This window comes from Spermophilus citellus, assembly GCF_964194105.1.
Source record: "Spermophilus citellus genome assembly, chromosome: 3".
Classification (NCBI taxonomy): domain Eukaryota; kingdom Metazoa; phylum Chordata; class Mammalia; order Rodentia; family Sciuridae; genus Spermophilus; species Spermophilus citellus.
In genome coordinates this window covers 212,480,521-212,552,609 of record NC_138184.1, presented here as the reverse complement: position 1 = coordinate 212,552,609, position 72,089 = coordinate 212,480,521, and the positions used below count along the sequence as shown (strand labels likewise).

The 72,089-nt window shown below is 39.0% G+C and overlaps 1 protein-coding gene across 1 annotated transcript; it reads right to left on the bottom strand.

Moving 5' to 3' along the window:
• Positions 1 to 13,548: 13,548 nt before the first annotated feature.
• On the bottom strand, positions 13,549 to 42,659 carry BPGM (bisphosphoglycerate mutase). Its single transcript, XM_081287701.1, has 3 exons — positions 42,537 to 42,659; positions 32,245 to 32,906; positions 13,549 to 14,382 (listed from the first exon to the last, which is right to left on the bottom strand). Exons 2-3 carry the CDS (start codon positions 32,843 to 32,845, stop codon positions 14,207 to 14,209), a joined length of 777 nt encoding a protein of 258 aa, XP_081143827.1. The 5' UTR covers positions 32,846 to 32,906; positions 42,537 to 42,659; the 3' UTR covers positions 13,549 to 14,206.
• Between the last annotated feature and the right edge of the window lie 29,430 nt (positions 42,660 to 72,089).

Genomic DNA, 72,089 nt, shown 5'->3' with positions numbered 1-72,089 from the left:
GGAGACCCTAGGCATGAGGCTCTATCCTATCATAGGGCCCAGGGTTTACAAGTTGAGGGCAGAACTGGTGCTGGCCCCTGGGACTTGGTCGCCAGTCCTTCCCATTGGCTGATGCTGCCTCTCTTCTGGGAGAGGTGTGATATCTGGTCCAGGTATTCACCATGCCTAGTGTCTGGATGAGGCCACACTCAGGTAGGTGGCCTTGTTTTGAGTTTTCCCTGTTCTGATTCCCTTAACATCTCTTTTCAGGAATCATTTTGCTCAAAAACAGTCTTCTCTCATTCGACTCCAATGCTTAAGGGTCTGCAGGGCTTCTCTCCTATACTTGCACCCAGATGATGATGGAAGTGTGTTTATTCTGACCCTATAAGTCAGCAGTGCACAGCAGGAACCCCAGAGGCAGTGCTAATTGTCTGGAGGAGGACCAGAGGCAGCCTAGGCTAGCAAGGAGGGGCTGAACAGGAAGTCAGGAAATCATAAACAAATTATAAATAAATAAAACCTAGTCCTCATCAAAGAGTTTTTAATAAAGATTCCTAGAGCATCTGTATATTCTGTATATTCTGGAAACTTCTGCAGCTCAGAAAGAAATTATCCAGCTTTGGGATCCAAGGCCCCACAGCCTCTAGCCTATGCATGGGATCTGGGTGATACCCCACAGCAGAACTGCCACATCCCCCAACCCTGTCATTCATAGCCTCCAACCAAAGCTCCTGCTGGAAGAACTGCAGGCAACAGTTGTCAATACCTGAGCAGGCGCAGCTCCAGTTGTCCCAGTGTTCCTAGGAGGCACCATGCAGGCATGGAGGGATGGGGAACTGAGTGGTAGAATTCTGGGCCCCTCCTCCACACCCAAAGAAAGTGTCCCAATTTGGAAAAAAGAAAAACTGAGTAAGAGCCACTACTTTTAGGCACGAAGTCTCAGAGTAACTGGCTGCAGGTCGTCGAGCTTCCTGACGGTGGAGCCCGTGGTAGAACACACAGCTCGGACTCCTCATGCCCTGTCCCTCCACTTGCATCTCACCTACTGTGATGATGACTGTCCTGTGTACATATCTCTCTCAAACAATGGTGCAAGCCAGTCATGGTGGTGCACACCCATAATCCCATCAACTAAAGAGGTTGAGGCAGGAGGATTCCAAGTTCCAGGTCAACCTCAGCCCTTAAGTGAGACTCTGTATTCAATACAACAACTACTAATAGGGCATTATGTAAAATTGTGGATGTGTAACCGACGTGATTCTGCAATCTGCATTTGGGGTAAAATTCGGGGTTCATAACCCACTTCAATCTAATGTATGAAATATGATATGTCAAGAGCTTTGTAATGTTGTGAACAACCAATAAAAAAAATTTAAAAAAAAAGTGAGACTCTGTCTTAAAATGAAACAATAGAAAGGACTGGGATACATCTCAGTGGTAAAACATGCCCACACAATAAAAATAAAATAAATATAGCAATAATAATGGTATAAGATGCTCAGTAATGCACTGAAAAAGAAACTACCAAAATGTACACAAAAGCACACTCAAGATTATCTATGGCCAACAGCCTAGTGAGACAAAGGTATCTTGACACCCAGCTTGAAAGTGTACTGTTCTCTCTTCTTCACCCCAACCCAAGATAACAAGGCCAACCCTTGGCAGAACCTACTAGTCCGAGGCTTCATTTTCCAGGTGTTTCTTCAATGGCACACCCTCCTCCTTAGCCCTTTCCTGGTAAAACGGGGAGGAATCTGGGACCAGTATTTCTCCCTGAATTAGCTCAGCTAATCACCCTTTTTTCGTCAACAAATGTCCTCAGTTTGTATCACTACTTTAGGGGTATTTGCTGTTAAATTTTTATCTCTAATGATTTTTTTTTTAACTTTGACTAAAGGAATTTGAGACATCTATGAAAGAAAAAGGGAAAGAAGCTTTTTCCTAATGATTGGGGAAGATCTTGTGATCATATTCATTGTTAATTCAAGGGACCCTTAAAGTAGTTTAAGAGCAAGTCCTAAAAACTTTTATATTTTTTATTTAGAAATCCCCCTTCTCAGCCAGAGGAATGAGAAGTTATGCTCCATTTGTGTACAATGTGTCAAAATGCATTCTACTGTCATGTATAACTAATTAGAACAAGTAAAAATATATTAAAAAGAAACAATTAGAAATGTTCAACAGCTAACTGAAATAAAACAACACAGAATAAAATAGCAAATAAAAAAAAATCCTCCCTCTTGTAATCTTCATTTACAAGTAGAATGTGAAGCACCCTCAGTTGATGTTTTAACTACAGCTGGCCTCTAAAGCCTTTCCATGGATTTTGCCAGAGTTCTGCCTAATACGGAGACCCCTGGTGTCGGGGTAGCCCCCTCTCCCCTACCCCTTTCCCATTGACCAAAAATGTCAACTTTCCCAGCCTCTGCCAACTCTCCTGTGGTCTGGAGTGTTCCAGGAAGTGAGGAGTAGTTCTTCCAGTCTTGCTTCATAAAGGGAAACCATGTGACTCCTTCTGGTGGTGGTGGTGGAGGGATACTGAGGGGGCTTAAACAGATAGAGCCTCTAGAGGTTCAAGGTCAGAACTCCTAGAGGGGGAAGAAGGCTCCGTCCTTTTCCCTCAGCATAGGCCAGGGCCAGCCTGGAGCCTGCCTCAACTTGGCAGAGTTCCTCAGGACTGTCCCCCGTCCTCTGCCCCTTGCCCTCCCCACACATCCCCACCTTCTTTGAGCACTTCCCTCCCTCTGCCCCTGGGCTTCTATTTGCATTCCTTCTATTTTCTGGCATTTTCCAGGTTGGACAACTTTGTATTTAATAATAGCTTCGTATTCTCTTCTTTATCTGAAATCAAGATTCATACCTGTATTGTATTCATTTGGGGAATAAAATTTGTAGCAAAGCTTGCTTTCAATAACTTCATACTTCTTAATTGTTACAAATTATTCGCCTGTACCAGAAACAGTACCATTCTGTTCTCAAAATGTACTAGCCTTCAATTGCAACCAGAAGCTGGGAGTCTGCACTTGGGAAATCAGTTTCCTGGATGTATGCACCAGGGTCTGCTGTTGGAGGGCAGGGAGACGGTGGGTAAGCCTAGATCTTCAGACTTCAAAGCCCACATGAGGTCCATGGCCAAATAAAAATTGAATTTTGCTTTTTCTGAGACATGAACTGTTCGATGTCTCAATTCTATAAATTGGAGTTAGACAGAAAGGCAAGATGGTGTATATTTAATAATAAGTTTACTTTAAATCAGTTTTGAAAAACCTATAATTCATATAATGAATGGGCTTTCAAAAGCAAGAAAAAGAAAAAGTATACCCACCAAAAGGGAGCAGCAAAATAAATCCCAATGGAAAATTTGTGCCTTTCTGCGGTCGGAGTCATTTGGTCAAGAAATGATGAAATTACAAATTTCTGAAAAGGGTGTGTGTTTTGGAGTTACTGAGGTCCAGGTCTCAGCATGATCTCTGGGCAAGGCCAGCATTTAACTCTGATGCAGAATAAAGAGGAGGAAGTGGTCACAACCAGCATTCTTTGGCACCACGGCAATGCCTGCATGGTCTAATATCACCCATGAGTCTCTTCATCTCAATTTGGAACCAAGCTCTCTCAGTAGGCTGTGTACCCAGAGCCCCTTGCAGTGGAATTTATCTTTTAACTCTCTAGACAAGAATGGTTAGTAAAAAGTGAATTACAGCTAGAGACTTGAGAGGCTGCACAAAAGACCTGTGTATGCAGCAGCAGCAGCTGTTCAGCTAAGGGCCTGGCGATAGGGAGCAGTGGGTGTTTTCCACCGAGGGAGCCTCTCTGCCCTTGCTCCCAACCTGGCAATTGATGTCAACACAAGTCATGAGACAATGGATCACACTTGAATTAACATGCAAGAAAAGAGAAAGAAGGTGGCCCATTGTAGAGCCCAGAGGGAAGACAAGGTTCCACCGTAAGACAGCACAGATGGATCCAGGGAAGAGAAAAATGTGTGGCCATTTTTGCAACCCACCAGACCATTGCCAAGTGGAATAGCAGTAGCAGAGGTTCTAGCCCCCACTGCCCCAACATGGTTAGCAGGAGGGCAGCATCTGTGCCCAGCAGCTGGGGCATTCAGTCCTTGCTGGAGCAGTCCCATTAGTGATCTGAGTCTTGTCTCTAAGTGGCCTTCCAAGCATAACTCTCTAGCCTTCCTGAAGAGTCTGTGAGCCACCTAATGTCTTTGGACAATTCCTTTTCTGTTAAGACCAGCTAGTGTGATTTCTACTAATTCTAATCTCCCTAACACTGACAACTTCCTCAGGCTGGAGCTCTGTGGCTTTAAAGATTCTACATTGAAGAAAGGACATTTTTTGTTGTTGTTTTGCAATATTTTCTGCAAATCCAATGTTCTATTGCCATCTTTTATGCAGGTATTTATGTAATCCAGTCAGGTTTTAATGCACAAGCTCTGGACTCCCCAGATGTCAAAGCACCTGGTTTGAGAGAGGAAGAAAAGCAAACTCCCATCTCTCCCATTTAGAAAAGTGTGCACTTAAATTTTGTGTAAAAAAATCTCAGCTCTCTGGCACCTCACTGTGTCCTGTTGAACCGGTGTGACATCCTATTAATTTGAAAGGATGAAAATGAAACTTGCTCACCATAGTTTCATTGGACAGACTTATTCTTTGATTAATTTGGATATAGAGCTCAATTAAAACGATTAAAAAACAGTATGGAATAGTGACTAAGATCATGAGCTTTGGATTTAGATAGACCTGGATTTGAGTCCTACCACCCCTTTATTCTAGCTTTGTGACTCTGGCCCTGTCACTCAGCTTTTCTGTGTCTCCTCTGGAAGATGAGGATAATAAAGGTGTCCAGTTCATAATGTTACTATGAAAACCAAACAAGATCCAAGACCTGGCTTAATTTGTTATTACAGAATGACCCATGGAAGTTAATTCATTATGCCTGAATGATAAAATTTAAATAAAAAAATTGAATATGGTTACTTTGTATGACTTCAATAGTCATAAAAATTGTAATTTTCCTCTCATTGTGATGCTAGTCACAATATAATTTCCAGAAATTAAGCATTTTTAAGTATCAGAATCTCACTCTTAGTTCCTTTTTAAATATAATAGGATTTTCAATTCTCTTTCACACACAGAGACACATACTGTATCATTCAAGGTTTAGTGCATATGAACCTTTTTCAGAGAAGACCACCACATCCTTGATGATGTTTGGTGGTTCTCAGTTATATAAAATGGCTTTAAATATTTTTAATTATTTCTGTTATGAAGGTATATTTTGTGCATACCGTCAGATATTTCAAGATATTCTTAAACAGTTATTATAGGGAAAAATTGAAAACAACTTAATTCTTTTCCCTTTGGGACAATTAAATTCTATCTAAATGATGGAAATGTGTTCAAACATAGATGCACTCTACCACTCAGCTACACCCCCAGCCTTTTCTTATTTTTTATTTTGAGACAGAGCCTTGCTAAGTTGCTGAGGCTGGTCTTAAACTTCTGCTCCTCCTGCCTCAGCCTCCTGAACAGCTGGGATCATAGGCATGCATCATGGCACCTGGTGAGAAATGCTTATGCTAAATAAAATAATGCAATATGGAACATAAATTAAGACTACATCTATGTTAAACATACATATAGAAACAAAACAGGATTTTTATCCACTTATTTTCAAAATATTTATACTGTTACATTTAGCTCCATAATTTGAATAAAAACAAGGCATGGCTCCTTAAATAAATTGTTTTGTGTATCATTATAGCAGCTACCTGTGGAGAAATGCTCTGATCTGATAGAATACTGAGCTTTGCCTTCCTGTTACCAGCATCAGGATTTTAATCTCTGCCTCCATGGACCACCAGGGAGGGCCAAAGAGTCCAGACAAGGAAAGATCACATGCTGGTTACAAGAAATATCTTAAAGAACAAATTTATACCATGAACAGTTGGCCCTCAAGGACAGCAATAAATCTGCAGAATTCTGGAGATCAGGTTTGCATGATCCAGTCTGGCACCCAGACATGAATTCATTCAGGTCTTCTGCTAGTGAAGACAAGTGAACAAACAGGATCCAGGGAGGGAAAGTCACAGGGCTCTACAGATACCAGGGTCCTGAAGGGGTAGCAGAGATAGGCAGGTGGGGAAAGGAGGGCAAGAGGAGAAGATGAACAAAGGGAGGTCAGGCCAAGGAGGTGACAGGGGCAAAGGCAGAGCCTGAAGGCACAGGTGCCCCTGACAGTATGCACAAGGCTCTGAGGGACCAGAGAAGATAAAAGTGGAGGCAGGGGCATCAGCAAGAGGCTGCCAAATGTTTCAAGAGAGAAAAGATAAGGGATTGACTCAAGGGGGCAGATGAGAGGAATCCAATAGATAACAAGAAGACAGAATCAGAAGGAAAGTCAAGGGTGATCACCAGGGTGCTGGCTGAGCATCTGGGTGCACCTGTGGCATCAATGTTGCCAGACAAGTCTCCAGAAACCAACAGGGGCTTCTTGTTGGTTTATATCTTAGGTTGAAAACTGACTACCTGAGCACAGTCACATGACTAATCCCGGCCCTCGGAAGTCTGAGGCAGGAGGATCACATGTTTGAGGTCAGTCTGGGCAACTTAGTGACATACTGTCTCAAAATTTAAAAATTAAGAAGTTTTAAAAAGTGTTTGGGATATAGCTCAGTGGTAGAGAGTCTCTGGATTCAATTTCTAATACTGCAAAGAAAACCAACTGCCTCTTTGCCAGGCTAAAATCCCATGGAGGCCCCAATATCTATATTTACACTTATGGTTACATTGGTTGTTACATAATCAGAGAAAGAAATACCTCTGCCACCCCCAAGGGAGGAATTCCAGGCCTCTCCAGGCATGACCTTTTGTAGTAAATAGCCAGAGTTAAGTAAATAGACAAATTTCGAGGCATTTATGAATAAATACTGACCCCCAGTGTCTAGGTGCAGAAATTAAAAAAAAAAAAAAAGCAAAATAGCAAAATTACTGAGAAATTACCTAGAATTTCAGCTGCAAATAACACTCCCTACAATTTAATTCAGGATTCAAAAATATTGACCAGCCAATCTATGGCTTAGGGGCTGCCTGGAGAACTCTAATGAGTATTCTGTAAAACCTGTGTTAGGATGGATCAAATAGCTTCGATCATGGGGGTGGAGTTATGTGCTGGCCTTTACCCTATTTGGTGCAGAGGTTAAGTATGCCAGAGTTCAAGTTCAACTACTTCCAAGAGTCTTCCCACTAAAAGGGTAGATTTTGTGCCATTGGTTTGACCAATGCAAACTCCAGTTCTGAGTGCCCACATTGGTCAATGTGACACATAATGATGCAGGGCAGAATGGTCAGGCTGATGTTCCCTTTTCAATAGCTGTGGAGTTAGAGTGAATTCACCGGACATTCTTGAGTAAACTCTGTAGCAAAATAACTCCTTTGGATGAGTGGCATCGTCATGAAAATGTGACCCTCTGACATTTTGGCCAGTAGTTGCCGCAGTTGCTGTAAGGATGGCTTCTGCTTTCATGAGACTAGAAACCAGGCACTGGCTCTTTGGAAATAGACTTGGTCACCTCCTGAGCTATGTGGAGTTTTCTGTTTTTAAACTTGGGTGTAAAGAGAATGAAATGTGTAGGTCAAGCAGCAAAGCTGCCTTCATGAAAATAAGATATTTTCCAAGAGCTTTGTTTTGTTTCTTGAGATGAGGTCTTGCTACATTGCCCAGGCTGGTATTGAACTCCTGGACTCAAGGAACCCTCCCACCTCAGCCTCCTGATGATCTGGGAGTGCAGGCATGTGCCATGTGTGCAGTAGGAACCTTGTCTTTAAAAATTAGAAAAGATTTAGTTGTCAATGGCCAGCTGCATCACAAGTGAAAGCTAAAACTTCAATGCCAACAGGATCATTTGACTTCCATTGTGGGCAACAAGGACTGTTCATTTCAGGCCATTGGTCTTCAAGCAATCTCAGGAGAAGGGTACATGGAGGAGTAAAAAACATGATTGTTTTGGGGTCACATGGATTAAAGCTGGACTATGACACTAGGAACATTCGGGAGGAGGCTGCTGCAGGGAGCTAAAATTCAAAGAAACAAGCTCAGCAATTAAGTTTAGGAGCCAAATGATTACTCCAATATCACTCAAAGGTATTTAAGGAGAATAAAAAAGGAGGTTTGCATCAAGCAAAGAGTCCATGACTATTTGTTCAGCTACAAGGTGTAAGCAATTGTAATTCTGTTTCTGATTTGTTACATCACCCTATAAGCTGACAACTGGTCTAATGTGGAGCTGTACTCAAAGACAACAAAAGGAAAATGAGTGTGCAATTTATTTCTTGACAACATAACATAGACTTGAGTTTTTCCCTCACTTACCAAGGACTGAGCTTTCGAGACACAAAGTGCAGAAGCCTTTCCTGACTCAGTAAAACAAGGAAGGTTTGAATCACTATACTTCATACAAAACTGTTAGACTTGTTTCTTGGTCAGTTTTTTGTCTTGTCACTTATTTTTCCCAGATTCACTTTGAAAAATTCAAATCTACAGAAAAGTTAAAATAATAATAACAGTATATTATAAACCATCTCCTCAATTCACCAATTATGACATTTGCTCTACTTGCTTTCTGTCTCTTTTAAACATGAAACGTTGTGTTGGCTGAGACATTTGAAAGTGACTTTCAGACACTGGGAAACCTTACCCTTAAATTTCTCAGAGGGCATCTCTAAGAACAAAGCCATTCCTTTACCCAATAAATGTAATATTTATTATTACCTGATATGTAGGCCATATTCAAATTTCTCCAAATGCCAAAAAAAGTCCTTTGTAACTTTTTTTTTTTTTAAATCAAAGATTCAATTAAGCTTTACACATTACATTTTGTTGTCCTGTCTCTTTAGGGTCATTTGATCTAGAACTGTCCTCTCATATTTTAGTTTCTTGGCCTTGATATATTTTAAAAAGCCCGAGCCAACTGCTTTTTGGAACATCCTATATTATAAACTGGCCTTGTTGCTTTTTCATTATTAGATTTACTTTAAAAGTCTTGACAAAGACTCCACAGGTGATATGCATTTCCCACTGATTTATAGAAGGAGACATGCAAGGTCACTTAATATCCACTTGACTCATCCACACTATGGTTAATAACTTGGTCGTAGTGTGTCTGATCTCTTCATTGTGAAATGCTTTTTATCCTTTGAAATTAATATTATGATGATGATGAGTTGAGACTATATGAATGATCCTATCTCTAGGAGAGCCCAATGGTTTTAGTACCTACTGTGATCCTTGTTTGAATCAGTTATTACACTGGAAGTTGACATCTTCTGTAAAGATGTTTTTCTTTATGCTCCCTTCCCCTTCTTCTAAAGATTTTTTTAAAAAAAAATATATTATAGGTTATTTCATTCCCTTCTTTTTTAAAAATCTCAAACCAAACCAAATTTGATCCTTCAAACCAACTTTTATGTCCCATCAATCCTTGAACGTTTCTTTTCTGACTCATCAAGATGTTCCAAACTCTGTTCCAAGCTCACCTTGTGCTTTAAATGCCCCAATCTGAAGTCACCTTTCCTAACATTCCTCCGAGGAATATTTAGGAGCCAAAAATCAAGGGAATTAGGTGTTCTGGTCATTAGTAGGTTGTGGTTTCCAGACCTGTTCAGAGGACAGAGCCAGAGCCAGTGGGGATGGCTGGGGTAAAGAGAGGAAAATACACACGTGCACATGTACGGACACATGACCTCAATACCTCCAGTGCAAAACCAGTAACACAGGGATTTTCTTTGCCTTCTTCCATTCTGTATCTCATTGTGTCCAGCCTGATTTACAGACAGTAATAAATTTACTCATTTTTAATGCTCTTTTTTTTTCAAAAATGTTTTCAAAGAGTCTCAGCAACATTATCATCTTTAAACACTTATATTTAATCTCAGAGGTACCCACACTGTCCTGCAAAAGTCACACACAGCAAGCTCATAGGCCTTTAGATAACAACCAGAGATAATACAGTCTATCTTCAAGTCAAAACGAGAATTGGACTGCTTTATCATGGCTGCCATTGGCTCTCTAGAGTACCACATAGGACAAAGTTCACAACAGATTACTTGTGACTGATAGAGGACCTATTTGTTTCCCTTTTCAAAATCCAACCTCTGATGTTTGCCACTTGTTTCAAGATAGTTCCACAGGGTCAGGGGGAAAGAGAAGGGATATGGCAGTGGCCATATGATGTCATAGTTGATGTGCAGGGGTATGGCTTTTGTGCCATTAATGATAAAGCCGCTAATGCCAACATGGGGCCTCAACCTCATGACCTTATCTAATCCTAATCACCTACAAAATACCATCAACATATGAATTTGGAGACTGTTTCCAACACATTAGGGAGACACATTCAAACCATAGCAACCTCCAAAAAATAAAACTTCACCATTCATGGAAAGAGTGACTTCATTCTACTTTCAATTTTATCCAATAACTTGGTAATGAAAGAGAGATTGGATGATTAAAGCATTCTTTACTTCAGATGTCCCAATTCCCTTTGAGATCAGTGGTTCAAATTCCTCTCATAGTCCAGTGTGAAAGCTCTTGGACCACATCACGACATGGCATCTGCCATCACCAGATCTGCTGTGAGGGAGGCGCAATTTAGTACAACAAAGGATGATATATGGGTGAGCCCAAAACTTGCAAAACCCAATTATTCAAAAGACAAAAACAGTAAATATGACCAGGATTTTCCATGTTGATCTGATGTTGGTGTTTCTGAGAAAGATGTAGAACCTTTCCAAGAGAAAGGGAAGCTGAACTTTGAAGACTTATGTCACTCATTAAAGCATAAAAATGAATTAAAAATGACACTGGGCATGGTAATCTTCTGTTAAGCCTGTTTCCTCCATTTCATCAGAAAACAGCAAAAGGTTAGTAAAATGAAGAACTACAACTATACAGTAGGAAGCGGGGAGGGGAGCACATTGGAACTTGATCTCTTTCAGCTACCAAATGCAGCCCACCAAGGATTCATTCTGACAAACAAAAAACCATTCTTGGCAGAGCTACAGGGCACAGGGAGGCTTCTCAATCTAGAACACAAATGATCTCTGCTATAAACATGCAACACTGGGAAATGCATTTTAACAAAAAAGTCATGATCCAAGATGAGAAATAACTCGAAAATTTAGGCAAAAGAATCTGGTAGCTTGAAAATAGTCAGTTCACATTAATCCTCTTTGTACATTAATGTATTATAACCAAGAATGCTATGATTTTCAGTACTCAAGTTAGTAGTAGACAATGCAAGAACCTCTGTTTTCAGGAACAGAAGTACTCTTTTGGAAAAATATGTTGTTTCGGACTTGTCTGAGATACAAATCCTCAGCCAGGCAGGATGGCACATGCCTGTAATCCCAGGGACTCTCAAAGCTGAGGCAGGAAGATTGCAAATTTGAAGCCAGCTTGTGGAACTTAAAGAAACCCTGTCTCAGAATAAAAAATAAAAGGGCTGGGGATGAAGCTCACTGGTAGAGCACCCTAGGTTCAATTCCCAGAACCCAAACCAAACAAACAAGAAAAGAAAGGAAGATGTGGATGCTCTGGCTGCCCGCTCATCTTACTACACTGAACCCATACCAAGTCATCATTTTTGCCTGAGCAGGGGAGACATGTCGAGCCAGCCCTAGGGCAAGACTACACTGGCAGCAAAAAAGGCTGGCCCTCTCCAAGGACCAAATTTTTAGATGGGCTGTCTTCCTTTTCTTCAGAAGAAAAAAAAAAATCACTAATTTCTGTCCCAACTTCAGAAGGGTGCCAAGATTAGGATGCAGGTTAGACAGCCTTCCAGATTCTTGCATGAGAAGTTCTGGATCACCAGTTAACAATGCCAAGAAAACAGGTTCACTAGGTGGCCCCGAGCTTGAAGTGTGGGGTTGTTAAAAGTAATTTTACACCATTTCCATAAATGTCACCTCTGTTCACATTTATTTTAGCCAAGATCTGAAAAAGAATAAGACCAAATTGTATCAGAAAGTATAAGCAAAAATCATCATTTTATCAAAATCATTTTTATATCCAAATATTAGGAAGCCAATAAGAGTCCAAAGTACCTAACTAAATGTCATTATTGCTTTGTGTGCTAAAGCACACCATGCTGCTAGAGGACCCTCTTGAAGTCAAAATCTAGATGAGGGACAGGGAAGAACTCAAGTCCAGGATCTGGAGTTGTCCTAAGACATGATGACCACCTGGGGTGGAAAACTTAAGAGGCCAGTTCTATTCAAAAATGGTCAGGACTGCATCCTGGCCATAGGTTTGAAATTCTAGGAATACATGACAGCTGCATTATCAACCTGTGTTGTGGTTTGGATGTGAAGTATCCCCAAAAAGCTCATGTGTGAGACAATGCAAGAAGGTTCAGAGGAGAAATGATTAGGTTGTGTGAATTTTAACCCAATCAGTGAATTAATCCCCTTGGTGGGATTAACTGAGTGGTAACTGAAGGTGGGTAGGGTGTGGCAGAGGAGGTGGGCATTGGGGGTGTGGCTTTGGAGTATATATTTTGTATCTGGCAAGTAGAGTCTCTCTCTGCTTTTTGATCATCATGTGAGCTGCTTCCCTCTGCCACACTCTTTTGCCATGATGTTCAGCATCTCTAGGAGCCCCAAGAAATGGAGCCGGCTGTCTATGGATTGAGACCTATGAAACCGTGAGCTCTTAAACTTTTCCTCCTCTATACTTGTGCTTGTCAGGTCTTTTAGTCACAGCAGCAAAAAAGCTGACTAAGACAACCTGCTATCTGAATTCTAGAGGATTATTAGTTGAAGAATGGCACTAAGATGAAAGGCTACAGTTGAGGATAACGGATGGAAAGCAGCCATATTCCATGTTTTTATGTATCACAGATATGGCCAGCTGGGAGCAGACCAGTTCAACTTTTCAGCCATCTTCTTCGTCTAATCCCTAGGAGTTCTAAATTAAATACTGAATGGAGAGCAAGTAGCAGCAAAGATTTCAGACTTTACTTCCTTCAAATGTCAATTTTAACTATAAAATGAATATAAGTAAACTAAATCCACCAAAGAAAACCTGAAAAATGATAAATAGCTGTAATAGCTATTAAAATTGTCAATTTTTTATAAGACTATCACTGAAATGGCCTACCCTGACTACTCTGTACTATATACTATAATATTTTGCCCTTAGCTGAATAACACAAGAATGTGACAAACCCCAATATACCACTCCCTCTGCCAGGTGAATAAATCATATGCACTATATTCTACATTCCCCAATGCCAACCTTCAATTTAAAGACAAGGAGAAGTGTCAGGGTGGTAAAATGAGTGCAGTCCTCTGAGTGTTAACAGGAATACAGGAGTACAAGACTAGTTGAGACACCAGCCTAAAATTTATCAAACACATGAAAACACTTGGAGATGTCATTTTCAGTCACAGAACTTTATTTTTAAACCAACCCTATGTACCCAACAATTAAAGTTCAAAAAACTAAAAACCCAAAATGAACATAAACAGCCATAGTTGTCTATATTGTACCATTCTAGTGGCCAAAGAAGAATTCTACTGAATACCAAACAAAAGATGACTCTGGACTAGAGAAAGTTAGGGGCCTTGCTTCTGCTGTTATTGTAGTGGCTGCTGGCCTTCCTGAAGGACCCATCTGTGATTTTCCCATTAAATAAATGGACCTGTGGTCTTAATGACCAAAGGATCCCCTTTCCTAGAGGAAAAGACTAGTAATAAATACTTACATACAGTGTATTATCTAGTAGTATTCCTATCATTTCAGAAAGTCTTATTAAATAAAAGGTGAACTACTTATTGAAATAGTGCCTATCCATGGTGACTCGATAATGATTTACTGAACAATAAATACCTTAAACTTCATCTCCACCTGTTACTCTTCCAACTCAGAAACTAACAAAACAACCTCAATTAAACGCCCCTGGTTACTAATTTGTGCCTAATTCAAACAGGCCTAGCAAGAAAGCTAACTCCTAAGACTAATGCCATTAGTTCTTAGGTACTCTAATGCTTCATCCCAGCCTGGATAAGTTATCTAGTTACCTATACAAAATTCTGCTGCACAATCTATCCCTGGAAAAAAAATATGGAAAATCAGGGGGAAAAAAAGAGAAATCAGCACCCATAACACACTGCATGCCATTCCTTCTGTGTCTATTTTTAGGCAGTACTTGGAGACACTATGGGACTTTTTTCACTTTTCCTTGATCATCCACTTTCTTAATGGCTTGCTGGATAGCCTCTTGGTCACCCAGGAACTGGTGAGGCCCAACAGCACGCAGGTTTTCATCCAGTTCCAGGAGAATTGGGACTCCAGTAGGGAGAGTAATGTTAATAATGTCTTCATCTGAGATACCTGTTGAGCAGAAGAGAAAGGGACAAGTGTTAAAAACAAACTCCAGAGGGAGTTCTGTTTAATTGTTTAACTGCACATTGACTTAGTTCCATATTAACTGTTTGGTTGAAACCAGGCCAGGTGCTGTGAGGGTTTCCAACTACAATTTCATAATGCTGGGAACTTTCTAGAAATTTAGGGATTCACATCAAGTGCTGAATCTTAAAACAGTATATAACTTCTGGGGCAACCTGCTCCTGCCTAGTTACATGTGGAAGGAATTGAAATCATCTTTTCCACACTGGTCTTAAAATTAGGACTTTCCATTAATGTCTGAATCTAGTTCATTTGATGGGAATGTGGCTGGTTTTCAAACACTAAGTGAGCTTGGAAAACCCCAGGAATTCAAGCAGGAATTCTCCCCCAAGGCTTAGGGAACATAGCCTAGGGGAATCAGGAAAGAACTTTACAGTATGCTTTGTAAACAGCCCTCATTCTCCAACTGTCCCTTTACATCCCACCACTAGGAAGATATGCATAATGGACAGGTCACCTTTAATCCTTTTTTAAATACAAGTAAATTGTTGGTAATTCAATCTGAAGCAGAAGAATTACCATAGTTATAATGGTCACTGTGGTAATAACAATATTTTCATTATTACAATTACTTTTAACAAACAGCTAACATTCTGAGCACATACTACATGCTAGGTACTTTTCTTTTTGTGAGACAATTTCCCTAAATTGCCAAGGCTGGCCTTGAACTTGCAATCCTCCAGCCTTAAGCCTCACAGGTAGCTGGGTTAACAGGTATGTACTACCATGCCTGGCTTACTTATTGTAAGTACTTTATATGTATTATATGAGGGTATAAGTTACTGTTTTCTCCATGTAACAATTTCTGGCACACAGAGGTTAAATAACTCAAGACCACACAGAGCAGCAAATGGCAAAACTTGGATTAAAACACAGAAGTCTATACCTGGGCTTCTCCAAGTTCAAAACAGAAAAACAGAAGATATGAGAAAAAAGATGGAGCAAACTAAAAAGCAACTGAAAATATTCAAATTATTTACTTTAAAAAAACAATTGGTTGGGCACAGTGCTGCATGCCTATAATCCCAGCAGCTCAGAAGGCTAAGGCAAGTTCAAAGCCAGATTTAGCAATTTAGCAAGGCCCTAAACAACTTTGTGAGATCCTGTGTCTAAATAAAATATTTAAAAAGGGCCAGTTTGTGGCTCAGTTGTTAGGTGCTCTTGGGTTCAATCCTCCATACTCCAAACAAAACAAAACAAAAATTCAAAAAACATAAATGCTCTATAATCTCAGTGACTTGGGAGGTTGAGGCAGAAGGATACCAAGTTCCAGGCCAGACTTGACAACTTAATGAGACCCTTTCTCAAAATAAAAGATTAAAAGGGCTGAGTGGGATGTAACTCAGTGGTAGAGGGCTCCTGGGTTCAATCCCCAGTAGGGGCAGGGGAAGGGGGACATAAGTGTTTTAATTACATAGACTTCTAATCATATGTTTCTATTCCATAAGATAGGAAGGATCTAGGCAGAGCAAATTGTGAGACGAGTCCAAGGTTGTCCTTAATTGATGGTGGCAGAATAAATTATTACTAGTTAACTATAAGTGCACTTTGTCATTTTAATAAGTCACTGGTTATAACTATACCAGCCAAGAGCCACAGAATCAATGCACTGAATCCTTACTCAGTGGGATGGCTCTTTATTCCAATTTCAGGTCTAGGACCAGAAGAGCTACCTACCTACTCTTATGTACAAACTATCCAAATTAGAACAACTACGAAACAAAAGAATCCTAACTTGTAAGAGATTGTCTCTTCCAAGTGTGCCGGCCAATCACCTCCCCTCAATATACTAACTGTAAAGTTTTAGGTAAAAAATTTCTCTGGGCTTCCAATCCCTCTGTCAAGTTAAAAAGAGAAGAAAAAAGAAACACATGCTTTACCTTTCTGAGCATTACCAAAGGTTGTGGGATAAGAGGACTAGCTTAAAAATGAACATACAGGGAAAAGTACCCATTTCTTCTACCCCTAACAGGTAGAGGACTTAAAGGGAAGACTGTTTGCCCTGCCCTCATCTCATGTTGCAATCTTACTCAGGATTATCCCCACAAACTAAAACTGGCAAGAACAGATGCATTCAGACAGGCACCCAGCTGGTTAGCTGGGAGATGAGCGCTCTAAATTCTAAAAGTCCTCTGCCTCCACTGGGTCAGGAAATGTCTGCTGGCTGTGCGGGAGGGGAGTTCAATAGTATGTGGTTTAGAGCCAGGGCACCATTGGAACTTACAATCCAGCAGTTCTCCCTCCGAAATCCAGGGAAAACTCTGGAAGTCCTCAGTCTTGACTCACCCATCTAACCAGTAGCTGAGTACAGTACTCTAGAGAAGAACATGTGTGACTTTGGGCAGGATTTTACCTCCAATGAAATGAGGGAGGATAGTTTCTTCCAAAACCAGAGTTTCTCTATTTCATACTTAATGGTTAGGAAAAGCAGAGACATCTTAGAGGTCTGAGAAACACAGGGACACCAAGTACTTTCTATAATCATCTGTTGTGCAAGACCATGTTTTATCTGTTTCTAGAATCTATAAGCCTTGGAGAGAAAAAAGAGATTTCATAGATGTCTCTAACTAATCTGGTTTCATAGGTCTTAGTCATGGTTGGCTGGCTCTATTGCTCTGAGCCTGAGGTAAGGCAGAACATCATGGTGGATGGGTATGACAGGAGGAAAGCTGTTCAGCTGATGGTAACCAAGAACCAGGGAGGGAGGAGAGGCAGGGACAAAACAGAGTCTAAGGTCATTCTCCAGTTACCTACTTCCTTTAGCCATGCCCCATCTGTCTACAGTTACCACCCAGTAGTCCATACAAACCATTAATCTACTAAATGGATTAATGCACTAACAGAGTTTTAGCCCTAATCATTGCCTAAAAGCCCCACCTCTGATTCTTGCTTTATTAGGGATCATGCTTTCAAAACATGAGCTTTTCAGGGAACTTTTCTAGGCCAAAACCATAGCAGTCCATCAACTAATAAACAGATAAATTAAATGTCACATAGTCATAAAAAAAGGAATATTATTTGAGAATAAAAGGAAATGAAGTACCCCATCCTGCTTACGTGCTAAATAAAACATGCTAAATAAAAAAGCCAGTCACAAAAGGACCACATATTGTATGATTCTATTAATATGAAATGTTCAGAATAGGCAAATCCATAATGACATAAAGTAGATTAGTTACCTACAGTTAGGGGGAAGTGACATAATTGTGGGTGGTGACAGCAGAAGAGTACATGAAGGTAATGAAAATCTAATTAAACATCTATCTTCTCAGTCATCATTTCTTTATAGTGAAAACATTTAAAATCCTTTCTTCTAGTTTTTTAAAGATATATAGTACATATCTGTCATCTCTTGCCTCTCTACTGCACAACAGCACACCAGAACTTCTTACTTATATTTAATTATAACTTAGTACCCTTTGGTTAACCTTTCCCCACCGGCCTCCGAAAATAATTTAAAACTGATTGTGGTGGTGGATTTACAACTCTGTGAATCCATATCCACTGATTCCTCACCCATGGATTCAATCAACCAGGAATGGAAAAGACTTTTTAAAATATAGCTATATCAAATACGGATAGACTTTTCGTTCTTGTCATTATTTCCTAAACAACATAGTACAACAGTATTTACATTGTATTATGTATTATAAGTAATCTAGAGAAGACTTAAAGTAGATAGGAGGATATGTGCAAATACTATGTCACTGTATATAAAGATCTTGAGCATCTGCAGATTCTGGTATCTGCAAGAATCTCTGAACCAGTCTTTTATGGATACCAAGGGACAAATATATACTAAAAAGCAATGAAGGGCTAGGTCTAGGTTTAGCTTAGTGGTAAAGTGCTTGCCAGTGTGCATGAGGCCTTGGGTTTGACCCACAGTACCATGACAAAACTAAAAATAATAAAATAAAAATCAGAGGTCAGGCCCAGCAACCTGCGGAGTGACAGAGCTGCCCCACGCGCCTGCAGGGTAGGCGGACCTGCGACCCACCAGCACAACAGGTCCAGCGGCCTGAGGAGGGGCAGGGCCGCCCCCTCCCCCAGTGCCTGCAAGGTCAGGCCCAGCAACCTGTGGAGTGACAGAGCTGCCCCACGCGCCTGCAGGGTAGGCAGACCTGCGACCGACCGGCAGAGCAGATCTAGCGGCCCGCCAGCGTGGTAGACAGATCACCCCAACTGGAGGAGGATCACAGCCACTACCTGCCCTGCAAAGGAGATTTTTCAACTATACAAGAGCAATATAAATAAATAGAGGGAAAATTTCAAAAACACAACAGTTTCACCAAGCAGAAAGAAACGCGAGCAGTATGAAAAGACAAGGAAAGAAAGGACCACAAGCAATGCAGGTCAACTCAACTCTAGAAGAGGTAATAGCTGCAACAGATGGAATGTCAGATAAAGAGTTCAGGATATACATGCTTCAGATGATCTGGAGTCTCAGGGAAGACACGAGACAGCAAAATCAGACAATGAAAGATCACTTTGACAATGAATTACATAAACAAATCCAAGAAGCAAAAGATCAATTACACAGGGAGATAGAGGTAATAAAAAACAAACAAATAGAAATCCTAGAAATGCAGGAAGCAATAAACCAACTTAAAAACTCAATTGAGAATACTACCAGCAGAGTAGATCACTTACAAGATAGAACATCAGACAATGAAGACAAAGTATTTCAACTTGAAAAGAACATAGACAGCTCAGCAAGACTGCTAAGAAACCATGAGCAGAACATCCAAGAAATATGGGATAACATTAAAAGACCAAACTTAAGAGTCATTGGGATACCGGAAGGCACAGAGCTCCAAACCAAAGGAATAAACAATCTATTCAATGAAATAATACGAGAAAACTTCCCAGACTTGAAGAATGAGACAGAATCCCAAATCCTAGAAGCCTACAGGACGCCAAATGTGCAAAATCATAAGAGATCCACACCTAGACACATTATAATGAAGATGCCCAACATACAGAATAAGGAGAGAATTTTAAAAGCTACAAGAGAAAGGAAGCAGATTACATTTAGGGGTAAAACAATCAGGATAACAGCTGATCTTTCAACACAGACTCTGAAAGCTAGAAGATCCTGGAATAACATATTTCAAACACTGAAAGAAAATGGGTTCCAACCAAGAATCGTGTATCCGGCGAAATTAAGCTTCAGGATGGAAGATGAAATTAAAACCTTCCACGATAAACAAAAGTTAAAAGAATTTGCAGCTAGAAAACCAACTCTTCAAAACATCCTTGGCAAAACATTACAGGAAGAGGAAATGAAAAATAACAATGAAAACCAACAATGGGAGGTAGGACAGTAAAGGGGGGAAAATAATCAAAGAGGAAAACAAATCAGGTTTAGTAACATTAATAAACAAATATGGCTGGAAGAACAAACCATATCTCAATAATAACCCTAAATGTTAATGGCTTAAACTCACCAATTAAGACACACAGGCTAGTTGAATGGATCACAAAACAAGATACAACAATATGCTGCCTACAGGAGACGCATTTGATAGGAAAAGATATACATAGACTGAAGGTGAAAGGTTGGGAAAAATCATATCACTCATATGGACTGCGGAAACAAGCAGGAGTGTCCATACTCATATCAAATAAAATAGATTTCAAGCCAAAGTTAATCAAAAGGGATAAAGAGGGACACTACATACTGCTCAAGGGAACCATACACCAACAAGACATAACAATCATAAATATATATGCCCCAAACAACGGTGGTGCTATGTTCATCAAGCAAACTCTTCTCAAGTTCAAAAGTCTAATAGACCACCATACAATAATCATGGGAGACTTCAACACACCTCTCTCACCACTGGACAGATCTTCCAAACAAAAGTTGAATAAGGAAATTATAGAACTCAATAACACAATTAACAACTAGACTTAATTGACATATATAGAATATACCACCCAACATCAAGCAGTTACACTTTTTTCTCAGCAGCACATGGATCCTTCTCAAAAATAGATCATATATTATGTCACAGGGCAACTCTTAGACAATATAAAGGAGTAGAGAGAGATAATACCATGCATCTTATCTGATCATAATGGAATGAAACAAAAAATCAACGATAAAAGGAAGGAAGGAAAAATCATGCATCACTTGGAGAATGAACAATAGGTTACTGAACGATCAATGGGTTTTAGAAGACATCAAGGAAGAAATTAAAAACTTCTTAGAGTTAAATGAAAACACAGACACAACATATCGGAATCTATGGGACACATTGAAAGCAGTTCTAAGAGGAAAATTCATTGCTTGGAGTTCATTCCTTAAAAAAAGAAAAAAACCAACAAATAAATGGTCTCATACTTCATCTCAAAATCCTAGAAAAAGAAGAGCAAAACAACAGCAAAAGAAGTAGAAGGCAAGAAATAATTAAAATCAGAGCTGAAATTAATGAAATCGAAACAAAAGAAACAATTGAAAAAATTGACAAAACTAAAAGTTGGTTCTTTGAAAAAATAAATAAAATCGACAGACCCTTAACCATGCTAACGAAGAGAAGAAGAGAGAGAACTCAAATTACTAGCATACGGGATGAAAAAGGCAATATCACAACAGACACTTCAGAAATACAGAAGATAATCAGAAATAACTTTGAATCCTTATACTCCAATAAAATAGAAGATAGTGAAGGCATAGATAAATTTCTTAAGTCATATAATCTGCCCAGATTGAGTCAGGAGGATATAGACAACCTAAACAGACCAATATCAATTGAGGAAATAGAAGAAACCACCAAAAGATTACCATCTAAGAAAAGCCCAGGACCGGATGGGTATACAGCAGAGTTTTACAAAACCTTTAAAGAGGAACTAATACCAATACTTTTCAAGCTATTTCAGGAAATAGAAAAAGAGGGAGAACTTCCAAATTCATTCTACGAGGCCAACATCACCCTGATTCCGAAACCAGACAAAGACACTTCAAAGAAAGAAAACTACAGATCAATATCTCTAATGAACCTAGATGCAAAAGTCCTCAATAAAATTCTGGCGAATCGGATACAAAAACATATCAAAAAAATTGTGCACCATGATCAAGTAGGATTCATCCCTGGTATGCAAGGCTGGTTCAATATACGGAAATCAATAAATGTTATTCACCACATCAATAGACTTAAAAATAAGAACCATATGATCATCTCGATAGATGCGGAAAAAGCATTCGACAAAGTACAGCATCCCTTTATGTTCAAAACTCTCGAAAAACTAGGGATAACAGGAACATACCTCAACATTGTAAAAGCAATCTATGCTAAGCCTTAGGCTAGCATCATTCTGAATGGAGAAAAATTGAAGGCATTCCCTCTAAAATCTGGAACAAGACAGGGATGCCCTCTCTCACCACTTCTGTTCAACATAGTTCTCGAAACACTGGCCAGAGCAATTAGACAGAAGAAAGAAATTAAAGGCATAAAAATAGGAAAAGAAGAACTTAAATTATCACTATTTGCAGATGACATGATTCTATACCTAGCAGACCCAAAAGGGTCTACAAAGAAACTATTAAAGCTAATAAATGAATTCAGCAAAGTGGCAGGATATAAAATCAACACACATAAATCAAAGGCATTCCTGTATATCAGCGACAAATCCTCTGAAATGGAAATGAGGACAACCACTCCATTCACAATATCCTCAAAAATAATAAAATACTTGGGAATCAACCTAACAAAAGAGGTGAAAGACTTATACAATAAAAACTACAGAACCCTAAAGAGAGAAATTGAAGAAGATCTTAGAAGATGGAAAAATATACCCTGTTCATGGATAGGCAGAACTAACATCATCAAAATGGCGATATTACCAAAAGTTCTCTATAGGTTTAATGCAATGCCAATCAAAATCCCAATGGCATTTCTTGTAGAAATAGAGAAAGCAATCATGAAATTCATATGGAAGAATAAAAGACCCAGAATAGCAAAAACAATGCTAAGCAGGAAGTGTGAATCAGGTAGTATAGCGATACCAGACTTCAAACTATACTACAGAGCAATAGTAACAAAAACAGCATGGTACTGGTACCAAAACAGGCGGGTGGACCAATGGTACAGAATAGAGGACACAGTAACCAACCCACAAAATTACAACTTTCTTATATTTGATAAAGGGGCTAAACCCATGAAATGGAGGAAGGATAGCATCTTCAACAAATGGTGCTGGGAAAACTGGAAATCCATATGCAACAAAATGAAACTGAATCCCTTTCTCTCGCCATGCACAAAAGTTAACTCAAAATGGATCAAGGAGCTTGATATCAAATCAGAGACACGGCATCTGATAGAAGAAAAAGTTGGCTACGACCTACATACTGTGGGGTCGGGCTCCAAATTCCTCAATAGGACACCCATAGCACAAGAGTTAACATCTAGAATCAACAAATGGGACTTACTCAAACTAAAAAGTTTTTTCTCAGCAAAAGAAACAATAAGAGAGGTAAATAGGGAGCCTACATCATGGGAACAAATCTTTACTCCTCACACTTCAGATAGAGCCCTAATATCCAGAGTATATAAAGAACTCAAAAAATTAGACAATAAGATAACAAATAACCCAATCAACAAATGGGCCAAGGACCTGAACAGACACTTCTCAGAGGAGTACACACAATCAATCAACAAGTACATGGAAAAATGCTCACCATCTCTAGCAGTCAGAGAAATGCAAATCAAAACCACCCTAAGATACCATCTCACTCCAGTAAGAATGGCAGGCATTATGAAGTCAAACAACAACAAGTGCTGGCGAGGATGTGGGGAAAAGGGTACACTTGTACATTGTTGGTGGGACTGCAAATTGGTGCAGCCAATTTGGAAAGCAGTATGGAGATTTCTTGGAAAGCTGGGAATGGAACCACCATTTGACCCATCTATTCCCCTTCTCGGTCTATTCCCTGAAGACCTTAAAAGAGCATGCTACAGGGACACTGCTACATCGATGTTCATAGCAGCACAATTCACAATAGCAAGACTGTGGAACCAACCTAGATGCCCTTCAATAGACGAATGGATTAAAAAAAATGTGGCATTTATACACCATGGAGTATTACTCTGCACTAAAAAATGACAAAATCATAGAATTTGGAGGGAAATGGATGGCATTAGAGCAGATTATGCTAAGTGAAGCTAGCCAAGCCCTAAAAAACAAATGCCAAATGTCTTCTTTGATATAAGGAGAGTAACTAAGAACAGACTAGGGAAGAAGAGCACGAGAAGAAGACCAACATTAAACAAGGATGAGAGGTGGGAGGGAAAGGGAGAGAGAAGGGAAATTGCATGGAAATGGAAGGAGACCCTCAGGGTTATACAAAATTACATACAAGAGGAAGTGAGGGGAAAGGGAAAAATAATACAAGCGGGAGGAATGAATTACAGTAGAGGGGGTAGAGAGAGAAGAGGGGAGGGGAGGGGAGGGGAGGGGGGATAGTAGAGGATAGGAAAGGCAGCAGAATACAACAGACATGAGTATGTCAATATGTAAATCAATGGAAGCGTAACTGATGTGATTCTGCAATCTGTATACGGGGTAAAAATGGGAGTTCATAACTCACTTGAATCAAAGTGTGAAATATGATATATCAAGAACTATGTAATGTTTTGAACAACCAACAATAAAAAAAATTTAAAAAAAGACAATAAAAAAATAAAAATAAAATCACTAAATTGTACACGATGAGTGATATAGATTGTATGTGAATTACACCAACAAAAAAGCTGTTACACAAGTACTAAACAGGTTCAGAAAGGTTAAATAAACCTGCTCCAGTCACAAGACTGTTAAGGCAGTCAAAGTGGAGCTGTTCCTAGATTTTGTTGCTGTTGTTATTGTTCATTTCCAAATCCTAGGGCTTACACTATAGTCATCTGACTTGTTTATGGTTATTTCCACCACCACAGAAGGAAAGAGGTGCAATGTTTATATTTTTTTCTGCTCTTGTGACAGGCTAGGTTCTCACTGGACACTAGCACCTGGTATTCCTAGGACTGAAAAAAGGCATAGACAGGTTTGGCTAGCTCTTGAAGTAGCTAACACAGTGGAATTGTGATGGGGCAGGTTTAGGGTACTGTCTGCATGACCCCAAAAAAGGTTTGAGGTCTTTGCAAAGGAGCTAGGGCACATGTGGGACCCACTTGTTTGTCTATGAATTCAAATCTACCTAGGTCCTCTCTTTAATAACATTCTCAAACTCACACCTATAGCTTCGCTAACAACCCACTTTTGTGTGAGTCCATTAAACAAAGGCCACCAGAAACATCATCTTTCACCTATAAAGGAAGAAGCACACAACAAAAATACTCTCTTTCCAATGAATAAAGTTAAAATTCCACTTTATTGACTCTTCAGGCCATTCACAGTAGACTAATTACTTTAAAAATATTTAAAATACTTAGACTGGTTAATAATCAGTCAATGAGACTTAAGCAATTGAAATTTTAAAAGAACAAATTAAGAAAAACCACAGTGAAGCCGTCACTCATTACTCAATCTTGGCATAAGCTATGTTCTGTATCCTAAGGAAGTTAAGCCAACAGAACTCCTGAGGCTAGACCACTGAATCTGCACTGGATTAAACCAAAGTGAATGAGGGGTGTATTATATAATCTTACTACAAACTCATTCACTGGGACATGACTTGAAAGCTAAAATGAGTGGCTAAGCTAGCATATCACCTATCTGATAACTGGCTTTTTTTTTTTTTTTTTAATACAGAGCTCAAGAATGTTCTACAAAGAAATATCACCAAGCTCTCACACTGAAACTACTTATCTCCATCGTGGTCCCTTTATAGACATCTATTCATGTACCCACTGTCTTTCTAGAATCTTCTTGTAAGGGGCACTTAGGAATTAACTGTGACCAATTTAAATGACTGGAATATTTCTAGTAAGAAAGTCAAGGATGTAACTCTACCTAGACACTCACTTCCAGAAAGTCAAATATGCATCTATAAGTGCCTCCCCCAAGTCACTATAATGAGAACAGTCACATACACTGTACATGGATGGCAGGGCTTACCACTGTGCCTTTTGTGAAAGGGCTTGTGCAAGTGCTAGCTTCTCCCATCAACACTACGAATTTCTTGAGAACAGGATCTATGTCTACTATATCTAATCCATTCCTATATCACCCTGGCTCTTAAAGTAAGGTCTTACCATTGCACCAATTTTTATAAATATTTGTTTGACTGCAAGTTAGCACTATTATGGGTTAGCTCCTAGGATCCAGAATATATTTAGTTATATGGTCCATCATATAGATACACTAAATAGACACACTCTGCATTAATTTATTTACTTATTCATTTATTTATTTTTGCAGTACTAGGAATTGAACCTAGGGCCTTACATGTGCTAGGCAAGTGCCCTACCACTGAGTTACATCCCCAGCTCCTGTTTTACTTTCATTTGGAGACAGGGTCTCACTAAATTGTCCAAGCTGGCCTTGAACTTGTTATCCTCTTGCCTCAGCCTTCCAAGTCACTGGGATCACAGGTGTCCACCACCATGTATTTATTATATGAATATACTTTTTACACGTAACTAAAATCTACGAGGGATAACAGATTAATTAAAATTTTCAAAACATAAAGCTAATGTATGAAAGCATTCCAATTGGCCAGATTTTAGAGAGATTAAAAGGAAAACATAAACTCCTCAAAAGGTGCTAAATCCCTAGGCCCAAAATCAGAACCTGATTTTGTGGACCCTGGGCACATAGCTGAACTGAATGAACTCTAATTTCTTGGGCTTTCAAACTGAATCTAGTCTTTTACGGTTGAAGCCTTGATTAAAGATTGTGTTGAACTTAACAAGAAAAAATGGGAGGGTTAAAAGGCTCAGTCTTGAACAAAAAGTTGCTTACATTTAGTGCTAATAAATACTTCAAATTAAATGTCTTCAACCTATTCTTTGGTTTTCTCTAAACTGTTTGCTAGAAAAATCTTGAACTTTAGGAACTGGGAGAAGAGACAATAAGGGAGCCAGAAAGATTTGTTAGAGGATAGAATGAAATGCATACATTTTGACACTTTAGGATTAGGAGAAGAGAACCAGCTGCAGTCAGTTCATTCAACTGTGAGGTTCCACCCATTTCCCACTTCCCTTCCAGTCAAGCAAATCATAATTAAAATTCTACTGACAATTTGTGATAAGAGTTCTATATTTTTCTGTCACCAGTAAGAGCTAAAAGAAGAGATTCTGAATTTCATAGATGATCAACCTGTTTTTAGTTTTAGTTCTTTAAAATCTGAATGCTGTATATGTACAACTTTAAAATAGGCAGACTAGGGAAACAACTGAAAGTGAGATATTTGACTATTGTAACATGATGATAGAATGGCAGCTTCTGATTTAGAATAAGGCAGAGAGAAGTATCCATTCCACATTTAATTTTATAGTTAATACTGCATATAAGGTTTAAAAATAGAGGTTACTATAAATCTTTTATACTGAAACACAAGAAAGCTTAAGCATACCACCAGGCAACTGAAGAGAGGCCTGAACTTGCTGCTTCTGAAAATATCACACTAAATGCCAAAGGTGACTAATTTAGTCCCCATCCCCACAGCTAGTCCCAAATGACCTTTCCTCCCCAATTCTCTAATTTCACCTGGCCACTTCTTTGCCTTGCTATGCATGCAGCTGCATACAATTCTTCAAGGACCAAGTCTATCTTAATGTGAGAGTCTTGCCTGCTACTCTTACTCCGAACTTGAACTGCCTAATCCAGTGCTTGGACCCAGACTAAACATTCTACTTCCTCTGGCAAGGTCAGACTACATCCAACGCTCAGTTTGGTACCTGATTTTTCCTTCAATGTGGACCAGCAGGAAACAAACAGGAAGTGACTATGCTGACCACAGAGAAAGACACACACGCCTGTCTGGAACACTACAGAACAAGATGCTTTTAGATACTAAGCCTGTGTTGAAATTTTTCACGGTGCTTTGCAAGAAGTGTGTCTGAACCTGTCAGAGGTGGGCCCTGCTGTAACCTGGACTTACTAGCATAGTACAGGTCATTATTTATGTTTCTAAAAATCAGTAAACTAATCCCTTAAGAAATTTTCCTACTATATAATATTGTCATTTTTCTTCTTTCTTCTTCTTTCTGGTACCATGGATTAAATCCAGGGGTACTTAACCACTGGCCCACATCCCCAGCCCTTCTCTCTTCTTCTGAAAGTACTAAGAACTATCAGATTAAAGAAAAACAACACCCGGGGCTGGGGATGTGACTCAAGCGGTAGCGCGCTTGCCTGACATGCGTGTGGCCCGGGTTCGATCCTCAGCACCACATACAAAGATGTTGTGTCCGCCAAAAACTAAAAAATATTAAAATTGTCTCTTAAAAAAAAAAAGAAAGAAAAATAACACCCAAACTATATATCATTTACAAGCAAAAATATTATATAAATAGCTGGGCACAGTGGCACATACCTATAATTCCAGTGGCTCAGGAAGATCACAAGTTCGAGGCCAGCCTCAGCAACTTAGCAAGTTCCTAAGCAACTTAGTAAGGCCCTGTCTCAAAATAAAGAATAAAGGGCTGGGGATAAAGCTCAGTTAGTAGAGTGTTTGCCTCACATGCACAAGGCCATGAGTTCAGTCCCTAGCACCAAAAATAAATAAAGAATAAAAAGGGCTGGGTATATAGGGCTGGTTAAAGTGCTTCTGGGTTCGATCCCCAGTACTAAAAAAAAAAAAAAAAAAAAAAAAAAAAAAAAAAAAAAAAAAATTATATGAATAAGTCATTTGACATAGTTGAGGCATCTCAATCAGCCACAAAGCCTTACCTAGGCACTGACATGTGGTTCCCATGCTTGCAATTCTTAGACAACAATGTTACTTAACTCGGAATCAGCAACATTTACTTGTACTATTCATCTGCATTGGCTCCAAGAGGTCCTTGTTGACCTACTCCTAGACTAAGTGGTTGTGAGGAAGAAAAACAGCAGGTGGAAGCTTAATTAAGGCTCCAAAGTTTGGTGGCAAAGAAGCAGTCATAGTTCTGAGGTGGAAAAACCTTTAGGAGAAGAGCTCATGACCTTTAAGTAACATTAGCAAGACCCTAATAAAAGTTCATGGTTGGATGGAGGATGCAGCTCAGTGTAGAGCACTTGCCTAGCATGTATGAGGCCCTGGGTTCCATTCACTGTGACCACGAAAACAAACAAAAACCTTCAAGGTCCAGCACCTTATAAATAATTTAAAAAGGCAATTTCGTCTACTGACCATGGTTTGATGTTGCTAAACAGAGGCAGCACCAGAGAGCTCTTGACACTTTGAGAAGCGTAACAAAGACCCTCCAGGTGAGTGCAGGTAGGTTCATCCTACAACAAGCTCCCCTTGGCTATAATTTTGTAAAGCAAAAAATCAAGGTTCTAATTAGGGCAATGGTGTTTTCATTGGATAAAGCAGGTCTTTTTTCAAGGTATAATTTTCATACTGCAACATTCACCTTTTTTGGTGTATAGTTCTATTGGTTTTGACAACTTCATATAGTAATGTGACCACTACCAGTGACGAAATAACACAGCTCTAACATCTCTACAAATTCCCTCAGCCTTTGCAGCCTGCCCTTCCCTGAATGATCTGTGTTCTGTCCTGATAGTTCTGCTTCTTCCCAAATGCCACACAAAAGGTATTATACAGTACATAGATTTTTGAGCCCAGTTTCCCTCACTTAGCATAATGCAATTGAGATTCATTCACCTTGTTGGGTATATCAGTAGTTTGCTCCTTTTTATTACAGCAGTTTCTTTAGGCAAAATAGCTTAGTGATCAATAATCAAATGAAATAAAAATATGACCTAGATACATAACCATAACTTTCCAGTGAATTCAGAGTCACATGAAAGTTTCTACATTACATGAGATATGCATGTAAAATGTCTTATTCATATACACTCCCCAAAAGCCCACCTTGTAGAGCTTAGGGAGCACAATTCAGACCACAATATTATACAACAGCAGTAATGATTTAAGACTCAATGCATTCATTACATTACCTTTGTTGTGGTTTACCTGCCAAGGACTCTCTGGACTCAGCTGCTTACAATATAGTTTTCTAAATAAAGAATAGATTGAGGAAATTGATATTTTTCAGGAAAAAAAATATACAAAAAACGTCCAGGTGGTAATCACATGCAGCGACTCCTCAGACTGGGTTTTGGGCAGAGTTCACGATTCTAACTATCATGATCACGGCCAAGTCATCTGAGCCTCTCTGGGTTTCATTTCCTTCCACAGCACCTGTCTTCTTCCCCAATAAGGAAGAAGCGTCAGTCAGGATTTGACTGCCTATATGGTAATGCCATAGTATTGAACACTTGAAAAACAACATAACAACTTAAGAACCACACTCTCTGTTGCTAAGGTATGCAGAAGACACCTCTAAGTGTAGATGTTAGAGCAGATGAGTAATACTAGCATATCTCAGTGGAAAGATCTTCAGGCACCTTGAGATTGCAGGGTAGACCAATATTCTAATTAGGTATTTAACTGGGGTCCTCATTCTTCCTACCCCAAAATTACAGCTTTTAAACAAATTAAGAAAGTAGTTTTAGGACAGAACACTATGCTGTCATTGATTCCATCTGTTACCACACCTTTTCCCCAGGCATAGGTAATATGCTTTAAGCTTGATCAAGCTGTTTAAGGCTCAGACAGGGAAAAATTGAAAGAGTCCATTTTATGAAAAATTTTTAAATAAACATGCAAAAAGCATGACTAGGAATCAGATAAATATAATGATCACAAATATTTTACTCTTTTAACCAATGTAACTTCCCTTATATATAGAAAAGTAAGCTTTTTTCCTATATCTAATCTTACCTTTTATAAGTAATTTCCCTCCTCCCCCACCATGGGGTGTCTCTCTAACTACCACTGGTTAAACCTTCTTCCCATTTCCCTTAAAAAGAACAGTAATAAAGAGTTAAATTAGCAATGCACTAATAGGAGAGGGCATCTGGAATGAGCTGTAGTTGGGGCTGCAGAATAATCTGAAAGAGATCTTGAAGGCAAGTGAGGAGTAAATGGCACTAAACAGCAGGGGGCTTTTTTTTCTTACTTTTTTGAAGGGGAGTTTCCTGGGCTAAAAAGGGGAGGAAAGAAAGATCCTGAAGGAGACAGTGGTATTTTCTTTGGGGAAGGGAGCCTGGCTACAATAAGATCTAAGCCCCATCTCTGGAAAAGGAGTTTGCATAGTTGGATAAAACATATTTTCTGGCAGAAACTTTGAAATTCTGAATTTCAGTTCGCTGTTGTCTGACAGGAACCTCAACTCTTCTTCAAGCAATAAAATATTATAGACTATTATGATGAAGTTACATGTCGCTTCATCAAATACCTGATTCTTCTGAACAAGGAAGAATCCTTTTCCTTTACTTAGCTGAGTAAATGTGTGTGCACAAACAGATCAAGTGCTATGTGTAGTCAATGAAGTTATTAATAGCTAATAAAGTATGTAGATTTTAGATATCTGCCTGAGTAACATGTCAGGTGTACAATTATAACAAAGTAAGCTCACTAAGATCACTTTATTTTGTTACCAATAGCCTCCTTCTACTTACTCCTTCACAGTATCAACCTCTTCACCTTTACACAGCCTCTTCTAGAAAAGCAAAGCACAGTAAAAAGGAATGATGGAGAAATGAGTCTAAAACCTGTAAGCTAAATGCTAACAGTGATGAAAACAGAAAAATAGAGTAGACTACTCAAACAGCACATCCCTGTGGATTAGTAAAGGGAGGTGGGATGAGGGATGTCCTGAAGGTGTCAGTGCAGTCACTACCACCCCACAGAAGTGAGCCAGAGTCCTCAGAAGGGTTCCTGTGACTTAGACAAAAGGTTAACAATAGAGTACGACTCAGCAGTTGAAAGAAAATTAAGGCTAATTAGCTCCAAGCTTTCATTTGACTCAAGATAAATTAAAAAGCCAACTGTGGCTATATTTTCCTCCCCTAGAATGTTCTCCCAATCAGTTACCTGATCTAGGAAAACAGGACTGGAATAAAAGAACAGGTCAGGAAGCTAGGTCTGAAAACACAGCCACAACTGTTTAAAGCTGGGGTCCCCTCCACCGGTGGGGGTCAGCCAGACCTGGTGGCACACACGTGTAACCAGATACTAAGGCAGGCTAAGGCAGGGGATAGCAAATTCAAGGCCAGCCTTGGCAACTCAGTGAGACCCTGTCTCAAAATAAAAAATAAAAACGGCTGAGGGTGCAGCTAGCTCAGTGGTAGAGTACCCCTGAATTCAATCCCTAGTACTGCCAAAAGAAAAAATCAATTTAAAGTTTGAAGAAAGTGGGCAAAACTGAAGTCTAGATAATTTACTTAACTTGAAAAACTCAAATTTACTTTCAACCCTGCAGATTGCCCTTACTAGACTCTTTTTATCTTACAACAAAAAATCTTTATATCAGTGCTTCTCAAAGTGTGGAACCCCAAGCAGCAGTGTCAACATCACCTGGAAACCTCTATGAAATGCAAATTCTCAGGCTGCACCCCATACTGACTGATTCAGAAATTTAGAGGGCAGAATTCATTATCTGTCATACAGGGTCTGAAAACCTCTGCTATCCGTGTTAAAGGCACAGGAGTTTGGATTTTTGGAACAAGTTACTTAAGTCTGAAGTGACAAAGGGACAAAGACAAGGAAAGTATTACATAAATAGTGTTTCAATAGCTTAATTTCTAGGTTAAGGCCCAACTTTAATACTTAGTGACCTCTATAAGTAGTACCTTCCAGATGTTTCAGGAGTGCTCTACTGCTGTTCCCATGAGCAGATATCAGAACAGTTTTTCCCTTTAGTACTTCAGGCGCAATCCTTTCATTCCAGTAGGGAAGGAGTCTCTCCAGGACATCCTTTAAGCTTTCAGACCGTGGCAGTTGATCCAAGGGTACATCGCACAATTTATATCTCCGGTCACTGTAGATTTCATGATAGTAGGGATGAGACTCCTCAATGGGAGGTGGGGTCACATTGTAGCTTCTTCTCCAGAGCCTCACCTGTTCTTCACCATGATTCAAAGCCATTTTCTCCCTGTTCAGCCCAATTAAGGCTCCATAGTGACGCTCATTCAGACGCCAGGAGCTTTCCACAGGAACCCATTCCTGCCCCAGCTCTTCCAGGATCAGCCAGGCTGTGTGGATGGACCGATTAAGGATGGATGTGAATACAAGATCAAACTCAAAGTTCAGTGATTTGAGCTGCTTCCCACAGTTCCGGGCTTCCTCCACTCCTTCGATGTTAAGTTTCTGATCCACCCAACTACAAAATCGGTTCTCCTTATTCCAAGCACCCTCTCCATGTCTTAGCATAATAAGTTTATACTTGGACATACTGATGGCTGTGGTTCCCTGACGTTTTTGAATGGGATACTGTTTAAGGACAGCAATACATCTAGCAAGAGAAGAACAAAAAGTACAAGTTATATTCATTATTCAAATGACTACCTAGGAAAGGAAGCACAGTTTTACAACAACCAGTTTCTAAAATAAACTGAAATTCCTTTGAACAGTTTTGACGTCAGACATCCGGTGTTCGTCTACTGTACTGCATACAAGCATATTCTCCAGACAATTAATTACAGACATAGTTGACTTAAATTTTCTGATGGCTGGATAATGTTAATTTTATGATGTAAAACAACAAGAACACTTCATTCTCATGGCATGCTGTGTTTCTGCCAGATAAAAAGATAGTTTATGCTTATAGTAGAGAGGATTCAATAGAATGAGTTATAGATGTCTAAAAACATGACTAGTAGCTGGGAACTCCCAGCTCCTAGCAGCTGACTCTACATCGAAGGCATGCTTCTTACTTTGTTTTTCCTCCAATGGGAAAATAAATATTTTCCAGCCTCACCTTCTTATTACAGAAGTTATTAAATAGGTTATCTCAGTGAACCACCACATAGATCTGGTATATATCACTGACTGGTGGCAACCAGCTCTTTTAATTCTATAGGCTACACCATGTAAGAGCAAATTCAAGGTACATAAGACACACTGGCTCAATATTCATACATGAAAAGTGATTTTAGGTGACATTAAACCAAATATGGTGTCACCGAAATAATCTTTCACCTGCCTCAAGACGGAGCTATTGGCAGGAATAAATCCGGATGTAAAACAACCTATCCAGTGCAAGCAGCTGTGAGATGTGGCCTGTAGAAAGAGATTAACAGGAGCAGGTCTGTGGGAGGGAGAGGAGCCACACTGATAAGGAGGTACTGCCTCCTCCTTCTCCCCAACCCTGCAGATAAAACTACACACACCAGCCACATCTTAGCAGGAGAAGAATCTAGTAAAGTGGGACATGCAACCTAAAAAGTGATTTTGAATCCCCTACATTCAAACTGCAGGCCCAAAGATCTATGGGTCCACTCTGTCCCCTGGAAAATCTGCAGAAGGGCTGCGTCAGCCGGCCTTCACTCTCCTTGCAGTGGACATATCTACACTGACAAATGTGGTTTGGTTGACATGCCTGGCACTTTCCACCTCCACCCCAGTGTTTTTCCACACTGGGGAGCAAAGATTATAAGAGCATCAAGGCCTGGTTTTCTGCCATTCTTGGCAATTTCTTTTCTTTCTTTTTTCTTTTAAGAGAGAGGTGTGTGTGTGTGTGTGTGTGTGTGTGTGTGAGAGAGAGAGAGAGAGAGAGAGAGAGAGAGAGAGAGAGAGAGAGAAATTTTTGATATTTATTTTTCAGTTTTTGGCGGACACAACATCTTTGTTTGTATGTGGTGCTGAGAATCGAACCCGGGCCGCACGCATGCCAGGCGAGCGCGCTACCGCTTGAGCCACATCCCCAGCCCCGGCAATTTCCATTAACTGGAGATTTTCTGTCCCACTTAAACTGAGATTCACAGACAGTTATATAACATCACCAACAAAGTTCACTGGAATTTAGGCCTAATTTCTACTTTTCTTTAGTAATTCCTAGATATTCTAAAGTAGAAATGTCTTCTAAATAAGGCTGCAAGACTCAGGAAGGAAATCTGGTTGAGGTGATTAGCAAGTAGCTGAAAGGCTACTAGTTAGGATTGTGATGTCCCTTTCTTGTCAAGCATCAGATTTGAAGCTTTGGTGCACATGGAGCAAGAAAGCCCCAGGTGATTAGAAGGGACAGTGCTCAGGGCTCAGGTGAAAGCATCTCACAGGGCTGAGAATCTCTAGGGAGGGAGTACCATATATCACTATCTTCAACCTAGGAGAGGCATATCAGGCAGAAGAAAGAAGCTGACAAAAGCCATCTGGGCAGTGCTTTGCCAGGTGATTGTCTGTGTCCAGGAGCAGAACTTTCATGAGGTTAATGAAGCTCCAGCTTCAGGTCCCCTCACTCAAAAGAGACAAAGCAATACATCCAATGAATGGGTACTGGGGGGTGTGTGTGTTTAAATTGCAAAAAAAGAAATTTTCTTTTAAAACCCCCAAACCACCACATAATAAAGCTTCAGGCCAATGGAGAACTATATCCACCCTTTGTAACCACTTACTATTTTATTTTTTGGTAGTAGTGGAGGTTGGAAAAACCATAAGCAAACTATCAACTGTACCTTTACCTCAACCTCAGTTTGTCATGTCAAGAGAAGCCACCAGGCTGAACAGCTAAAGAATCTATTTCTCTTCAGAAGAAGAATGTGGTGGACAAATTCTACAGGCAGAAACCCTTCCCCATCCTCTTTTGACTATGGACTACAGCAAGGGAACAAAACAATGTAGCAATGAATACTCAGGCAGCCTCCACCAAGCTCTGCAGGATCTAATCTGCTATACTGGCTTATTTTGTTTAAAAAAATAAAGCAAATTGTTTTCTTTTTTGCTCAAAATACATATACTAAAACAGAAAATAGCCACAAAAATGATGCAAATACACATATTCCCTCACTGTGAGGTCAGGAGGTGAATATATAGGCTAAGTACCAAACCCATAAGTCTATCTCAGGTAAATGAAAACTTCCTTCCCTCCTCCTTGGTACTATCAACTGACTTTCCCTATTTAACTGTTGAATGCATGCAAAGGAGCTCCTGAGGAATACATACACCTTAGACCAAGCTGCATCCAGACCGGTGCTAGTCATGTTGTATCTCTAGAACCTACCATATTGTTTGAGGCATACAAGGCATTTAGTAGGTCTGTTGATTGAATCAAAATCAGTTAAGACACATATTATTAAATTGCATTACTGAGGCAAATGCTTAACAATCCTAGAAGTAACCATCAAAGTAAAAACAGTCAGTTGGCAGAGCTGAGATGTTAGCAAGCTTGAACAAAAGAATCCCAGTGTATTCCATGGTAAAACAGAAGCCAAGAATTATTCAGTATAGCTTGATACAGTGAACTTTTATACTATAAGTTTAGAATGTTCACAGATGGCCATAACCTCTACAAAGAAAATGGAGGTTCTGTTTAACTTGTCCAAAAACATATTGTCACTAAATGGCAAATTGGGACAGTGATCTAGGTATTCTGCTTCCAATCCCTGTACTCTTCCCTCCTCACCACCAAGGACTCTGGAGTCTTGGTCTGGGGATGTGATTTTACTTGGCTTTACATCATAGAAGCATCTCTGTTATAACCCCTTCCAAACCCAGGCCACCATTTCATAAAATGCATATAACAAAGAAAGTATAAAGGAGGGTTCAACCCATCACTGCTCTTGAGATGAACTTCAAGGCACAAAGTCAGGTCAAGCAGTAGTTGCCCCAACTTACGAAGAGGTAACTTACTAAGAATATATGCCTCCACCTGGCCCCTCCAAATTAAAAACTACTACTCTTAAAACCTCGAGCTTTGCTTTCCACTTTATTTTATTTTTGGTAAAGCTCATCACCATGCAATTTGCTCTCAAGGTTCTTCATCTATCCTATTGCTGACACTTAAGGACTAATTTCCATCAATAATCAGTAAATTTCATCAATAATTACTTCATGCCAAAGAAAGGCCACACAGTTTATAGGGATTATCATTCCCCAGAGTTTCTTCCTTTTTAAAGTATGGTTTGGCTTGAATTAAAAGTTTACTAACCAAACATTTTTTATATGACTTGTCCTCCCCTTTCTTTCCTCTCCAGTTTTTCCTTCCTTTTAGCCATTACTTTCTTAGTCCCCTGATACCTAATGTTTGCCTTGACCACTCTATAGGAATGTCTCTCAAAAGGCTACAGATTAGTCATTTCTTACTAAGTGCAGACCTTCTTAGGACTCACACCACTTTGACTCCTATGAAGCTGAATGAATACTTTCATCAGAAAACAAATTTGCTAAGCTTTCAGTGCTGCAGTTCCTCCAGCGCTTCTATTGTTACATCCTGTCTTGGTCTCTGTTACCCACCTGTGACAGTACTGTGGTGATGATCATGATATTAATCATAACAGCTAACATTCATATGGTACTTACCATGTCCTTGGGATTGTTTGAACCCTCAACCATCATTCCATGGAGTAAGTTCTATAATTACTCCTTTTACAGATTCAGAAACAGGAGAAGAGGCAGGGCTGGAATTCAGTCTCAGACTGGGCCCCCAAAGCCTATACCTATGCTTTGAACCATTCTATTCCACTGCCATACATAAACCCAAGGGTCTGCCTTCAGTGTCTTTGGAAACCCAATTTTTCTCACTTTAATTGCACTAAAATGAATGAATGATATTCCCAAATATCCTTCAGTCTCCCCAGCCCAGTCAATTAACACATTCTGCAACATGGGTTGCAAACCCCATTAGGGCAGAGCACAAGTGTAGGTTTGTGAGGAACATGGACTCCAACACAGATTATGTGTTCAACAAAGCAGTAAGGAAAGGTGACATGATTTTGTGTGTGTGTGTGTGTGTGTGTGTGTGTGTGTGTCTCTAAAGTTGAAAGTAATTCACACTATGAGAAGTACTTCAATCATACAGGAGGTGGGAAGGGAGAGATTCTTTCTGAGTAAGACTTTATGGACATGGCACTATAAGCTGGATTTGAAAAGTTATTTAAGATTTAGATTTATAGAAAAAAAGAAAGGAATTCTAGCCTATGGGGACAATGAGAGGAGTTAAAGGAACAAGTGCCTATACAGAATAGTAAGCCATTCAAACTAGCTGGGGTTATAAGTAGGGTGACTATACATTCTTATTTGCCTAAAACAGGCCTGTTTCCTCCCCCAACATTATTACTAGGGCCCATTTCACACTTAAATGTCCCATTTGGAAAATTGTATGGTCATCCTAAGTATAGGGTATAACCAGGAAGTAGGAAGAGACTAGTCTAAAAAGATGAGACTGAATAGTGGCCCAAGGAGGACCCCATGCCAAGGAATACAGGTTCTTCTATAAATACTGAGACATCATTAAATATTTAACAGCAAAAATTTTAGGAGGATCAGGCAGCACTTACACATACAAAGAGAAATAGAAAAAAACAGTAGTGTGAATATTAGTGGTGAAGTTTTTACAATAATTCTGATAACATAATAAAGACTTAGAGTAGGATTATGGCTATTAAAATGGGAGAGAAATAAATGTGAAAGACACTAGCTCAGCTCAGATGTTAGCAACTTTTTCTATAAAAGGTCAAATAGTAAATTTTTTAGGCTTTGTGGGCTATAAGATCTCTGTCATAATTATGCACAATTGTGTAATTCAGCCAGTGTAGCCTAATACAGCTGTAGACAATACACAGATGCATAAATACCACTGTGTTCCCAAAAAACTTTATGTATGGACTCCAAAATTAGAATTTCATGTAATTTTTGTGCATTAAGTATTGCTGTCATTGGATTAACTTCAACCATTTAAAATGTAAAACACATTCATAGCTTGTGGGCTTGTACAAAATCAGGTACTAAGCCAGAAGGTCTAGGTATGCAGATCCCCCAGCATAGCTGAATCCCATACTTGGATCTACTAATCACATCAGCATTTATTATCTTAATTAAGCATCATATCTCAGGATAAACATTATTAAATCGCCAGATTTTATTTTTGGCCAGAAATGCACAGTACCTTAAATTGAATCCCATTCATAATTATTTTTATTCTTCACTGAAGACAATACTGAGCATATTTGAATCAGTTTGAATACCTGACTTTTGCTTAACTGAATTATTTAGGAATGGGTTTAAGAGAGAACTATGGAGAAAATGTGATTCATCTTGTGAACTTCCTTCAAAATGTAATCTGTCACTCAGGCATGATTTACCCCTATAAGACATCTCCATAAATTATGGCCCAGTGCTTCCATTTCAGGGGACTGCATACTTGCTTAAAAGTTAAGTGCTATGCAATTGACTTGGTAGAAAAGAAATAGATGATTCAAAGGACAAACTGTGAAGGTGACTTATGATTTTTGAAAACCTTTCACTAGGGGCTGGGTTATAGCTCAGTGGTAGAGCGCTTGCCATCTCACATGTGGGGCACTCAGTACCACATAAAAAATAAATAAATGAAGTAATGATATTGTGTCTATCTTAAAAAAAAAAAACTTTCACTATGTGTATAGAAATTCCATTTAGATTAACTATAAAGCAAAAAAAAAATTCCATAAATGCCACCATAGTATTTATTGGGCAAGGAAGGGACAGAGAGAGTGGACCTAGGAATGATGCACATGCTAGGCACTATAAATACTGAGGTTACTTCATAATATTTTCAGAATCTCAGAGTAGTGTCAACATATGTAGCATGACCATCTTGCTGGTGCTTCCTACTCCTGTCTCTTATTAAGCCATATAATTTCACATACCCTACTCCCCATACCTGAGGACCATCATATCTTCCAAATTAATATTCCTAGGACTTTGCTTCTTCCCTTCCTGAAGTGCTTCAAAATTAATGTGTGAGACTCCGTATCACAAAGCATGAAAAGGAAGGGCAAATTACAGGGTAAAGTCCAGCCTAAAAACTAGGTTTTCTTCCATTTCCAAAAATTGGGCAAGAAACTTAATTAACAATATAATGTCAAATAATATAAAATAAGGAACACAGGCCCAGAATAACTTTAATTCAAAGCTTATACTTAAAGATCAAATACTCACATTGTTTTCCTTGACCACTCAGATATTATCCTTTGTCCAAATCCTCACTGTATAGCTTTGAGCAACTTTTAACCCCCATTGAATTAGAAATATAACTTTATAGAAGATGGGCTGGCTATATTTGAAGTCTGAGAAAGAAGTTAACCATGTCTCTGATGAATTAAAAAGGAACAGTTCTCAAGGGAAACGAAAAGTGGTGTTTAGTTCCTTGGAGCGTCAGTTATCTTAACTAAATATGCCTTCCCCTCAAATCAAGTACAACACCAAATGTTCAAATATGACTGTACCTAAAGGTACTTAATATTCTATGGACCATTATTTTCCCTAAAATTTTACAGTCACTTTTCCATTTGTATTTACAGTAATAAGAACATCTTTGGCTGGGCATGGTGGTGTATCCCAGTGACTTGGGAGGCTGAAGCAGGAGGATCACAAGTTCAATGACCAGCCTCAGCAATTGAGCAAGGCCCTCAGTAACTCAGTGAGACCCTGTCTTAAATTTAAAAATAAAAAGGGCTGTGGCTATGGCTGGGTGGTAAAGTGCCCCTGGGTGCAATTCTCAGTACAAGGAAAAAAAAAAAATCTCTTCACCAGGAGCAAATACTCTCATTCATGGTGTTTTTCAAACTATTCTTAACCTTACATCCCTACTGATCAGAATGATAAAAAGCAATAGGAGGTAGGATCCCAATCATGGGGAAGAGATGTAAATATGTAATAAGATGAGAATTTGCCTGGGCCATGGAGTTTGGTTCAGCCTGCTTCGTATCACCAGTATGCAAAATGCCCACTCAAGATCCTCTTTCCTATCTCTGGTTATTTACTTCCCTAGGTTAGTTACTCTGTCAATACAAACTGTTTTCCCCAAATCCCAGAAAGTATGAAGTCAAAAAATCCAAACAAGAACTCACTCTTCTGCTTCTTGACAGTATGATCTTGAATAAATTCTTTGGATCTCACGTTCCATATCCATAAAATGAGGATAACAAAATTACTCTTCTCAAGGAAGTGTTAGGAGTATTAAATGAATTATGGTAAAATGCTCTAACAAAAAGTGAGTAGTAGAATGGAGCAGACATGGACTAACTCATGAAGACTGGCCCAGTTCCTAGGCCCATCAAAGCAATCCTTGCCTGGCTGGTGGTACTAACAGAAGCAAAATTTGGGAACAAAGCACAGTGATGGGTGAGGTTAGAGAGAATTTTAAATAGTAAAAGGAAGAATGCAATCAAATGTGGTGGATGGAAGAGGGTGATGGAAACAGACAGTCCTAGAAGCATACTAAATACCAAGAAATATTCTGCAATTCAAATGCTTTAGTAAAGTGGTCAATGTTTTATATTCTATAAAGCATATATTTCCCCACATTTGTGGCCAAGCTTCAAAGAAAGGGTTCATTATAAATATCTTTTGTCCTGTTTCCCCATAAAAACATCCTCTCATACCAGATTTCATTCCAAAGGTATGCAAGAAACACTTCAATTCAAACATTTTCGTATCCTCTGTTCTCTAGGCACCAGACATACAAAGACAAATGCATGGGTGAATTTAGATATATCAATCACTACTTAAAGTGGAATATACCTTTTAATCTCAACCAACTGTAGAAGGCAAAAGAGTGAGAAAGACTAAAAGATTTACTGAAACACTAAGAGTGGTTGTCTCTGAGTGGTGGGATTAAGCATTGACACCTTCTGCCATATTATACTACTTCTGTGCTCTCCAGATTTTCTATAGTGATTTACTTGATTTGGTTTAGTTTACATATGGAACATGTTCTTGAAGCTGGGAAGTCTTATTTGCTAACAGATTTGATAAAGAATTTACTGCAATATGATTTCACTTGTATATTTGTAATAAAACTATCATGTTTATTTTAAAATATACTAATATAAGCATGGGCCCTAGAAACAATCTAATGTAACTTCTGCTTTTTAAAGATGTGAAAATTAAGAGTCAGGGTTGAAACGATTTGTTTCAGATCACACAAATAAGTAACAGTTTCAGGACTAAAACCAAGGTATCTCAACTTCTAACTTGGAGTTCCTTCTACTATGCTATTTGTCTGAATGACACTTCTCTAAAATCCACCATCATCTGGGGAGCATCTACAACTTGTGAGGTGTTACAGAAATACAGAAATGGAAAAAACTTAGTTCCTGGGTTCAGAGTAAACAGTTTTAAAATAAAAGACAAACTGTCATGAGTTTTGCTTTCATTATAGAAAACCTTATTACCTATTAATGAAACTTAACATTTGATTTTTTTTTTCTGAAAGGTTCCACCTGAAGTTAGTTAACTCTCTAGTACCACTCACAAGCCATGAATCCTGCTTAATTGGTAAGGGAGGAGGTGTGGGAAGTTAAGTTAGCTAAAAACCAATTATCCTTCAAAGTCTAACTATGACCTTAACTTCAAGTATGCATTTCTTTCGACTTTCTCAGGTGCAATATCAGTCCCCATCCCGTGGAACAGAGGGAATTGCACTGACTTTTATTTTTAGTGTTTCTGTGAACCTGTGATTTGGCGCCCGAAACCACTGCCTTCACTCACCTCCCTTCCTTTCTTAGCGTTGGGGTAGTTGGTTTCGGGGTTTTTGTTGTTTGCTTGTTTTCCTCTCTACTCACACTCACAGGACCAAGCCTGCCGCTGCCCTACATCCAGTGGCACAGCCCTGCCTCCTTCCAGGGAGTGTGCTACGGAAGGGGCTCTGCCCCCGCGCCTCAGCCGTCCAGGAGAGCCAACCAGACACCACTACCCAGGAGGTTCCTCCTTTCAGCTGACATCACTCTCACTCACAGAGAGGCGCATGCTGAGAAAAGGAACAGCGGGGACGACCCTCGGGGATACCTGAGGGTCACAGCTTGACTGGTGGAGTGGTCGCCAGATTCCGACCAGAGACTCACCTGAGAGGACATAGGAACTGGCCTTCTCCGCACCTCAAAAATAAAACCCCACATCATTTAAATATAGAAACGTTCGCAACCGTAACACTGCGAACAAAACCACTCACCTGCAAAAAGACCACCAGCACCAACTGCCGTTCCTCTGGGCCGCGAAGCGGGCAGCGCCTCCTAGAATTCATCGTTACGACCGGCATCGACGCTCTTTTCTAGCCCTGGAGCCAGATGGGGCAGGTCCTATGTCTCTGCCTATTGGAAGGGCGAGCTGTCGCTCATCCCTGGCTCCGCCCTACCCCCCGGGACTGACCACCGTCTTTTCCGTTCCCCAAATCCCAAGGGTAAGAAGCGAGGCGATGATTGGCTGTATGAGGAGACGAGCTCTCGTCTGGGCCAATAAGAATATGGTTTCAGAGCCGGTGGGCGGGCTTGGGCCTAGGGAAATAGAGAAACAAACCCTGGCGCGTCGCCAAGGCAATAGGAAAACCCCGGAGCTTGCGGAGACCCAACGGTTTGAGATTCTAGAAAGTGTTTGGCGTCATTGGGAAACACCTGCCGAGGGAGAGAGGCGTTGGAGGAATCTTGGAATAGATGAGGTGATATTTCTTTTATTCACGGGAAGTTTTCGGATTAGACCCTGGGGATGAAGCCAGGCAGGCATCGCAGAAGAAAGCTCCTTTATAACAAGCACTGGTGATAGTAACTCATAGATCGTGAATAAAAAGAAAGCTGCTCAGGTGCCCGATTTATAGGCAATAGCTCACTCTTACTTTATTTTACTGCTTTAAAGGCTCTCCCTTGGGCATTCTCTGAAAGATTTTAGCTGGGGAAGAAATGGTGAGTGGAATTTCCTAAGAGCTTCTAGAACAGACAATGGTAGGACGGCGTAGAATGGGAGAGAGTTGTAAATTTGGAGGCCAAACAAGAGAAAACTATGAAAATGCTGGCTTGTCAGGCCCTGGAAGCTTCCAAGCAGGCTTGAATTTCCACACAAGGTTTGAAGCGTGTGTGTCAGAACTTTTGTCTGGGTGGGAAAGATAAGGAATGGTATTTTTGTCCAACCACATGAGAAGTTCCCCTTCTTGATTTCTAGAAGCTTTCCTGTCTGTTATTTGGGATCCTTTGGATTTTTCCTGTTTCATTCTCAACAAGTTCAGTAGGTTTGTGACCAGCCAGCAGGTCCTCAAAGTAATTATGCATGTTTTTGAAAAAATAATCTTACCACGTTTTTTTAATTTAATTTAATTTAATTTTTTACTGTGACACATTATTATTTGATCCCTCCGTGGTTATAACCCCCTACCTAATGATAGTTGGATTTAAATCTGCCCAAGATTAACTAGAATTCAGGTCAACTAGAGGAGGCAGCTTCCAAATCCTAGACACTTGTCCATTTGCTGTTTTCCCTTCCTTCATACCACATGAGGATGAATTAAGGAAACAGCTTTTCAGATGCTGCAGTGTAATATGTCAAAGCTGATTATTCCACGTGCCAGCTATGTATATTGTGGAGGATAAAGACAGTCATTCAGTGGGCTGGGGTGTGTAGAGTGGGAGGCATTGGGTTCAATTCTCAGCACCACATATAAATAAATGAATAAAATAAAGATCCATCAACATCTTAAAATAATTTTTTTAAAAAAGACAACCATTTAGAGGTGGGAGTGGTGACACGTGCCTGTAATCCCAGCAGCTGGGGAGGTTGAAGCAGGAGGATTGTAAATTCCAGGCCAGTCTCAGCAACTTAGTAAGGCTCTAAGCAACTTAGTGAGACCCTATCTCCAAATAAAAATAAAAAGGTCTGAGGATGTGGTTAAGCACCCTTGAGTTCAATCCCTGGCACCAAAAAAAAAAAAAAAAAAAAAAAAAGCAGCCATTCTTAAGTGGCAAAGTCTTATGTCATTTGACATTTAGGGATACTGACTCTGGATTTATGGACACTTGCTCATTGGATTTAATTTTGCTGCTGTTATGGATACCCATGGAATACTAGTTTGTCACATATAGCCTTAACAGTATCAAACATGCCCTTTAGAATCATTCATAAGTTACTTTGGTATAAGATGGAAGCAATTACCAGTGATTCTGTTGGGTAGGAATTAAAAAGCAAATTTTAGTCAGGAGCAAGCATGGTCTTTGTGACATAGATACACACAGAGACTAACAGAATTACAGTAGTCACTGTTTTCCTATGGCAGGAATGTTTCCATAGTTACCAGGATGTGATACAGTCATATCCTGGACGTTGTGTTTTGATCTATTTGATGAAGCATGTTTCTTAGGAACTTTTAACTAGTGAGTTGTGACTCACAAAGTTTCTTAAACCCACCTAAGGCAAAGATGAATTCCAAAGAGTTTTAGACTAATAAAGGGCCTTACAAAATAAACTCTAGCTCCTTGTTGTACAGGTAAAAAAAAAAAAACTGAAATTTAAGTGATTTGCTCGGAATTTTTGGTTGGAAGCAGGGCTGGGACAAGGACCCAAGGTTGCTAATTTGTAATTTTAGTAAAATGCCCCCTCCCCTCCCAAAGAAATATATAGTTTTTAAAACTCAAGATTATTCATTTTAACTTACGTTAAGACCAATTATGAGGAATTCAATTCTGATATAGTAGACATTAGGAAAATAACTTTTCTCACTACTTCAAACGACTTTTGATGTAATCCTGCTTTTATCCACACAAGAAATGAGAAAGCAATAAATTATTAAAGCCATGTTGTCTCTTTTTCTTTCTGTTATGTGTTAATATTTACCTATAATAATACTTGAAGGATTGTCTTGTTCATGACTTGAATAAAATACCATATTATGATAGTCAAAATAATTTTACAGCTATGTACATGGAGTCTTTAGCCTTTTCTAGGTTGAGCTTAATTGAGTCCTTAAAGCATAAAAACACCATCCACTGACCTAGTCTATTCTACCTTTTCCTGGCCTGGCATAACCATTGTTTTTCTTCCTACAGAAAACTCCAGAGTGAGTTAGACCTGTATCCCAGGTTCTGGACCATCTCCTTGTCTTCAGGATACATGATGAGCTTGTTTTTTGCTGCTGGTATCTTGTCTCCCACCATACCCACTACCTTTTTCAAAGTTAGATCAAAGTCTTCTACCCTTAATTTAGTGTAATCAGCCAATGTTTGTCTGGCCCCCACCATGAACCTACTTAATACAAGCCCCCCCCCCCCCTTGCTAAAACTGGAAACTAGAAGTACTCTTACAGAGCATACACACACACACAACTTGCTTAAGCTAGGCTGACCCGCTTGCCTGCATTTTCTCAGCAGTCTCTTAACAAGTATTTCTAAATCCACTTTTACTCTCTTTTAGGAAGCCAGGGTGATATTGGTAGAATATCTTTGTGATTGTGTCACAAGTAACTCCCCATCTTCTCCTATTATAGAACAGTGGCCTCCCATTGCTCCTCTTTCCCTCCCCAAACCACCCCACCCCGTGGTACTGGGGATGAACCTGGAGGCTCTGTACTACTGAATCCCATCTCCAGCCTTTTATGTTTAATTCTGAGACAGGTTCTTGCTAAGTTGCTTAGGGCCTCGCTAAATTGCTGAGGCTGGCTTTGAACTTGTTTTCCTCCAGCCTCAGCCTCCCAGCCAATAAGATTACGGTTTATGCCACCACACCTGGCTCCAGCCCTTTTTAATTTATTATTTTGGGACAAGATTTTGCTGTATTGGTCATGCCTACCTTGAGCTTGCAATCCTCCTGCTTCAGCCTCCAGAGGAGCTGGGATTATACACCTAACCCTATTGGTTCTCACATTGAGCTTCTTCTTTCCCATGGTCAGTCGGCCTTTTCACATGTATTTTCCCTATCTACCTACCTCACTCCCTTGGTTTAATGAACCTGCTATTCAATATTTCAATATTAGTTGAGTGATCTTTTCTCTAGGTAAACTTATTCCTGCCTGGATTGTATCTCCTAGGTTAATTACATATGGTAACGGTATCATGTACATCTTCTTCCTAGAACTTTACATACATATATTTACATTGTGCATTATCTGTCCCTTGTGGTCTGCAAGCTACCTTAATATATGAATCCTATTGGTTTAGTTTACAACTGGTCCACATTATTGGGTATCAGGAGCTCAGTAAATGCATGCATCAGGGAAAGAGAAGATTATGCTTCCTCTACCTTTTCTCACTAGAACTTCATACAAATAAATAAGCACATGTCTTTTAAAAAAATTATCCATTCAGATCCTAGGAGCTTGTTGAGATAAATTATGATAACATGCACACACACACACACACTTATAAGAACTAATATTAAATTTTATATGTGTAGACTCAAACTGTTAGATATGAAAGAAACTTGAGAAATCATATAATTTATATCCCATATTTTTTCTTTCCTTTTTTTTTTATGTGTGTGGGGCAGGATACTAGAAATTGAACCCTGGAGTGCTCTACCACTGAGCTACATCCTCAGCCACTTTTATTTTTTATTTTGAAACGGTTGCTAAGTTGCCCAGCCTGACCTCAAACTTGTGATCCTTCTGCCTCAGCCTCCCAAGTATCTGGGAGTGGTTACAGGTATGCACCACCTTGCTCAGCTGAAATCAAATTCTTTAGCTTACACAAAAGTGAGAATTTGTGATATTTGTCTTTTGGAGCCTGGTTTATTTCATAACATAATGATCTCAGTTCTGTCCGTTCACCTCCCTTTATTTTATATTTGAGAAGAACTGAGGCCCAAAGTGGTTGAGAGAATTGCTTGTGAACAAGAGCACTTAAAACTCAGAATTGAGAATGAAAGTTTCCTAACTCTCAGGTTGAATCTCAAGTGCAGATATTTTACTGGGGACTAATAATGATACACCAGGGGCACAATGGGACTTATGGGTTCAAAGAAGTATGACATTGCAGTGGGTAAGGGGTGTGGGCTCTACTCTGTACCAACCATGTGATCTCAGGCAACTTGTTTAACATCCTTGCCTTATTTCTTTGGCTGTATAAAGGGCATAATGGTAGCTACCTTATAAAGTTACTGTGTATTTTAAAAAGTTTATATATGAAAAGAGCTCAATAAATTTTAACTTTAAAAAATTTCGGTAATAGGGCTGGGGTTGTGGCTCAGTGGTAGAGTGCTTGCCTAGTATGTGTGAGGCACTGGGTTCAATTCTCAGCACTGCATGTCCATCTGCATGTCCATTTCCTACATCTAGGAAAAAAAATATTCAAAAAAAAAAAGTTTCAGTGATAGACTAAGGACCCAACTGGGAACTCAGTTGGTAGAGTGCTTGCCTTGCATACATAAGGCCCTGAGTTCAATCCCCAGAACCACACACACACACATCAAAAGGACCCAATATAATTTCTTATGTATAGAATGAAATCACCTTGTCAATTTTTTCTTCTAGGGAAAAAAAATATAGCATGCAACTGGGAGGCCCTCTTAGGGCAATGAAAGGCTGGTTCTAGCAGATAAGGTTTCAGCAACTGCACTAGGTAGAGAAACGCATGTGATCGCTTAGTCAAAACAAGTGCTGGGCCGCAGATGCTAGTCAGTTGGCATAACTGAAGCCTGAGAGGTTTAAAAAGTACACAGAGGATAAAACATTTTAAAGAAATCTAAAACAGCATGAAAATCACAACAGAGGACAAAAGACTTTAATGATGAGATTATCTTATATTTCTAAGTGAGCTTTTTTAATGTAAAATGTTTTCCCAGAGTGTGAGCATTAAAAATAGAGTCCTGGGTAGAACCTTTTTAAATGGCATGTTCTCTACTGACTTTGAGCACTGTTATTTCTACTACTTGTAGGTGCTATTTTATGTCGGAGGGAACTACTTAACTGATGAATCTTTGTCTCCAACATGAGGGAGACAAAGTACTTTCTGTGTCCCATCTGAATTCTCAAAGAATCCTTATAAAATAAATTTAGGAAATAGCTTGATTTTCTTTATCTACTGGTAACTTTTCAAGTAAGAATAAGAGTAAGTGATTCATTACCCGTGTTGTATCGTCAGCCAGAGAGAGAACTGAATTTTGGTCTCTTCCTGCTAGGTGAGTGTCCTAACTAGTGTCTGACATTGCCACTCTGTGAGGTGTCAGACAAGAGAAACAGATAAGTCACTTGGCAACCAGGGCATTAAAAGTTAACAAAAAAAAAGGAAAATTCCTCTTCTGCCTGGTGCTCTGTATACTAATTACGAGTTACAAAGTGATGTAATGGCAAAGACTCTGAAACATGGTGATTCTAGGTAGGATGATGTGCCAAAACTCAGGTTGTTGTGATCCATGATCACTCTGATAGTAGAAGCAAGGACCTCCATTTCTTCACTATTAGAACACTTAGCAAGTAAGGGCCAGGAATCTTACCTTGCTAGAGTTTTTCTGCTGTAGAGAAATATTTTTAGAACTAATAGGGATCTGTGTTCTCAGCTCCAAATCCAGCTATATTAAGCAAAACAACAATAGACCAACCTCAAACAAAATATTATGTCAAATGTTTTCCATGTATATAAGTGTATATATATATATACATATACATATATATATATACTTTTTATATGTGTGTGTGTATATATATATATATATATATATATATATATATATATATATCCCTCTCTTCTAAATTTATCTCTCCTTAGACTTTGTTACATCTCCATCTTCTCTCTAAAAATGGGGGAGGAATATAAAAATAAGTAAAACCCTCAGATCTCTGAATCTGAGCTTAATAAACAAATCAATAAGCAACTAACTATTCATCAGATGCCTCCTGATGTTTAAGAACTTGCATTAGAAATTTTGAGGGAAGTGAACTAATATTTTTAGTGCCTAGGATAAACAAGTTACTGTGGCTTGGTGCTCAAGAAGTACCCTTAACAGCCTGTAATTAACTAATCATGACTTTTTGTCATTCCAAATATTTCAAAAAGGAAGTATTTAATTTGATTTATTGGTCTGTTGATGTATTTGTATTTGCCAATGAGTTAGTGGAGGTGAAATCATGATTTTACAAACACTCCATTATACCATTCTTGAAAACCATATGTATTTCCTTTACTGAAGAGATGGACCATAAAAGTCATGGATGTGAAAGAATCATTGCTTTTGATGGCTTATAAAGTGATGGACTGAATTTCTGTGTACCATTAAAAAGAATACAGCATAACACTTATTTCTACTTGCATCTCTTGAGAACACAGTGACATAAGGGAACTTTGCAGACTGTGCATTATATAATTTCATATATAAAACTAACAGAAAAGGCAAAATTGTAGACAGGAAACAGAATCACTGGTTACTAAGAGCCTGGTGTGGGAGCAGAGATGAACTTCAAATGGACATAAAGGAATTTCATAGAGTGATGGAAGTGGTTCTAAAATTGGATTGTGGTAGTGGTTGCACAACTATATTCAACTCATTCAAACTCATCAAATCATATACCTCAGATGGATAATTTTATAGTTTTTAAATTATCTCAAACACCTTTTTAAAAATCTGTGGTATAGAATCAGACTTGGACAGATTCCTGGCTCTGCAATTTTTTACTTATATAGGTAAGTTAGTTAACCTCTCTGATAGGGTCCTTAGGTAAATAGGAATAATACTGTCTACCTCTGGGTTGTTGGGAAGGTTAAACAGGGTAGTGTATGTAAAGCACTTGCTACATAATGGGTGCTTAGCATATGATAGTTCTCTTCCTTTCCCAGAGATGTTTAATGAGTGTTTAATTATATGTCTCTGATGTTGTTAAATGGGGTGGGAGCCACTGTAGCATCTTCTGACTTCCTTTCCCTAGACCTTGATTCTTACTCCCACTAATTATTCTCCCATTATCTTCTTCCTTTTCCTGTCAAGCACCTTTATCAAGCCTCTTACCTTTACTTCCAATGGTATTGCTTTATGTCTTTGCACATGCTGCTGTTTCTGCCTACAATGAGTTTCTTATCCTTCCTCATTGAATTAACCCTAATCAATGCACTTTGACACATCTTTTCTTTTTGGGGATTTAAAAATTTAAAAATATTTAAAAACAGAGTTTACTAGGGAATAACTTGTAAAGTCCAGCTTTATGACATCTTAATATTCTTCCATATTTACTTTACAACTTTTCATTTGAACAAGTCAGTGGACTAATTTACTTGTTTGTTTTTGGGAGGGTGAGGTGTGAAGTAGGAACTAAATTGAAAATAAAATTTCTGGGGTAGACTACATGCTGAATTATACAAATCAGTGTTTAAATTTTAGATTTACTTTGTTCAGCAAAATCATTTTCATTAACAGCGTTCTACATATTTTTTATCAATTCCATTATTAACACATTTCATAAAGCAGTGATAATTTCCCACAAGTTTGTTGATAGGGAAGAGGTGGGGTAATAGCATCATCCCATGGCAGGACATTGAAGTTTCTTTCACTACTTCATTACCCCTAATACAGTAGACTTTCATTCATGATTTTGATTTTTTTTCAACATATAAATTGATTTTATTTTTTTATTTCTTTTTTTTTGTAGATACACATGACAGTAGAGTGTATTTTGACATACTTACATGGAGTATAACTTACTCTAACTAGGATCTAATTCTTGTGATTATACATGATGTGGAGTTACACTGGTCGTGTATTCATGTATGAACATAGGAAAGTTATGTCCAATTCATTCTGCTGTCTTTCCTATGCCCATCCACCTCCCTTCCCTTCATTCCCATTTGTCTAATCCAATGAACTTCTATTCTTCCCTCCCCCCATGGTTTTGATATCTGAAATGTAAACTTAACTGTGATCAGTCTGTCTAAAATGATCCAAAGAACCTGCTAAAGTTAAATCAATTATTGTTTTTTCCCTGAAAAGACTGACATAATCAAATGAAAACACAGTAATACCCCAAGCCCTTTTCAAATGAGAAGTGTTTGTGTGTCCTACTCTTTTTTTTTTTTTGGTCATTGTTGAAATGTCTACTGGACAATCAGACAATCCTTCTTTGTAGTCCTTCTCTGTTGGCATTTTGTTCTTTCTCTTTAAGTCTTTTTGTTTAAAGTGCTGAGGGCTCTCTCTTCTTCAGCCCTGTGTGTCTTGTTCTCACTTCACAATCACACAGCCTCCAATCAGCCAGAGCACCGTTACATAACTTAGCCATCTGAATGGCCTTTTTTTCTTCATGCCTCTTTTACTACTTTGTGGGGAAAGTTTTCCAATATTTGCATATTTAGCTTTACCAGCATCTTTACCAGGTAGCATGGCTATAGTTCTAAGTAAATCTGAGGACTTCAGGAGTTTGTCCCTGCCAGGGATTCTCCAGAGACTGCGGGAATCATGGCTCCTGAGTGACTATTCTCTTTCCTATTCTTCTCAGTTTTCTGTTTCGTATATTTCTTGATCCACAGTTTTTCTCCACCCCCTCCCCCGGGCTTGGCTTTCCCTTTGCATCTTACTCACCAGCATTTATTTTAAAATTAAAAATCACTGTCAATTAATTATTCTTTTTCTTTTTGGATAATATTTTGTCAATTTTTCTTAGACCTTTCTTTTTTGAGCTATAGGTATCTGCTGCTCTTCTCCACCCCAGATTCCTTTTCTGAAGTGGAAGCTGAAGCGGCAGCTTTCATTAATCAGAATCCAGCTCAGAGGTCTCTGAAGAGGGTTCACATATGATGGGAGTTCCTACTTTTCTAATCTTCTCTGTCAGTATAGGTTTGCTTCTTGTATATGAGGTTAAGCCTCAGCTTGTCACCAGTATAAGGCAAGGTTGCGACGATCAGGAGAAAAAGACAAAAAAGCAAAAAGATACTTAAAAAAAACAGGTATTGAATGCAGATCCAATTAACCACTGAATAACATTCCTAGCCCTTTTTATTTTTTATTTTGAGAAAAGTTCTTGCTGAGTTGCTTAGAGCCTCGCTGAGTTGCTGATTCTGGCCTCAAACTTGCAATTCTCCTGCCTTGGACTCCTGAGTTGCTGGGATTATGGGCATGCTATAGTGCACCAGGCTTGGAACATGGCTTATTTCACTTAGCATGATATTCTCCAGCTCTATCCATTTACTGGCAAATGCCATAATTTCATTCTTCTTTAAGGCTGAGTAATATTCCATTGTGTATATATACCACATTTTTCTGACATTTCTGATATTTTCTGATAGAAATTGTCATGGTTGTCAAGTGATTCAGCCATTCAGTTTTTTTCTTTTTTAAAATTTGTTCTAATTAGTTACACCTGACAGTAGAATGCACTTTGACACATCATATATAAAATGGAGTATAATTTCTTTTTCTTCTGATTATAAATGATATAGAATCCACACTGGTTGTGTAGTCATATGCGTACATAGGGTCATAATGTCTGATTCATTCTACTATCCTTCCTATCCTCATATCCCTCCCATTCCTTCACTCCCCTCTACCTAATCCAAAGTAACTCTACATTTCCCTAGCCATCCCCCTTATTGTGAATTAACATCCACATATTAGAAAAAACATTTGTCCTTTGGGTTTAGGGGATTGGCTTATTTCACTTAGCATAATATTCTCCAGCTCTATCCATTTACTGGCAAATGCCATAATTTCATTCTTCTTTAAGGCTGAGTGATATTCCATTGTGAATATATACCACATTTTCTTTATCCATTCATCAGTTGAAGGACAGCTAGTTTGGTTCTATAGTTTAGCTATTGTGTGTTAAGCTGCTATAAACATTGACATGGCTGTGTCACTGTAGTATGCTAATTTTAAGTCCTTTGGGTATAAACCGAGGAATGGGATAACTGGATCAAATGGTGGTTCCATTCCAAGTTTTCTGAGGAATATCCACACAACTTTCCGTAGGGGTTGCACCAATTTGGCAGCAGCTACTTACACTTCTGTCTCCGGCTTCAGAACTTGAGTGCTTTTCTCTAAAGTGTGGAAGGGCAATATTGGTCTGCTCTCTGGTGGTCAGAGGAGAAAGCACACAAGGACCTTGTCAGGTCTCAGTTTCTAGATACATAGTAATGATCAATGTAGTAGCAACTGTGCCTAGCCCTGTGCCAGGCTCTGGCTGACTACTGTATGCTCCTTGTCTCATGAAATTCTCATAACAGTCTTGACATATGCATCATTTTAGCCCATTTTTCAGGTGAGAATATAGGCCTCCCAGAGTTGAAGTGAATGAGCCGTAGTCACCAAGTGACTAATAGATTTCTTTTTCATAACTGTCTGAGACCAAGCCCAGGCTCAGCATCTAACCCATATGTCTGTTGGATGACTGCAAACTCCTTAGACATCTTAACGTCTGAGTAGACCTTCATTATCTGTTCTTTTTCTTTCCCGGGAAAAAATGATTTTCCCATATTTTGATCTGACTCCAAACTGGATACTTCTCCCATCTGTGACTTCTGTTCTGATTACTAGATCCTGATCTTTTGCATTGACTCTTATTCTATTAGTAAAATCTATTAACTGATCATTTTATAGTATTATAATCCTAGATTTATACTATGTAATATGTAGTTATTTAATACTTATCCATCCTTTAATTTCTGAAATAAAAATATATAGAAATTATTAGCATTCTTGAATATTTGATGGAGTTTTCTTGCCGAATCATTCAAGTTGGGTAGATATTTTAGAAGATAGATATTTTCATGTGCTCTTTACCCTCCAGCCCCATATCTCACTTCTGGTGCTACTGGTCTGTTCAGGTCTCCTGAGTCTTCATGAATCAGTTTGGGTCATTTGTTTCCTATATAAGTATCTGTTTATCTAGATTTCCATTTATGGCACCAAAATTGTATGCCATGTTCTCGTATAATTTTTAAATATTTTCGTATTGGGAATTGAACCCAGGAGCACTTTACCACTGAGCTATATCCCCAGCTTTGTTTATTTTTTAAATTTTATTTTGAGACAGGATCTTGATAAGTTGTTGAGGCTGACCTTGAACTTTTGATTTTCCTGTCTTAGCCTCCTGAGTTACTGGTTTTACAGGCATGCCACCCTGCTTAAATATCCTTTTTGACTAAACAACCCTTTTGCTGTACAGGTTGCCATCATTTCTTATTGTCCACAATAGACTGACTGGTTTCTCCACATCCCTCTAACTACCCTTCACTATGTGTGTGTCTCATCTTTTGTCATTCCTTGCTGCTTCCATCAGTGAGTAAGGGAGAGATAGGAGACCTTAATTGACAAACCCCACACATTACAGAAGGCTATTGAAGTAGTAGAGCAATTGTGCTCTTGATTCCCAGCTTAGATTTGTGAGACAGAGCCCTGTGTCCACTCTTAGTATTTGGAGTTGCCATGTTACTTACATCCTAGCCCTCCTTGCCTCTGTGAATATGTGCAGCTTCCCTTCACTGCTCCTTGTTCTACTCAGCCTAGCTGCATCTTTCCTATATGTGCTGCTGCCATAGCTTACTTCTATTATTGGAAAAGGAAATGAGGATGTGCTATACAGGTCATCTTGAGTTCTCAACAATGCAGAAAAAACTGCAGCACCTGTAATCATATGAGAGTCTGTAGTGCTATAAATCAACAATCATATGTCAGCTTCCACTAAACAAACCACTAGAGAAACTCCAATCCAGTACTACTGAGACCTAACATGAAAGGAGGAGGATAAATACAGAGATAGTATGCCACCTCCCCCCACCAGACACACACCCTTAGATGACAGGTGTAAACCCAGGCCTGCCTGCCTTCCACCAACCAGCTACAAATTAGACATTCTCATGACCCCCTCCTCCATTTCCATAATTTCCTAGTACAGCTCAAAGAACTCAGAAGTACATTTATTGTTACTAGCATGTTGTGAAATCTACAGCTCAAGAATGGTCAAATGGAAGAGGTGCATAGGTAAAATGTAGGGTAGTGGGGTACGTGGAACTTCCGTGTACTATCAGGCAGCGCCACCCTCACAACATCTCAATAGATTCACCAACCTGAAAACCCTCTGAACTCTGTCATATAGGGAGGGATTTTAATGGTTTCATCTTTATGAAAGATATAAGTTATTGGCCGTCAACAACTGATTCGTTCTCCAGTCCCTCCCTCCTTCCTGAAGGTTGGAAGAATGGGGTTGAATGTTCCAAACTTCCAGCCAGGCCTTGGTCTTTATTTTCTTTCTTTCTTTCTTTCTTCTTTTTTTAAAAATTTCTTTTGGTTGTTGTTATTGGTGGTGGTGGTGGTAGTACTGGGGATTGAACCCAGAGACACTTTACCACTGAACAGTACCCCTTTCAATTTTGAGACAGAGTGTCACTAAGTTACTGAGACTGGCCTTGAACTTGTAATTCTCCTGCTCAGCTTCCCAAGTGACTGGGATTACAGATGTGCACCACCATGCCTAGAAGGTCTTAGACTTTCTGGCAAACAGTCATTGTTCTGAAGCTATCTAGAGACCCACCAAGAGTCACCTCATTAGAACAAAGATGCTTCTATTGCCTTTATTGTTCAGGAAATTCTGAGTTTTTGGAGCTCTATATCAAGAACCAGGGACAAAGACCAGATGCCTTTTTATGTGTTGTACATCAGTTACAAGAAATAAGGAATTATCCCAGGTACCAAAAATGAAAATTATAAACAACTAAAACTGGAATTGGGATTGAAGCAAATTGGGATTTGAAGATTAAGCATTGATTTTTTTTTTTGCAAAAAGTATGATAAAACTCTTCGATTAGTCCAGTATCTTTTAAGGGGACTAGAGTGATCTCAGATCAGTAATCTTCCCTGGATCCAGGAAGAAGCAAATGTAAATCTCCGATTAAGACCTTCTGGTTTGGAAAGGTTAAATTCAATCAGCTATAACTTAAAAGAAGATGCTAACAAATATATCGTGAACAAAAGTTAGAAGAAAACAAAAACAGTGCATAAAATGGAAACAACCTAACTGTCCATTAGTGGATGAATGAATAAATAAATTGTGGTATATACACTCAGGGAATGAAGAGCTGATAGATGGTGAAACTTGGAAGAAACTCAAAAACATTGTGCTAAGTGAAAAAGTCACATAGTGTACGATTACATTTATTTAAAATATCCAGAGTAGATAAATCCATAGGGACAGATAATGAATTATTGGTTTCTAGAGATTAGGGAGAGGAGAATGGGGAGTGATTACTTAATGATATAGAATTTCCTTTTTGGGTGATGAAAGTGTTCTAGAACTAGATAGTGGTGATGGTTGTACATCACTGTGAATGTACTAAATGCCACAGAATTGTGCCCCTTAAAGGACTAAATGGTGACTTTTATGTTATGTGAATGTTACCACAATAAAAAATGTTCACAGGGCTGGGGCTATAACTCAGTAGTAAGGAGCACTTGCTTATTGAACATGTTTCTTATATATCTTCAGGCATATAATTTATTATTTATAAGACAACTTTTTTATTAGTTGTAGGTTGGGTGTGCTGTAATTTAGGAACTTTACTAAGTCAAGAAAGGATATTTTACTGGTCTGATCCTGTATCCTCAAACATGTCCATAAACATGGAAGCCAATTGGCTCATGGCTAATTACTATTCCAATTGCTGCCAGGTACCTCAAGGAACAATATTTGGTAAATTATGTTTATACTTGAGATGTAAATGTCTGTTTTGCCACTTCAGTTGTTCACTTAACATTAGCTAGTCACTGTAATCCATGCTGTGGAATGAGATGTGAGTTAGCGATTTGGTGTTTTTAGTTCACCATTGTCTGGGAAGATTCCTGTGAGATGAAAGAGTGGAAAAAAAGTCTCTGCTCCAGCCATACCAAACTATTTTCAGTTCCCTGAAAGCCTTTTGGTCATTTTTACTTGTCTTTTTAAAAAAAAGTTTTGGTGGAAAATTTCAAATATATATACATAGACTATTATAATAAACTCCACTTACTCAAAGCTCAACTTCAATTTTTTTTTACTTTTTAAAAAATTTATTTTTATTAGAATATCACACACATATAAATATGCAGTTTGATGAATTATCACAATGAACAAATTCAGAATACCAAATCCACAGTATCAAAAAAAAAAAAAAGAAAAAAATATCTAGTTCCCTGGACTCTGCCCCATTTCCCAATACATCCTGATCAAGAAATAAAGTATTACCAGCAATCTGGAAGCTGCCTTTTTGCCCTCTTATTTTTTTAATAATTTGGCATACTTATACAAACATGGAGTATATTTTGTTTTAATTAGGACCCCAGTCTTGTGGTTGTGAAATTCACTGTAGTGTATTTATATGTGTACATAGGAAAGTTGAGTCAGATTCATTCACTGTCTTTTCTATTTCCTGTCCCCCTCCCTTCCCTTCCTTCCCCTTTGTATAATCTATTGATAATTGTGTGTGTGTGTGTGTGTTGCTGGGGATCGAACCCAGGGCCTTGTGCATGCGAGGCAAGCACTCTACCATCTGAGCTATGTCCCCAGCCCACTTGCCTAATCTATTGGAACTTCTATTCCTACCTCCACTTCCCCTTGTTGTGTGTTAGCATCCACAAATCAGAACATTTGATCTTCGGTTTCTTGGGATTGGCTTATTTCACTTAGCATAATAGTTTCCAGATCCATCCATTTTCAGGCAAAAGTCAGAAAGTCATTCTTTTTTATTGCTGAGTAATATTCCATTGTGCATATATCCCACATTTTCTTTTTCCATTCATCTGTTGAAGGATACCAAGGTTGGTTCCATAGTTTAGCTATTGTGAATTGAGCTGCTATGAACATGTGGCTTCCTCACTGTATACATTGTTTTTTTAAGTCCTTTGAGTATATACCAAGGAATGGAATAACTGTATCACATGGTGGTTCCATTTCATGTTTCCTGAGGAATCTCCATATTGCTTTCCAGTGTGGCTGTACCAATTTTCAGTCCCACCAACAATGTATGAGTGTACTCTTTTCCCCCACATCCTCGCCAACATTTGTTGTTACTTGTATTCTTGATTGTTGCCATTCTGATGGGAGTGACATGAAATCTCAGTGTAGTTTTAATTTGCATTTCTCTAATTGCTAGAGATGTTCAACATTTTTTCGTGTATTTGCTGACCGTTTTCTTCTGTAAAGTATTTAGTTCCTTTGCCAAAAGTGCTATATAGATTCAAAAATTCCCTATTAAAATTCCAATGATGTTCTTCATAGAAATAGAAAAGGCAATAATGAAATTCATTTGGAAAAATAAGAGGCCCAGAATAGCCAAAGCAATCCTTAGTGAGAAAGCTGGAGGCATCACAATACCAGACCTTAAATTATACTACAGAGCTTTAGTAACAAAACAGATGGTATTGGTACCAAAACAGACATGAAAACCAAGGAATAGAATAGAAGACATAGAGGCAAACCCAAATAAATACAGTATGTCATACTATACAAAGGCCATAAACATATATTGAAGAAAAGATAGCCTCTTCAACAAATGGTGCTGGGAGAACTGGAAATCCATATGTAGCAGAATGAAATTGAATCCCTGTCTCTCACCCTGCACAAAATTCAAAGTGGATCAAATACTTAGAAATTAAACCAGAAACCCTATATCTACTAGAAGAAAATATAGATCCAACACTCCATCACATCAGCTTAAGAACCAAGTTCCTCAACAAGTCTCATAAAGTGCAAGAAGTCAAGAATCAAATGGGAGGGTTGGAGTCATGGCTCAGTGGTAGAGCACTTATCGAGCACGTGTGAGACACTGGTTCAATACTCAGCACCACAAAAAATAAATAAAATAAAGGTATTGTGTCCATCTACAACTAAAAAAAAAAAAATTAAATCAATAAATGGTCCCAGAGCCATAGTGCATGCCTCTAATCCCAGCAGCTCAGGAGACTGAGGCAGGAGGATCACAAGTTCAAAGCCACCTCAGCAACTTAGTGAGGCCTTAAGCAATTTAGTGAGACCCTGTCTCTAAATAAATATACAAAAGGTCTGTGATGTGGCTCGTGATTAAGTGCCCCTAGTTTGATCCCCCATACCAAAAGACAAAGAAAGAAAGAAACATCAATAAATGGGATGGTATCAAACTTAAAAGCTTTTTCACAGAAGAGGAAATAAGAATGTGAAGAGAAAGCTTACAGAATGGGAGAAAATCTTTGCCACCTGCACCTCAGAGCACTAATCTCCAGGATATATATAGAACAATAACCTTAACACCAAAAAAACAAATCAGGCCGGGCACAGTGGTGCAGCCTGTAATCCCAGCAGTTCAGGAAGTTGAGACAGGAGGATTGCCAGTTCAATTTGCCAGCCTCAGCAGAAGCATGCTAAGTAATTCAGTGAGACCCTGTCTCTAGATTTAAAAAATACAAACAAGGGCTTGGTGTGTGGCTCAGTGGTCGAGTACCCCTGAGTTCAATCCTTAATCCCTCCATCCCCCACAAAAAAACAGCTTCAATTATTATGAGTATTCTGCCACTCTTATTTCATCTGTATCACCCAGTCCCCAAACACTGTAAAAATAATAACAGTTCTTTACTCTAAAAAAGTAAAATCAATAAATGGTCCCAATAAATGGTCTTTACTTTTTTAAAGAATGATTATTCTTTTTACAGTTTTTAAGGTAAATTTTACATACATTGAAATGCACAAATCTTAATTGAATAATTTTGACAATTGGGTATACCTGCATACCTACACCCTTACCACATTTCTCTCTCATGAGAAAGAATCCTTCCTTGAGATTGATTCCTTAACCCCCTAAAGGCAACTACTAGTTTGCTTTCCCCTTGCATTAATTTCACCTATCCTAGATGTCCTATAAGTGGAAACATACAATATATACTCTTTTATTTATGGCTTCTTTTCAGCATTGTTCCATTTGTTCATATTGTTGCATATATCAATACAGTAATTCATTACTTTTTATTGCTGGGTGCTAATATACCACAACTTATTTACCTGTTCTTTTTTTGAGTGGTTTTCAGTTTTGGATTATATTAGTGAGGCTGCTATGAACATTCTTTGCACAAGTCCTTTTGTGAATATATGTTTTCACTTATCATGAGACTGTGTTTGCTGGATCAGAAGGTAAGTGTTTTAACTTTATAAGAAACTGGCAAACTCTTTGTGAGAATGATTTTATCATTTTATACTCCATCAGCAATATGTGTTACTTCTAATTGTTCCATATCCTTACTAACACTTGGTAATTCAGTCTTAAATTTTAGCTATCTATTGGATGAAGTAGTGTATATATAATAATTGGGAAATCGCCACTTCAAACACAACTTAGACTCTCTCTAGACTCAATTATTTCATCAACAGAATATTGCAATAAAACTTAGAAGTTAAAGGAAATAGATAGGGGACTTTGTAAAACATGAAGGCCAGACTGACAAAAACTGAGGTACCAGATGTACTACATGTACTACAAGATGCCATAGGTGGGAAACAGATGTGCTGGAAAATAAAACACATTACTTAACATTTCCTTGTTGTCATATTATTTTCCTTCTTGAAAGTTAAGTATAAGAAGACAAATTCAGGTAATTAATTAGCTGGAACCTCACTGATCAAGACTTCTAATAACTCATTCCAATTACCTATTGGGCAACCAATAAATATGAAGTTAGATGATGCAATATGGATAGTTACACATTATGTGAATGCAACTCTTATTGTCCTTTTAAAGAAAGTATCATTTCTTTATAAAGAAAATCATGTATCTTCAGGCATGATCTTCTTCTGTTCTACTATTCAAGCAATGCTGCCAGAGCTCCCAGCCACCCAGGCTACTTCCAATGGCTGTGATTTTCATAATTTGACTAAGTAATTACATGTATTGACCATCAACTGAAACCATAGCAACCATATAAGGAGATTTTATTTGAAGCAAAATACTGTGCTACTTTTAGACTTTTTTTTTAAATGGCATTCACTGTTGCCTTCTTATCCTATTTTCTTTATCAAGGAATCCTTCCAGTGAAGTCAAGAGGTAAGAAAATCAGCTTTAATGTTACATGTGAATTAGTTTTTGAGAATTGACAATGAAAAATGTCTAGCTTGAGCTGAATGTGGTGGTGCATGCCCAAAACTCAAGAGACGCTGGCAAAAAGATCTCAGGTTTGAGGCTAGCCTCAGCAATTTAAGCCCATCTCAAAAAATGAAAAGAACTGGGGATGTTGCACAGTGGCAAAGCATCTCTGGGTTCAATCCACAGTACCAAAAAAAGAAAAAAAAAATCTAGTTCCCTGGACTCTGCCCCATTTCCCAATTTAGACTTACAAATAAGTCTTGTTGGTGATTCAGTTTGGTGTTTAAAGAGATCCAAAAAGCTTGTAAGGCTGGTATTCAAGTGAGATTGAGACACCCATAAAAATTTAAAAAAAAACACAACAACAAAAGCCAGTGCTCTGTGGACCTTGTGCCTGAAGGACAGTAAGCCATTTCCTTTTGAGGAGATAATCCTTATGGCTCTCAGCCTGTAAAGAAATAGGATAATATAGGATGATTAAAATTTATAGCATAAGAAAGCTATTGTTTACATGGAATATAGACACTACATTCTCAGTGATGAAAAAGCATTGCATTTTCTTGCTGGATGTGTTCCCTAAAGCTTCTCTCCTGACTGGTTCCTGATGTCTTCTGAGAAACAAATTTTTCTCAGACCTCCATCAGCCTAACCTTCAGTGCTTGCATGCAAGGACCTTGTGTGGAAAGATAGTAAGATTATAGTTTGTGCTTTCCATATCTAACCACCTTCAGTTGCCAGTCTTTTGGATTTCTGCTAGTAAGAGGGAGTTTTAATAGTGGGTTTGCAATGAGTCATGCCTCTGAAGTAGATACATTTAGTGACCCATATCTCCTCCACACTAAGGTTCTTAATCAAGCCAATAGCCCTCTACTGCAAATGCTTGCTTCCCTTAGCTTGAGAGCACTTTCTGACCACAGGAGCATTCTAGGTGCCAGAAAGGTTGGAAGTATCCAGGAATTAAAATCTCTGAAAATAGCTGGGCATGGTGGTACACACTTGTAATCCCAGTGACTCAGAAGGCTGAGGCAGAATGGCAAGTTCAAGGCCAGCTTGGGAACTTTAGCAAGGCTCTCTCAAAATAAAAAGGGCAGGAGATGTGGCTCAGTGGTTAAGCACACTGGGTTCAATTCAGTATCAAACAAAAACAAAAACCCCAAACCTCTGGAAATAGCCCTCCAACTAATGAAGAGTGGGAGTAAATCTGAATTCTCCAGCTTTCTCATCCTTTGGGTAGGATAAATGAAGCATATTCTATGCTACCTTCTAGAGTTGCCCAGTACAAATGAGCTCCAATTCCCACAGGAGTAACCTACTCAGTCTTATCCCTCACCTCACCAAGGCGTCCTCAGCATCTGGTGCCACAGTGTTGTCTCATGATGGAAATTTTTGAGGTCAACATAGTGCCATGCTTCTACTGGACCTGTTACAGATTTTTAAATTTTCCATTCTTTTTACAACTCAGTTCAAAATCAAAGACATGTAAACTCTCCAGAACCAATTTCCTTGTAAACATAATATCTGTCTTGCTGTGCCCCCTCTTGCATGCATGCTTTCTTACCTGAGGAAACCTGGGCAAGTAGTGAATATCTATCCTGGTTTTTCTTTGAATCTTTGCAAATCATCCTCTATGCTTCCTTGCTATGTTGTTTGTCTTGGGAGCCTGACCTCTATGGAATATGTCACTCAGGTTCCTTACCCTATGGCCAATGGGAGGAAAGAGAGAGATCAGGATATTTATTCTTTTCCATGCACTCTGCCTCACTGATTTTGTTAATGACCTCATCACCAAAACTACAGCTATGCTACAGTTGGACTGCCCTTTTTGCATCCAGCCCCTCGATACATAGACACTATATTTTATTGTATGTAGAAGAATTAATATGCTAGGAAACCACTTACGCCAATTTGAGAAATGTATTAGCTGACTATCCATCTGAATGCACCCCTCTTAACCAAACTCTGTTAACAATTTTCTCTTCCTCCTCTTCAGGCTTGGGGATCCTAAGAGCACCTTGTTGTTCCTCTCTGGTAGCAAGCATCCCTACTAGGTTCTCTATTTAACCCACAGCTCTAAATATTTCCTTTATGAAAAAGCCTCTACCCAACTAAGTTGAGTATACTCTCCTTCTTGCTAAGCCCCTGGCTTGGAGTTCTCAGCAGTTCAGGGATAGATAGAGGGATCAAAATCAGATTCCTCTGAGCTTGGACTCAAATAAGTAACTGTGCATGTAAAGGTATCACAGTTCTTTCTGTGCATTCCCAACTCAGATGGAAGTGTGGTGTCAGAAATTGAAAAACAAGTATGGTGGCACATGCCTGTAATCCCAGCAGTTTGGGGCTAAAGAAGGAGAATCAAAAGTTCCAGGCCAGCATCAGCAACTTAGTAAGGCCCTAAGCAATTTAGACCCTGTCTTAAAATAAAAAAGGCTAGAGATGTAGTCTGGTGGGTAAAGTGGCTCTAGATTCAGTCCCCAGTGTCAAAAGAAATAAAAAAAGAAAGAAACATTTGTCTGAAGCACACTATACCACTGGAGCTAGACACAGAAAAATATATTTGCATTTTTAGGGTCTGTATGTGACTTCACCCACCTTACACCAGACGGGTCGGGATGGTGGAGATAACAGATATAAAATAGGATAGGCCCAACAACTGAGGCACATTTCAAGGCCCTATTAGTGTCACTTCTGCCAAAGTAAGTCCCATGGTCAACCCCCCAAAAGTGAAGTGGTGGGAGAAATACACTTCCCCCGTAGAATTGCAAGAGGGAAAGTTAGTATTTTTTACAATAATATACAGAGAAAATAAGCAACAGAAAGAAAGGTAATTTGAGGATAGACCAAAGTTTGTTCAATTTTATTTCAATCTTCACGAGTGAACCAGATTGACTTTGAAAAATATCAGGTTAAATTTCTGAGCTTCCAGAAACACAACTACATCCCCAGTCCTTTATAGATAGGTGATATTGTCATACAAATAACAGCATTTTAAAGTTTCAGGTATTAGGCAAATGTTATTATGAAGATTCCATTTTCTGTTCATAATTAAACCATGATTGCCACTCTTTGGGACCTGAATATATAACCTTGTCCATTTTTTATTTCCCATCAGGTTTCAGATTCTATAAGAATTAATTTGATGCTAAATCTTGAGGTGAGACTCAGCACATTACAATGAATATGCCCATTGGAGATTCCTCAACCCAGATATCCAAAAAGTGGTCAAAGGGTCTGAAATTAATATTCCCTTCTCTGTACAGCATTTTCCTCATCAGAAATTTATATGTGGCTTAACTGGGGCTTATTCAAGAGCCCCTCAATTAGGAATGGTTTCAAATTGAAGATCCCAAGAGTTTTCAACGCCTTAGGATCCCCCAATGCTTTCTCTCCCTAAGGAAGATAGAAAAGTGTTTCCCTAGCATAGGGATTCAAGAGGAGCAAAAAGCCCTTACTTATCTCAGTCATAATCCTAGGCAGCAAAGGAAATAGCTCAAAGATCAACAAGAAACCTCAATAATGCTACTAGCACACTGTGTGAACCAAAGAGTGTCCATAAATAATGGATGATTTCAATAGAAGCATTAGCTTGAGTTTCTACCTCATGAATAGCAGTATAGAAATTCATAGCAGTGATGAACTGTAAAGATCAGCTGGTACTAGGATTGAAATTTAAGAATATATTGGTTTGGCTAGATTAACAAGAAGAGAAATGCACTAGGAGATAGAAAGTGTGAGAAATGTTTTGGAGTTGGGAATGAACATGAATGTTTAGGGGATAGTGAGAAGATCTCCTTGACCAAAATGGGGAAAGGGTCAGAAATTAGGTGGGATAGAAATGATGATGCCATATTATGAGGACATTAATAGCTAAGAAATTTAAATGTTGTGTGGTGGATGTTAGAAGCCATTGGAATTCCTGAGTGGGGAGATTATTTAGTGCAAACATCTGCAGTTGTCATAATAGTCTGGCTTTCATTGTGACTCTTGGCCAGCTTTTTACTTGGAGATAGTAATGATCATGGTGGATGAAAGGGGATTATTCATGTGTATTTTGTCTTCTTTACAAATTTGATTTTAGCCAGAATCATAGAGTGTGTAGTCTTTTCCCATAGTTTCTGTTGGCAGCAGCTACATGTTCTCATGGGAACATACACCACTTACCTATTCAAACTTTCCTTTTATATTTTTACCCTCAGCTTATCTTCACTGGAATTTCATCTTTTCTGTGGAGCATATTTACATATAAGCTTAGAGCAGCTGTTTTTTTTCCTGTAACTAAGGGTCATTCTGAATATTTCTAAATACATAAAACTCCAGGTATAACTCTAAGCAAAACATGATGAAAGGAGGCATTTTGACAACCCCCGGAATCATAACATCAGATTGAACACCATCTGGCATAAAAACTTTAGCTTTCTGTAATGACCAAATGAAGGACCATGGCTCAGTGGGCTTTTTCAGTGATTAATACCAGAAAGCCTTTGCTGAGCTCTAATTACAAATAAGAAGTTTCTGTCCACCCCACCCCGCTCCTGCCATGTACTCACAGAGCTTGTGATCTTGGGGGAACTGTCTTCATCTGTAGGAAAGAAGTTCTTCCCTGACCATAATGGCAAAGCCAAGAACGTCCATAATTCTGCCCTGAAATCTTTGCTCATGTAAGACATACTAACTTTCATGGCACTTTGTTCCTTTGCCAAATTCTAAGAGTTTGAACTCTTAAATAGATAGAGTTAAATCATAGTAGTTGTATACTTTGGGAAAATTTTGAATGTTATGTAGATTTACCAAGTTTTGCTTTCCTTAATTGATATGAACATTATTTGTTGAGCTAGGTTCTAGAAAGTACTAGTGATTCAGATATGAATAAATCATGCTGCTTCCTCTGGAGTGTTGCAAGTAAGAAATGAAAAAAAGTAAGCTATAATAGAATTTAATAAGCCATTAAGTGGAGGTGTTCAATTCGGTGAGCACATGGAAGGAACCATAATTAATTTTGCTATTTCAGGACAAAGCAGAAGACATTTGGGCAAGTTTTAAAGGATAAGCAGGGACTCCTTAAGTGAGGTTAGGAACTTAAGGCAAAGAACAGAATAAATAAAAGCATCAAATGAATAAAGCATCAAAGTGCAATGCTGGTCATCTCTTCTCATTCCAGATGAAACAAGATAGGCCTTCAAGAATGCAGAATCGGGGAGGTCCTCCTCCAGACAGACTGCTCAGCACAGACCTGCTGCTAGCTGAAGCTTCAGGACCACATGACCAGGCTGATTAAACCAGAACGTTATGACTTCCTGGAGAACAAAATATTTGTAAACACTTTTATGGAAATGGGCCAATGGGCTCAAAATAGCCTCAGACTATCCAGATATGTGGTTTCTGGAAGAGGAGCCATATTCTTCCAGAGGGTCTAAAGGAAATGTCCCAAAGTTTAGAAACTTTGGTGGTCCCTGTCTCTTTCCCTGTCCCCAAGAAATGCTTCCTTGTCTTTTCCCCAACCATTCACTTTTACTTTACTGAAATATGAGTTCACTACCTTTGTCAATTTCCTGTGGCTACCTTGTTACCACAAAGCTGGTGGCTTACAACAACAAATGATTTTTCTCTTATAGTTCCATATGACAGAAGTCTAAAACCAAGGTGTCAGCAGGGTTGGTTTCCTCTGGAGAGTCTGAGAGAGGCTCTGTCTCATGCCTCTATCCTAGCTTCTGGTGGTTGCCAATAATTTTTGGCACTTGCAGGTACAGTACTCCAGTCTCTGCCTCCATCTTCACATTGTTCTTCATTTCTGTGTCTCCATGTGTATCTGATCTCCCTCTATCCTACTTACATCTCCAAAGATCTTGTTTCCAAATAATAATAATAGCCAGGCATGGTGGAGCACACTTGTAATCCCAGTGATCTAAAGGCTGAGGCAGAATAATCCCAAGTTCAAGGCCAGCCTTAGCAATTATCAAGACCCTCAGCAATTTAGCAAGATCCTGCCTCAAAATAAATTTTTTAAAAAAGGACTGGCAATGTAGCTCAGTGGTAAAGCACCCCTGGCTTCAGACCCAGTACCACAAAACAAATAAGTTGATAGTAACAGGTTCTGGGACTTAGGAGTTGGAAAGGTTTTCTGGGAAGACACAATCAACCCACTGTGTACCACTCTTGCACACATCATGTAGCTTACATTCAATGCCTGTACCCAGCAGTTGAACATACTAGAGAAAGACCCAAACATGCAACTGCTCTTACTTTAAATTTATGGCCACTAACCTCCAATGAGCCTTTGGTGCTGCTTGATCTTTCTCCAGTTCCCTCTTCAATTTTCAATTTCTGGATGATTAGTTCATACCTTCTCCTCTCGCCTCAGTTCTCCAACAGCTTTTCCTCATCAGTCACCAAGTATCAGCTGACTTCTTTGGTTCTGTCCAACTTGGAACCTCTTAGAAGAGCGCTGCTGCACATTTCACCACCTGTCTGTATTCTGTGACCAAACCCTCTTCCTCCTCTGTTACTGTTGACTGAACAGTCTTGTGTTCCTAAGGAAGTTGCCTTCTATTGTAGCAAGATCTCATTCCCTTTGCTCTTTTCCCTTCATCATGGTTTTTGTTTGTTTGTTTCTTGTTTTGCTTTGTTTTTGGTACTGGGGATTGAACTCAAGGGAACTTGACCACTGAGCCACAACCCAGCCCATTTTTATATTTTATTTTAAATATTTATTTATTTTGGTACTAGGGACTGAACTCAGGGGCACTCAGCCACTAAGCCTCAACCCCAGCCTTATTTTTTGTTTTATTTAGAGACAGGGTCTCACTGAGTTGCTTAGTGCCTTCACTTTCGCTGAGGCTGGCTTTGAACTTGCCATCCTCCTGCCTTAGCCTCCTGAATCAGTGGAATTATAAGTGTACGCCATTATGCACAGCTCATCATGGTTTCCCCCCTCTTAACTGGATGGATCCCATCAACATAAAACCATGTGGCAACATTTCTTATCGTAAACAAGCACATATGTAAAGCCTCTCATTTAGCCCCTATGCCCCCTCCAACTGCCTTTCTGCTGCTCTACCATAAAACTATTTAAAAGAGTTGTCTATATAGGTTGTCTCCATTTTCTCTTCTCTTTTAAATTTATTCCCTATTCTGAACCTCACCTCCAAAAATCCTCCTGTCAAGGTCACTAGTAACCTCCAAGTTGCAAAATCCATTGGTCAATCCTCGGTCTTCACCTTACTTGACCACTCTGCAGCATTTGACATGGTTGATCTCCCTGCTTGGAGCACTTTCTTACCTTATATTCCAGGACTCCACTCTCTCTTTATCACTGGCCTCTTTTCAGTCCCCTTTGCTGGGTCTTATATCTCTTTGACCTCTAAATATTGGAATACTCTAGAGCTTTGGTGAAGGACACCTTCGCTCTCTGATTTCACTCATTCTTAGGGTGATATCAGATAGTCTCATGCTTGGGTTCCTCACCCATGTCCCCTCAAGACTTGGCTCTACATTCACAGGCTGTCTACTGGAAACACTTTGATTCTCTGCCTGGGGACTTTTTATTACCCAGGAAGCCCTGGACTCTTGCAAAGAAGCTAAAAGGGCTAGAGAGTTAATGCCTTCAGAGAAACCTTCAGCCAAAGATGAATGCAGTCTGGTGGGTAATTATCCTGGCTTTCTGATCCCTCAGTTAGGATAACTTTGAGGCCTGTTCTATATTCTCTCTTAGAATCCCACAATTGGGGGAAAAAAAAAGAAGAGGAAGAAGAAGACAAATCCCACAATGAAGCTGTTGTGGGATTACAGCCACTGTAAGGTAACCTGCAGGGGTAACTTACTTTCAATGTACCAATTACTGACTTCCTTCTTTTTCCGTCTCACTTCCCCAATTTTCCACCGGTATTTCTTAGACTCTTCCCCCAGATAAACTGCTGACACTCCAAGTTTTGTCAGGATCTAGTTCCAGGGGAACCCAAACTAAGACAAATACTATTTATATGCTAATGATTCTCATGTTTTTATCCAGCCCCAAAGTCTCCAAAATTACAGAATTTTATATTGCTTATTAAGGTGCCAGAAATGCTTCTAAATGCTTTACAATTAAGTTACTTGTCTAGGCATGGATATGCCTGTAATCCCAGCAAATCTGAGGCAGAAGGATCACAAGTTTGAAGCCAGCCTGGGCAAAATAGGTCAGCCTGTTTCAAAATAAAAATAGAAAGATCTGGGGATATAGTTCAGTAGTAGAGAAACCCTGGGTTCAATCCCTAGTAGCACAAAATAAAGAAAGAAATATTGGGTTATTCAGTCCTATGATGTGAGTTTCATTATCATCCACATTTCACTGATGTAAAACCTGAGATACAGATTTTGTTGAAGCAAGTTGCCCATGTTGATACAACCAGTATGTGGAAGAGCCAGGATTCAAGTCTAGGACTTATACTCTGAAACACAGTGCTATGCTGCCTCTATGAAATCATTTGGGGGTGGGAAAAAGAGGGATGGAGAGGGACAGTGCATCTCAGTTATTGATAAATATAGTATCTTCAAAGAGCCATCCTACAGTAGACTTATTTTCATTTTGGTGGACATCTAGACTGGAAGATAAGAGTAAATGCAGCATAAATTGTGTGTGTAGACTTAGATAAGGCAGTTGGCAAGATCCCTCATTAGAAAATATCTAATAATGTGAACTGGATTCTAGATCAATTAAGTAAATTCATACCCAGTTGAAGAGCTATACCCAAAGAGTGCTAATTAATGAATTTCTTTCAACCTGTTAAGAGGCTTCTTGTGGTAAAATCAAAGGCTTTGGGCTGCCTCCTGTCCTATTTAAATATTTTAGCAATGTCTCCAATAAAGGACATCATTGGGAAACCTGTCTAATCTGAGGAAGATACATGGAATGAAACAGCATTGTTAATGTGCTACAGACTAAAACAGAGGAAATGAATCTCACAGATGGAATTTGCTGGGTATGAGAAGTCCTTTACTCAGTTCTATTAAAAAAATCACACAGGGGAAAAAAAGGCTTAGGAGTTTCCTTTGGGTAGAAGTTAAATATGAGTCAACAGCAAGTTGTGGCCACTAAACTCAACAAAACAAAACAAGACCCTAAGTAAATCAGAAATGTAGCATGCAGGCCAAATTGAAGGGCCCCTTCTGTTTTTCCTTCCTTAGTCAGCCATACCTGGGCAACTCTTTGAATTATTATGTCACAGAGGAACAGTCACAAACCATAGTATCCAGAAGGGGACAGAAATGGGTAGAAGTGAAACCATCTTATACAGAGAATGTCTGCAGGAATGGGGAAAGAAATTGATCAGGGGATATAATATGTCATCAGGGAGGTGATGGTCAAGGAGGAAGTTTATAGGATAGAAATTACTTACTCTGTGTCAGTCATTCCCATCTGTAAGAAAAGGGCAGAGAGAAAACTTAATATTGAATATCTGCTCTTCCTGGAAGTGATGGTCACTTTATGTTTGTTGTATGTTGCATCTTATACCAACTCTCTGAGACAGTTATTATGTGTTTTCAACACCTTAGTAGCCCTCTAATAACTTTCTTTTGATTATCAAGTGAGGAAAAATACATGCTTATTAATGTCAACACAGTGTTTTGATATTGGATCCTGGTAATCAACTTCAGAGGGAAAGGACTCTTTCCACCCAGGGTCTGACACAGAGGTGTACGGTTCACTTCCTGTATCCAGATCAGATCAGACAGAAATGAGGCAGTGAGTGGGCATAAGGGAGGAAGAACCTATTTGGACACTACCAAATCCAGAAGGGATGGCTCAGTAACAGGCTTCTGCCTGCTTCCAACTCAGCTATTGCTGACCGGTAAACAGAACAAAAACTTAAGAGTACCTGGTGTGATACATGTGCCTATAATCCCAGGTACTTAGGAGGCTGAGGCAGGAGGATAACAAATTTGAGGCCAGCCTCAAACTTAGCAAGACCCTATCTCAAAATAAAATAAAATAAAATAAAAAGGACTTGGAATGTAGCTCAGTGGTAAAGGACTCCTGAGTTCAATCCTCAGTACAAAAAAAAAAAGAAAGAAAAAGAAAATAATGTACCAATGGAATCTAAATCCTGGTGTCCAAGACTCTCCAGCTATAGGCCAAAGAGGTTTTACAGGGTTTTTGTTTGTTTTGGTACCAGAGAATGAACCCAGGGGCACTTAACCACTGAGTCACATCCCCAGCCCTTCTTTCTATTTTATTTAGACACGATCTCATTCAGTCACTTAGGGCCTCACCAAGTTTCTGAGCATAGTTTTGTATTTGCAATCCTCCTGCCTCAGCCTCCTGAGCCACTGGGATCATGCACATGGGCTACCATGTCTGGCTCTGATTTTACAGGTTTTGTTTTCCATTCCATTCCATTTGTAATAGGCTCTTGTTCCATCTAAATTCGATTCTCATTCCCAGTATCTTACTGCCATGCCTTTTCCCATTGCTCTCTCTACTTGGAGAGTCTTCTTTCTCCATACCTTTAGTCATTCCCCTTTTTGGGGGGAGGGTGCTGGGGATTGAACCCAGGGCCTTTGTGCATGCACAGCAAGCACTCTTACAACTGAGCTATATCCCCATCTTTTCTCCATATCTTTAAAAACCATACTCAGCTTGCTTAGATAGTATCTCCCTCATGAAACCTCCTTTGATCATAAAACCCACCCCACAGATTCTTTTCCTTCCATGAGCCCCATAGTACATAACTAAAACTTTTGTATAGCAAATGTTATTATTTCCCAGTCTCTGACACCAGTTCACAAATTATGGT

Coding starts and splice junctions, on each gene's coding strand:
- BPGM (XM_081287701.1), bottom strand. CDS start 32,845: ATGTCCAAGTATAAACTTATTATGCTAAGACATGGAGAGGGTGCTTGG. Junction 14,383..32,244: donor ACTCCTGAAACATCTGGAAG/GTACTACTTATA, acceptor TCTGCTCAACAG/GTATCTCAGATGAAGACATT.